The sequence below is a fragment of the Pseudopipra pipra genome, chromosome 5 (assembly GCF_036250125.1).
Source record: "Pseudopipra pipra isolate bDixPip1 chromosome 5, bDixPip1.hap1, whole genome shotgun sequence".
Taxonomy (NCBI): Eukaryota; Metazoa; Chordata; class Aves; order Passeriformes; family Pipridae; genus Pseudopipra; species Pseudopipra pipra.
This window is the reverse complement of record NC_087553.1, coordinates 64,731,917-64,804,005: the sequence shown is the minus strand read 5'-3', so window position 1 is coordinate 64,804,005 and position 72,089 is coordinate 64,731,917. Positions and strand designations below refer to the sequence as shown.

The 72,089-nt window shown below is 38.0% G+C and overlaps 1 protein-coding gene across 1 annotated transcript; it reads right to left on the bottom strand.

Annotated features, from left to right (window-relative positions):
* Positions 1 to 26,289: 26,289 nt before the first annotated feature.
* Positions 26,290 to 58,812, bottom strand: GNAI1 (G protein subunit alpha i1). Its single transcript, XM_064656415.1, has 9 exons — positions 58,375 to 58,812; positions 40,104 to 40,146; positions 39,884 to 40,025; positions 35,163 to 35,320; positions 33,507 to 33,635; positions 30,675 to 30,804; positions 29,349 to 29,502; positions 28,240 to 28,454; positions 26,290 to 28,138 (listed from the first exon to the last, which is right to left on the bottom strand). Exons 1-8 carry the CDS (start codon positions 58,490 to 58,492, stop codon positions 28,264 to 28,266), a joined length of 1,065 nt encoding a protein of 354 aa, XP_064512485.1. The 5' UTR covers positions 58,493 to 58,812; the 3' UTR covers positions 26,290 to 28,138; positions 28,240 to 28,263.
* Positions 58,813 to 72,089: the final 13,277 nt, after the last annotated feature.

Genomic DNA, 72,089 nt, shown 5'->3' with positions numbered 1-72,089 from the left:
TGAACATCCAAATCAAAAACAGCTATCACAGGTGGAGAAGCAGAAGGTTATTGACTCAGACAACAGTACTTGACAAGCAGGGAACTCAACACTGCAGCAGCTGCCCTTTCAAAATGGGTTTTATAAAAATGTGACAAAATTGGATTCACCCCTGTGCAGGCAGCACAGGTGTACACAGGCAGGGAATATACTTTTGGGATTAGCTGTTAACACAGCATTTCCCACTTTCAATGTGACCCAATATATGCAGGAAGCAGAAGCAATAACACCTGTTGCATCCTTGGGAGTTTTAGCAAACCCCACTGAATTCAACTGAAGAGAAAGGGGGAGCAAGGTACCTCCACGACCTTTCCTATCCACAGACTTCACCTTTCACTAAAGAGCAGAGCTCATAAAACATGAGCAATAGCAACATAATCTGAAATAATGGCAATTTCTGTGGTTTTCTGGTTATTACTTTTGTTATCCTGAAAGATAACATGGAGGTTTGCCTGATTACTAGTGGCCAAAATTCCATTGGCTCAAAAAGGGGCAAGTTCCAAGCTGAGACAGAAAAATGACCAAAATATGAGGGAAAAGGACATAAATGTAGTTGATAGAAGAAATTATAATAAAGTCCTAACTCTAAGTTTCAGCTTTTACCACATCCACTACTTCTTCTTCCTTCCAGTATTAGTTGAGCAATGCAACTAAATCATGAATTTAGTCCCTTCCTTATAGCAAATTATAGAATCACAGAATGGCCTGGATTGGAAGGGACCTTAAAACTAGTCTAATTTAAATCCCTCTGCCATGGGCAGGGACATCTTCCATTAGACCCAGTTGCTCAGATCCCTATATAAACAGGCCTTGGACACTTCCAGGGACTGGGCATCCACCACTTCCATGGGCAACCTGTTTCAGTGCTTCATCACACTTACAGTAAAGAATTTCTTCCTAATATACAGTCTAAATTTACCCTCTTTTAGTTTGAAGCCATTACCCCATGTCCTATCAACAGATGCCCTTGTAAAAAGTCCCTCTCCAGCTGTCTTGCAGACCCTTTAGTTACTGGAAGGGTGCTCTAAAATCTCCCTATAGTCCTCTGTTCTCCAGGCTGAACCACTCCAGCTATCTCAGCCTGTCTTCACAGGAGATGTGCTTCAGCCCTCTGATCAACTTTGTGGCCTCCTCTGGACCCGCTCCAACAGGTTCATGTCCTTCTTATGTTGTGATTTCAGAGCTAGGGTCTCACAAGAGCAGAGTAGAGAGGAAGAATCACCTCCTCCAGCCTGCTGGCCACACTGCCCGGGACACATCTGGCTTTCTGGGCTGCACATTGCTGGGTCACGTTGATCTTCTCACCAACCAACACCCCCAAGTCTTTTTTCCTCACGCCTGCTCTCACTGTCACAGACTGTGAATAGAGTGTCAATTTATTTATGCAAATTTAGACTGAACAATTAAAGAGCTACTTTAGCTGATATTTGTAATAGGGATGTTCATAGGGGAAAATTAACATGATTTTGAAGGAAAAAACGAGTAACTTGTGGTAGCCTGAGGGCAGGAGGAACTGACACGATGTTATTGCACACTTTATGCCCATGCAATATTAATGCAATCACCATGACAACCATGACATCCTCTGAAATTATACACCTTTACAATTATGGAACATCTGAAGGAAAAGAAACACATCTACAGCTTGCAGGAAGGCTGCTGTAATCTAAAATCTATTGTCTCTTTTTATAAGCATTCAAACATTTCTTCAACAGCTCTTTCTTCTAAAGGCTACAATAAGTTAGTTTCTAATTTGTGTCTGACCTAAGTGTAGACATGGTTGTCTGGTTCTTTTTCCACAGTGAAAAACAAATGTATGCTTTAAATTTACATGAATAGTGTTTAAAGGCAGCAAGTCATAATTTAAAAAACAAAAACAAAAAAAAAGTGCCTGCATAAAGTAGCTGACCAAAGTCTTATAAAAATTGTGAAAGGTCCTACATGTCAAAATCAATCATGGCTACATCCAACAGCCACCTTGCTTAATCAGGAGCTGAGGCAGGATGAATTATTTACATTTCTATAGAATTAGCACAATGTTTTCAGTGAACAAATAATCTGAATCACACTGAAAATAATATGGCAAACTACATAATCTAGGGGCCTGAATAGCAGCCATAAAGTAATTGCTCAGTAAAGTAATATAAAGGCCACCAGACACTGTGTCATGACAATGTTATCCTTTTCATAATGTATTCAGGAAAATCAAAATGACATAAGCAGGCTTTAGCAACAATGCCTCACTTTTAGCAAAATGCCTCATGTGGATTGCATACACTGCAGTCCTCTGCTTTTTATAGTGTCATTACATTTCCTTCCAAATTGAAACCAGGCTGTGATTCAAATGCTCATTTCTCCACTCATTTAAACATGAAGTGAAAGCATCCAGTACCTCAGGCTTATTAGAAAGAAAATGAAGAGTTATGAAACTTGAAACAGTAAAAACAAAGCAATAAGTGTCCCATCCCCAGCAAAAACTGGGATGGAGGTTCAAGGTAGCAGCTACTTAACTTTTATTGCCCTGTTACTGAGGAAGGATGCACTGTATGGTGTCAGAGAGATATGAGACTCACTCTGTGCAGTGGCTGAAGAGTTTAAATGTCCCTGTTTATTTTCATAAAAAGCTGCAGATAGGGAAGAAAAAAGAGAACTCCTTGATCCATTAAAATCAAGTTCAAAAGTTCAAATCCTTTCACTGAGAGACTGGGTTTAGACTTTTCTCTAGCATCTTTCTTTACCATATCCTGACACACTCATGGGTCTCCATGCTGGCTTAGTCTTATGAAGTACTCCAGCATCAACAAGCATATTCAGAACTAATGACGTGTTTCAGTGTAACACATCCACTGTAACACATCAGCAGAATAACCCTGCAGTAGTTTGTCTTTCTTAAAGTCCAAGGAGATGGTGGGAGCACAGCTCTGGTGGCAGGGCAGGCGCTGCCTCCATAGCCATATCCAGGCGGAGGAGGAGACAGGTGCTGTGATGCCAGCAAAAAGGTGGCTGGTCCTGACCAAAGTGTTTATCCATTGGGAAGCCAGACACAGCTACTCATGAAAACTCACCAGCATCCTCATTGTTTCCCCCAGTTGCAGTACTGTCTCCATCATGTACCTGTCTTGTGAACAAAGTTAAAGCCATATGAGACAGGCTCTGTGCAACCATGAGAACCCAGTCAGGGGAACACAGAAAACATTGCCTTTCAATTAATTCCTACTCTCATCATGCTTATAGCAGATGTGAAATTATCCCAGTGACATAAATTCTTGAACATAATGAACATAACACTGTCTTTCTGACAGTGGCTGACAAGTGCAATATGGGGTAAGAGATGCTCAGGAAAGAGGGGGAGCCTTGGAGACAGACACTTTCTGTATTGCTAAAACCTCAGTGTGCTTTGCCACAGTGAGAATAGAGCCAGAGCATGGGTGATCAAGTATGAGCTAGGGATAAAGATAGACAACAGTCTTACACTTTCAGATAAAAAATTATATAACCAGCATAACTAACCAGGAAATGTAGAACACACCAAATGCTTCTCCCTACAACCCTCTTTGCCAGTGATTATATATTAAAAAAAAAGTCAAGTAAGCTAAATCTGACATATTTTGTCCTACATTTAGTTAAAATATTGTATATGTGTATATGCTAAAAGAACCTAGAGGGGTTGTATAGCAGTTTTCTTTGGAAAATACTACAGACAGTCAAACATCAGACTTATGCAAAACTCAGCTCCAGTGACACCATTTTATTCATGACATTAACTTCTGCGATTATACTGGCAGGGATCATTGAGCCATCCACTGTAATAAATATTAGACTTTTTTTATAGATGTTCTTGGATATACATTTATGCACATTTACTAAAATGAAATCACTTATGAAGCAGAGGAGAACAAGCAGAAGGTACTTGAAGGGTAAATTTCAGTCAAACCTGCTCAAACTGATAGGATCACATAAGGTAAACATTGTTAAATCTTTACCTCTGTATGGAGCAAATCAGGCTACAGCCTCATCTGAAGGACTGAGATCACAGCAACCCCATAACTCATAGCTCCCCAGCTGAGCCCAGACTCCACTCCTGGAAGCCTGACAAACACCAGGCTTCAATCACTGTCTCTCCGAGTTACAATTTACCCTGGAACTTCTACTATTATTATTTGGATTATCATAACATCATGACACACCATGAAGAACACTACTTTGAAAACACAAAACAAGATGCACTATAACCTTGAATAAGTTCTGTAGCCTCAGCATAAGCAAGAATCAAGAGATTACACACACGCTGGTGTAAAAAAGCAGTGAAACAATGTTGGTCAGCACGACTAGCCAGGATCCCAGCACATCAGTGGGCTAACTATTGTAAATTAAGCCAATGGAACTATGCTGATTTACTGAGAAAACATCCTGCCGAGTTTGTATTATACTCAACTCCTGCTCCATATTTAATTATAAAAATCCTAAAGCAACACAAAAGCCTACAGCAACACAGTTGGTGCCTGCTGTGCACCAGCTGTCTGCAGTGACAGAGCATGACAGATAGCCCCAGCCTTTGGGGGTCCAAGGACTAAAGCAGTCCCTCGGCAACCAAAACCACTGGTTTCTTCATGTATTACAATCTTTGTTGCAAGAGTACTTTCCCACTGTGCCCATTTCCATAATTGGGAAGTAATTATTGTTGTCTGGACAGATCCTGTTTTCATCTACTTCAGCGGGAGGAAAAACACCATGAGAAAGAAACGATGGGGCTGGAATTTTAACCCTAATGCATCTTTTGGGAAGACTGAAGCACAAATTTGCTTGATCTTTCCAGCTTTGCCCATTGGATGGGCTGCACGTGGTATCCAGCTCAGGGGATGTTCCAGGACTCTGCCATGTCATGCACAGCCCCACTCCCTGGAGCACAGGAAGCTCTGAGACATCCACATTGTGTCCTCACAGCACAGGTGTTGAGGAAGCAAACATGCAAAGGAGGCAGAAATCCTTCCTTTCAGGGAGGGAAAAAGACCCTCATGATGATAACCTGGTGTAATAAATAAGAGCTCACAGTTGGTTGGCAAAAGAGGACTCAGATTCACTCCTGGATTTGTGTTTTGGTGCACAAGGAAAAAAAAAGTAAAATGGTATTTTTTTCTCCTAGACAAATTTAGTGAGTCTGTTGCAACAAATTACTGCCATTAAACACATTTGAAAGCAGCTGTAAGTAGGGGAAAAAACAAAGATAGTTATACACAGAGTCATGCTCCCAGGACTATGGCAGGAATATTTAATATTTTAGAGGAAGTTGAAAGAAACTTATAATAATGCTAAATTATGAAATAACCAAGTCAGAAGAGATTTTTCTTTCTGCCTTCTGCTGCTGAAGATGAATGCCTGATAAGTCCCAAAGGAAGTTCCCTCCTCTCTTCATCCCCAACCCCTCAAATAAGAAAAAAAAAGGAAAACATAAAAAAATACTCCAAGTTTTCTGCACAGACAGAGTCTGAGATCAAAAGAGATGAATTTAATAGAAGGAGATCCAACACAGAATATCACTTGTAACTTCTCCATTTTATTTCCAGTCTGCCCTTCAGGTGTCTGTTGCTTTTCCATCTGTGTCAAGAGAGACTCTCTACAATTTTGGAAAATCAGACGTGATAAAATCATGCTAAAAATATTTCAGTTGCAAAATATGATGCTTTATAAAATAGCAGAATGCCAGAAATAATTCACAAGGAAGCTTTCAAAATGCTTCAAGAACACTTTTGGATAAAATCGCACTCTGAATCATAAATACCGTAGGAGAGAGAGGGCTCCCCAAAGACATTTAAAGCTAACTGAAACTTTTTGTACATTAATGTTTATAAATTTGAAGAAAAAATAAAAAAAACATTGAAGACATTTTCTTTCCCAATACAAAGAGGTGCCTGAGTGGATGCTTACACTTCCAATTCAAATTTATTATATATAAATTTTCAGATCAAACAGAGAAACTCCAGGTAGGTTTTAAGGAACTCGTAAGACATGCTACCCAAGAAAACACTGTAACAAAGGGAGATTAGTGTGTCACCACTTGTCTGCAGAGCCAGGTAAGATAACTCTGTGCTGCTCTGATGCTATTGTAAAGTAAAGCATATTAACTGAAAACACCTTGGAAGTTGACTTTGCATTTACCCTTGACTGTGAGCGCGTACATGGTTAATCCTACAGCTCAGCTGACAATGGCAATTTAAGTCAGCTATGTTCTCCACACACTGCATGTGCATATGTGAAAGGCCAGCTCCTATTTTGCCTCAGCCAACTCCTTGACTCACTAATACTTCGCAAAAATACCCAGTACTTCTGTTTCTGACTAATTCGCTAAACCACAATCTCTCTGTATGCTTTAACATGTCAACTCCTTGGTACCTTTGGAGCAGGCTGCATTTTTCACATGAAAAAAAGATTGAAATCCAAAAGTAAATTTTAACTATCCACATGCTGTATTTGACAGCATCGTTTTGCAAAGACAAGAAGAGGTGTAATGTTACTCCTCCTGAAGCAGCGCAGTAAGGCAATATCAGAAATGATCGTGTAAACCACGCTTCAGTTTGCTACATTTAAACTGCTCCACAGCTGGCACTAAGAGATATTCCAAAACCATGTGCCAAAAAATGACACAAGGCAGGAAAGAAACCGAGAACCATTAAGCTCACTATAGAATGTGTTATTTTTGACCATTTATTCCTGACTTAGTGACAATAGCCTCTGCACTGCCTTTCTTCCACTGCATGTTATTTTAAATGGCAACATATAGACAATATCGTACTGTGAGACTCAATTCAACTGATTTTCAGTCAAATTCTCGGCTTACTGTACCCACTAAACATGCAATTATCTAATGTAACCAGACAAAATTACATGGCTGAGCAATTTAGCTCTCCATGTGTTTAAAAGACCCACAATAGTGAGCATAAGATTTAAATTTGTAACTTTTAATCCCTTGTTACAACATACACTAGTAATTCTGCACAGTTGTGTATACTCCTCAGAAAGAAAGCTGTCAGCATCATGACCACATTTAAATAGCATTTCTGGGATCAAACTGGTTTAAACCAAAGAAAAATATAAGAACTCATTAGCTTTCACTGTCTGCCACTTGTGCGTTAGCACATTCCACTTGTGGAATGAGTTTTTTGTTTCAGCCTCCCTAGGTGGGAAACTCCAAAGTTCCCATTCCAAACTTTCTAGTGCACCCTGTAAAAGATATTACAATGCCAACCAAATGTGCTACTGCAGTCCATGCTGTTATTCAGCCAGAGCAGCCACGCTAGGCTTCTGTAATTCATAGTAAGTCATAACAATAACGTTATTGTCTGTGGATAACCATCTGTGAGAACTGCTGACACAGCGGAAGGAGAAAAAGCTCTCTCCATTATGTTAAATCCAGCTTGGAGGAGCCCAAAAGGAGGGGGAAGTGCAGATTGATGGCCCTGGGGTGCTTTCAAAGTACCCCACCATGTTCCAGGCAACATCCTCCCTCGGCTTTCCAAAGCTCTGACATGTCCAAGCAGGGCCAAAGGTAGCCTGTTGTCTGTGTACCCTCAGAGACGGTTGGATTCCTCCTACTCCACCAGACTCTCCCTTCCACAAAACAGAGGATGAGGGCAGAAAATATTTCTTCTATAACATCACCCACATCATGGAGATGGCTTGTATTATTTCAAGAGTACATGTTGTCCCAGGAGCATAAAGAGGAATAGTATGGTTGGATCTGCAGGACAACTTTTGTCACTTGCAACTCTCCCACTCATCTTCAGTGCCATTTATCTAATCAGCAGCAAAACAAGCAGCTCCATGTTACACACTACTGGTTTGAAGAATTTTTAAAATAGATTTTGATCTACAGGTGTGTGGAGTAGCCAAAGCAGAAAGGAAGGGTCCTGTGAATAATGAGAAAAAAAGAAAGGAAAAAAAAAATAATATTCCTTCATTGGTACAGTTGGGTTATTTTGCTCCAGCGATATTCTTGTTGCTGCTGTAAAATAGAATATTGATTGGAGAAAGTAAAAAAAGGCATTCACAAAAGCTTGAAATGTCAAAATTAGTAACTATGTCAATTTGAGGGAATGTCTGATCTAGAATACTCCAAAGAGCATTTGATCTTTGCTATCTTTGCTTTTTTTCTCCCTCTCTCATAGACATACTGCAAATCTAACTTTGACAAAACACAGCTCAGTTATAAAAAGAGAAAGATATTAACTTTAAAAGTTGTTTTATGTCTTTTATTGCTGATTAACAGGCATGACAAATATTTGCTTAGAGTATTTATTTTGCTAAAGTATAGGTTCAAATTCATTAGCTTACTGTATTTGCTTTATACTATCCCAAAGAAGAAAAGTAGCCATAAACTCTGCTAAAAAAAAACCCCAACTGATTATACTTGCTTTGTATGGACAGAATGAAATAAACCAGCAAGAATATACCAGTCAGTGTAGACATAAAAATCTTTCTCCACTGGCATAGATATTTTGCCTTCCTAAAATGTTAAGTTTTAAATGGAAGATGTGTCTCTTGGCTACTGACAGAATTTCTATCTTTCCTATAACATTGAGATACATCTTAAAAAATATGTATTATGATTGCAGTTCATGTTTTTTAAAGGTCATTTATACCACATTTCCAAATCTGTTGATGATTTAGCCTAAATACCAGGGGAATGATTCCTGTCTGTTCAGGATGGCTTTGTCTGTTTCTCTCTACATCCTGAAGGAAATCAAATCATGAGGAATATTTAAGTCCCTGGTCACATATGTGAATGTTTCGTAAGATACTTCTGTATTTATTTTCCTAGAAGAAAAGGGATTCATCACCTCTGAATTACTCTGTTTATAAAGTGTTACATCCACAGCATATAAAAGTCAATTCAAGTCTTTGGAATAACATTAGTAAGCCTAACATCAGACCCTAAAGTTGTTTATTGGAGAATAAATCCTGTAGGACTGGATTTTTAGATTGAAAGCCATCAAATTTGTTCATTATGAATAAATTAATAATTTGAACATTGTTTGTTGTACTTTCAACTCCAGATACATTTCAAGAGATCTTGGAAGACCATTTCCTCATTTTCTCCTCACCTCTATTACTGTTACACATTGCAGCCCAAAGACACTGTCAAGTCTCTATACAGCAAATCTGGGTAGTACACCCAAGATCTGTATGTTATTGAGCTGTTCTCTTTATAGCTTGTAGCACTTTGCCTGAGCTGCTAATGGAAGTGTCTTTGTACTGGCTCAGTCAGATCAAGAGCTGTCTACTGGTTGTCTTTCTCTCCCCGATAAATCATCTCCATTTTCTCAGGAAATAGAAGATGAAACATTCTCAAAGATCTGTCTGTGATTTAAAAGACTCATCTTCAAAAAAAAACATAACACCTCACAGATCTCAGTCATAATTAGCAGTTTGGAGGTTGTTTAGCTAGAATACTCCTTCACAGAAAATCTTGCAATATTTTAAAAGTTTCAGGTTTTTTTAATTACTCCTGAGATGAAGAAAATATAATTTCTTTCCTCTCCCAACAGATAAGCAGTTTCATACTGATTTCAAGATAGTGTTGTCTTCAGAAAAGAGATAGTCAAAAGACCACCAGTTTGCACTGTTCAAGCAAAAGAAATACATTGTTGGGAACCCTTTCTGCTAGACTCTAGCTGTGATGACTATTTAATTATATGATTTAGTCATGCAGTATTTCCCCTTGGACTCATCTGAACACAGCAATATAATCTTTTGAGGACAGAATTACAAGCAAACCTACCTCAAAGTAGTAACGATGCCTGGCAGTGAAGTGTACATGATTTACATCACCTTTGAATGTAGTTGAAAGTATTGGGCTGCAAAGAGTGAAGAAAGTTTCCAAAAGACTTGGTATATTCTTCATTTTGGGATTACTGGATCCCAAATCTCAAATGTTGAATCAGTCTTAAAGCCCCCTGAAAGCACTCTGTGTTAGTGTGTGCAAGTCAGGTCTATCAGCAGAAAGGGGCCTTCATTGGATACTTGTTATTTCAGTGTTTAAGGCTTGGATATTGAAATCCTGTGAAATCCTTCATCTCTTTCATTCTTACAGTTTCTAAAAGAGTAAATGTTCATTTGCTTTTGACATTCAGAAACTTATTAAACAGGATGAACAGAGTTGGCATCAGACATGCAGATACTCCGAGAGTCCTGGTGTGAGGCAGAACCAAGTCAGAGCTTCACTGTCTACTTCTTTCCAAGACAGAAAGGAAATACTATTACACCTGACCATGTGACAGGGCACAGACAGTTCATATGAACAGCACAAGTATCCAAAATACGAAATACAGATGTAAGGCCTCCTGAAGAGGGAGTCATACACATATAGGAACTTAAGGGTTTGGCTTTTTGCTCTGCAAACTTGCCACAATCTACAGGATTTTTATCTTTTGAGTAGAACACTGACAACTCAATTTCTGAACACATTAATTTTGTCTATGGATGCTGGATTCACCTTATCTGGTAGGTCCATATACCACCTATGTGGATGATATGGGATACACTGACATTGAATTCTGAAAACAGTAAACACTTTCTGATTTTAACAGTGTGTATGTAACAGTACTGCCCCAGTGACTCTTTTCACTCTTTTCTCCTTCAGCTTTCCACTCACAGGAAAGGAATAACTCTTAACTTCTTTTAATAAAGTCCCTTGAATGAATATTAATATATTCATAAGAATAAATTCTGTAGCACGAATAAGCTCTGTAACACCGCACTGTCTATAATTTCTATTACATAAGAATAGTAACATATTTATTTATGAAGAATTTAAGGATTCATAAGATTCATATGAATCTTGATTAAATATTTGCATTAAGGTAAAACCCTTCACAATAGTGTTAAAAAGCACACTGAAAAAGGTAGCTGAAAATTATCAATGCAACAAGGACAATCCCTCCTCTTAGAGCCAAAGTACACATGAATATCAAACTCCTCAAACACTAACAAAAATTTCCATCACTTGGAAAAAAGGAAATAAGAACACAGATGGGATTCCTCAGGACTGAAATTTAGTAATTTCTGAGATTACATTTCTGTTAGGAGTCTAGTTTGCAACCATTATACATTTAAGCAGTTTAAGATTAATACAATCTACTCAGGGGAAAAAAAAAAAAAGAAAACACCCCCAGCAAAGCAGCAAAAGTAAGAAAACCCATTGAAATTTGGAATATAGGTTATAATTAATAATTAATTCTCCTAACACAAAAATACCATTGCTGTTAAGTAACCTCCTTACACGGGCTTATGGGTTGCAAATTTTATTTGAAACAAATACCTTTAGCTTGAGTCAAGGCACTTCAAAAGAAAATTTTTAATCTGTTAAAATTAAAATTATTGTTTTCTACAAGATAGAGTACATAATTAAAGAGATCCTGCACTTTTTTTATTGGGACAACAGAGTAATTTTTCATCTTTTTCTTCTTTTTTTGTTGTTGTTTGCTTGGTTTTGTCATTTTTTTTAGCAACAAATAAGAATTCTGAAAGCCCCAAATTAAGTGTTTATTTGTCATTCACATTATCAGGACATTTCAGTAACTGGAGAACTGAAGGGAATAAGGACCTGAAAAAAAATTATTAACTGTGTTGATATAAGGAATGGAACATTAAATACAGATGGTTTGCTACCAGCTTTATCACTTCAGGAAAAAGCATATATAGACAGTTATAATTTTTTTTCCCCCAAAATTACAAGAGTTGCCCATGAAGAAAGCTCAAATGACCCTGCCTTCCTATTCTTCACTGCCTCATAGCTAACCAGAGATCGTTTCTTTGAAACACAGGGTTGTGGAACAAAGTTATTACTCCTGTTCTCAGGGCCTAACCCTTGCTCTAGAAGGATGACATCACTGCCAAGCACCAGTAAACTGAAATAAGACTGAGCTGATTTCCTGTTACTTTGTATACCCCCCTGAAAGGTACATTTCACAGTCTGAGTTCACAGCCTTGCAGGAAGAGGATGCTTATTTCTAGCAACACCCCTGAATGTTTCTATCAATGCACAGATACATAAGCAAACAGGACAATTGCTAAATCTCATTGCTCTGCTTTTCTGTTACTGAAGAACAAAGTTAAATAGAACACAATGGTGGATTTATATAATACAATGAAACACCAAAGTCTGGAAAAGAACTCTAATCACCCTATGTTCTTTTTTCATTAACTTTTTAATTAAAAAAAAAAAAAAAAAAAAAAAAAAGAAGTAAGAAGACAAATTGAAGTCACAGCTTCTTTTTCCAAGGAGAATGATTCATATCTACAGTTATGAAAACATTACAAAATTCAGACCTTACAATCGAATCCTGTGGTAGAGATACAGATGGATAGAGACCAGTTTCAGAAGGATTTGACTTCAGAAATGCCCAGCAGCAAACCTGCCCTTTTCCTTTTCTTCCCAAGCCAACAGCACCTGTTCTGCCATGTTATTTACCATAAGATTCCTGACAGGAATTCTGCACTATTTTACCATAATTTTCTTCACCCTGTCAGTTTCAAAACAGTATTTCTTGAATTGAGACAAGGACAGAAGCTGCAGATCCTCAGGTTTGCTGTTTGGCATCCCAGAATTCACATCTTTGCAGTAGCTTTCCTCTGATTTTGGGAAATCTTAAGTATTCCTTATTCTGTAACTGCATGGACTCACCACCTTTGAGGGTGCTGACAGCTCACCCCCAGACCTGTTATGGAAAGGCAAAGTGCAGAACCAGCCCTGCTGCACTGCTTTTCTTTGATTGTGGATGTGTGGGCAGAATGAAGTGCCAATACAGGCTGCCCACTGGGGACACATAGGATGGGATGAAAGCACGTAGTTATTGCCACCTAGGAGATGGACATCACAAAATCAGACCATCCAGTATGGAAGAAGCCGTCTACTTTCCCACTCACATCGTCGCTGGCCTCCACACTCCACCTTCTTCCCACAAGACCACCCCAAGCTCCTAAGAGTGCTTGTCCTCTACCAGGACAGCCTGGATATATTATGGATCCGATGCTGTCCTCCTCAGCAGAAGGAATATCTGAAAGTTTTCCTGCAGTGTCTACTCCAGGTATTTCACCACCATCAGGAAGAGCAGATCACATAGTCCCAGATCTGGTTGAGAAGAGCAACTCACAGCAGAAGGGATGTCTCCCCAAAGGATGATGTGGCTGTTGTGATTAATGATGGAGCAAATCCCTAGATCAGTGCAAAGGAAACAATCCAATCCCTTCAGAGCAGGTAGCAAGCTAAAAACAGGGAGGGACCAGTAGTATCAAACCCAACACTCCCATCTCAACTCCTGTTTCTCCCAGTTACAGAAAAGCTCGTTCCAGGTTCTAATCTGTAGGTTATTATGAAAACAGGGAGATTTTTCAGACTGAACACAGGGCACTGCCATCCTCTTCCTCTCCACACTGGAGGATGTTTAGCAGAATTAGTATGTCTTCTGAGTAATGGCTCTTCTCCAAGAAGTCATTTTTTGGTATTGTCATCAAACTGAAGATTCTTACCAAAAACTCTGGTTTTGAGATCCCAGTAAGCTAAGCACAGATATCAGATATGGGCAACAACAGACATCTTCAGACTTAAACAGTTCCTCACCACAAAAACATCTGGGAATTTAGCCTCACCTGTCCCTAGACTGGCACAGCAATTCACTGTGGGTTATCCAACAGCAAGTGAAGCAGAGAAGGATCAACAGAAAAAGAAGCTGTTTCATGAGCTGCATTTGAAGGAAAGTCATGGATATGAAGAAAAGCACAGTTCCTCTGTTGTGTTTTCTAATCTGAGTCTCCAGCCCCAGAAGACCCCATGACAGGACACTTCCCTGGCTCCACAGTAGCAGGTGTCCAGGCAGAGGCCAATTAGGCTGCCAGCAAGACAGCTCCAATCTCTTCCCAGTCTCCTCCTCATAAAGGCTGGTTGGATCCTTAACGAAACTGTAAAAATAAATCTTAAAAAGTTATTTGTTTTGTTCGGAGCCTTATCTGCTCCTACACCTCTCCCAAATAGTAAGTTTTTTGCCAAAAGGGCAGCCCACATAGAAAGGTTGTTACAGAAATCCAGGCTGTTGGACAGGAGAGATATGATGGAGGAACACTTTGTCTCCTTAGATAATAGGTTGCCAGCAGTAAGGAGGAACACCCAGAACCTGCAGAGGTTTGGTCATAGCTAAGAGCAGCCTTCCAGCATGCATGCCTAAGAGCTTTCACAAAAATTTTTCCTACCCTTGTAGAACAAGGATGACTTTTATGGGGATTAAATGGTCAATAAAAGCAACACACTGCTTATGCCTTGTATTATACAAGTGTCCTTATAATAAAGTGCCCTTATATGTTACAGGACATTTTGTGCACGCAGCAAGCTTTCACAGTGGAGAAAAGATCAGTGCTGTAGGCAGGGAAACAGAAACAATACAGATGAGTGCAATGTCTAGTTGTGCAAGAAGAGGGACAGGTATGTTTGGAGAAAGGCAGCCTGCGACAAGGCTGAGCCTGCTGAACAAGTCATCAGTGTGGTATGACATAGCTCACAGCTCTCTGATCCCCGTACAGTGATTTCAAGCACTTTACACTGCTGGCAGAAAGGCTGTCCCACAGCATTCTTCTCCTTACGGAGACGACAGAAAACACCCTGCATTTCAACAACGAATGGTTAGGAGCATCTCAAAGCAAGTGCATGAGCCTCTCGGTGTCCTGGGAGAGCTGAATGGTAATGAAGAGTATGGATTGATATACTGGTACCCCAGAGAACGAGGTTTTCTTTGAGGAGAAGAAATGCATCTTCAGTGGAAAAAGGCTGAGGTATAAAAGCCAATTTGTGATGTAAGCTGTTGTTGCAGAGACTCAGAGAAACCATTGATCTTCAGCAATGGCTCACGGGGCCTGTAAAATGACAGAACAATAATTAATAGTTAATCAGAAAATTATGAAAGCTGCATACAGCGTATTCCTTTTCATTTGAGAGATCCCTGATAACACCACCAGTACTGATCAACCTTGGGTACACACCTGTTATAGACCAAACTATACTGAAAGTGAAATATGGCATCACAGGCTTAGGCCACCAGCAGATGGTCATCTTACTTTGAACTGATTCATCACTGACCAGTGCAAGTGAAGGATTTCCAAGATCCAGAAGGGAGTGGCAAGGCTCTCTTCCAAAGGGATGAGTTCTCAGGAGACCGACCTTTCAGCAGAAATAAGAGCATGGCCATGGTAACTGTAGACAGGTTGCTGCCTTCTTCTGTACAGTGATACATAGTGGCTGTGCATAGACTCTTCTTAGAGTGAATAACATAAGCTATGTCTACACAAGATATAGTTTTCATCAGGAATGTGCTTCCAAAGGAAACACATCCCAGGGTGGACAAGTTCTGCAAATCTGAGCCAGGAGTGCACTTACAGCAGCCAAGGGACACTTCACATCCCATGGAACACAGAGGCCTTGGGCACTGCACCCTTAGCAACAGTCATTTTACCTGCACAAATGTACTTCTCATGGTCTGTCCTGCTTGCTATCAGGTATGACCAAGTGAGTGTGAGACAAGTGATCCACGAAAAATCAAAAGTTTGTGTTGCAGCTGAACCATGGTACAGCCCAGTTAAGTCACTGTAGAGGACAAGGAAGAACAGTGTAGTGACAAGCCAATTGGCAGCACTTCGAAAAAAGACTTAAATACACTACATGATTATGCCTACTAAAGTTACCATAGACATAACTTTCCACAGATCCTTTCTATACTCAAGGTATGTTATAACTGTTCTGTTTTTCTCTAATGGATATAAAAGGCATGTCAGGCTGGAACAGGTCTGCAATTTCAGTTTCAGCTACAAGCTGGTTTTATTATCAGTTTTTATGAATACTTGAAAAGAGTTTCAATTTTACTTTAACAGGATTGCTGACAAATCATATTGTAAAGTGTTAGTACATAACATTTACTACCTTACACCTGGATTTGAAAAGCATGTTATATCTGAAGAGAAGCTATGAAATATATTTTCTGTAGAGACGTTAACACCTCTCTGATCTCAGCTATTTTTTATTGCAGAGAAAACATGATAAAACAGACTAATATAAGGTTCAGATAAACACGCTTTCTAAAAGGACATAAACATACATTTTTCAAGAAAAAGGTTGTAGATCTAGTTTCTAAAGTGGTCTTTTACTTTGTCTCTTTAGAAAGTTTAGACTGTTTTTAACCCATGCCTTTAAAGAAAGGCTCAGTATTTTTCCAGGCCATAAGGATAACTAACTACTAAATAAATGGTCTGTATTTTATTACTGCAGCCAGAGAACCAGATCTCAGAAATGGCTGAGGGATAACAGTGCAGTTTTAGAGACATCATAAAGAGTAAGGCTCAATATGATTATCTCATATTCACTTGTTCTGCCTTCACGTACAACTTTGAGTAAGAAATTTACTATAATGAATGAGGTATGCCAAGAAATGGTCTTTGAGAAATCCTAAGAAGTCAGTTTTGGCCTCTGTTTTCAGTAATAGGGTAATACCCCATGCCATTTCCATCAGTGGAAAAGAAGTTCCAGGTTGTTCTTACAGAAAATATCTTAAACACAAGACAGCACATTACAACATGCAAAGGGTGTGTCTTACAGGTAGAGGAACCATTCTCACCTGTACTGACATACTATTGTTTACATACTCATACATAATAAATAAAAAACAACTTATTTTAGAATAAAAGGGGGATTTTAAAATATACAGTAGAACCACCTTTTCGTTCGTATTCCACGATGTTATTGTTTACGACAGCATTTGGATCTTATTGCATCACATTAAACAGAGACAACCTTATACGCCCACTGGACCAAATGCCATGTTAAAAAGTTATGCTACCTAAACCATTATGCATTGGCCAACATCCACTAGAAGTTCTGCCATGTAAAAAGGTGGTTGCTCACCCGACTTACCAGCCTACACAGGGCTCTGTGGTCATCACACGTAAGTCAGCACTACGTCAGCTGCTCATCCTCTAACCTTAGTGGAAGCAGAATTCAGTTGTGTGGGACAAGTTGAACACAAAAAAACTCCTGTCCATGTTGTCAGGAAAGCAATGAGCAGTGCTGCCAGATACATTTCACTGTTGTATTCTAGTACCAGTACATTCTGCTAGAGAAATTCCCCACCTCTGATACTGGTTTTGAGGGATGTGTTCTGATGTTTGTGAGTTTTATTCCTGAGAAGGATTCATATCCCTCTCCAGACCAGGTTCACCTCTCAAGCTTATTTACTGCAGGAAAATCCTACCCGACTGGTAAATCATGATTACAGCTGCACAGGCTGCAGACTCCTTCAGCTGTGTTTCTCCTTGTGGAATGACTTCTTACATGTTTCAAATAACTGTGGGGAATTGAATATTACCCATGTCTTATTCCCATTAAATGCTATTCCAGGTAATTCACCTCACATGATCATGTCTGGAAACAAAGACAAAAGGATTTTGCATTCATGGTCAGAGCAGGTATTTGTCTAGGAAACTAGGCAACTACCAATTCAGAATGAGTTTCTTCACTTTAAATGGGAAAGATTTAGAAAGTCTGGTTTTGGCAGCCCTCTAAATCCTCTTAGACCATCATGGCTTCATCCTCCATTCAGCATGGTTTCACACTTGGCACTCCAGTGACTTGGGTCAGACTGACCAACTGTGTCTTCCATCACTAAAAGAGCAGCCAGCCAGTTCTCTTTTGATCAACAGGGTAAAAGTGACTGAAAACATAACTTTTAAAAGTACCAACCCCAATAAAGAAACGATTAGTTTATAGTTGGGCATAAAGAACTTAAAACCACAACACAGCAAGTGCTCAGAAACAGATGCCAAAACCTCCTTCGATCATACATACAACAAGTTCAGGATTTGCATGGAAGACAGTCAGAGGCTGCGTGTTTGTCCATATGATCATCATATGGAGACTGCTACAGAAAAGACACCTACCCATAAGGATTATTTATTGCTTTAAAAGGGCTTATTTTTTATCTTTCCATGGTGTGCAGATTTGATAGCCTCTTTCCATCTGCATCCTCTCCAGAACATTAAAAACAGCATTCACAACAGGGATATTAAAATCTTATTTTTCAGCTATAACAAATCCTTCAGGCACTGGCATCCCCAGCTGCTTCCTCTTCCCCAAGATCTACTCACTGCAGTTCCTGTTACCTCCCTCTGCTAATGAAAATCCCCCTAAATCAGTGCATTACTTGGCAAGTGCATTTAATGTAGCTCTAGATAAATAAGTAAGGGGTAAAATCCCCTGTAAATAAGTAGGAAGGTGAACTTGTAACAGCTTCATAGAATGAGCCAGCTTTCACCAAAGTGTGTTTCACGAGCTAATGGTCCAGGTTAGGCTACAGAGAGATTTCAGGCAGCTTACACTAAAAAGTAAATTTTGAAATGCACTCAGGGTTTCAAGCACAGTCCTAAAATGAAAAAAAAGAAAACATGCATGACATTTCTAAACTGTAGAAAAAGCAATTATTATGGTCCATAATAATCATTGTATCAGCAAGACTATGAGTGCTTAGGGGTTTCTTTATGAGTATCTTTAGCACAGCTGCAGTGCTATAGAACATGGAAAAGAGTGCAACAGCAGAAGAAAAAAAAAACACAGAAGGAAAAAAAAAGACCTAAATTAGACCCATGAAATACTTAAAACCATAGCAGGACAATGAGAAAGCTGTAGGATGGTTATTTAAGGCATTTTCCACATATTGCATAAGACCATAGCTGAAAGGCAGAATTATGATGGAACACTTTGCAACAAAGACAGTATGAATTTCTTTTAAAGTATTACAAACTACCAAGGCCAAAGAACTACCCACCTGCCTCTTGAGCCTCCAATGAGCAGCAGCCAGCTCAGATCCATTGAGCAAAGACCCATTGAGGAAAACTAATCAAATATCCCACAGAAGTATTCAGTTCTCTCACTTGGCTCTTTCTACTCCAGAATCTACAATTTTTGGCATCAGAAGCAAATTCATCGAGACTTATAATATATTATGATTATGCTGTTTCACGATAACCATGCTCTGTGGCATGCCCTCCATGCTGTTTTACAGAAATAAAAAAAAAAAATCAGATTTTAAAGATTAATAGATATAAGAAGATAAGTGATTGTACCTTCTCACCATACTTCTAATGTCATCTCTTTCATCAGCACACACAGAATTCAGCAGCATTGGGCACCTAACTCAGAATAGTGTGAAGAGGTGTGCTGATACAATGGCTAACAAAGTACCTTATTTTGGTATAATGAAATGCTATAAACATCAATTTGCTGTGTTTAAAGCACAGAAGCCTGCATAGACACATTAACTCTACTACTTTGCCTTCCAGAATAAAGCTCTTAAGATCCACCTCAGAAGTCCAGTTTATACCTCCTGGGCCACCAGAAAACTGATTTACTAAGAATCTCTTTCTGAAAGCAGTAAAGATTAATAACGGCTTTAAAGCAGAATACTGGTTGGCCATGAGGCAAAGAAATGCTTTCACAGCAGCCTTTAGTTAAAATCAATTCAGGCAAGGGACAAACACCTTGCAAGGAAGCTGCATACCTTCATTCAGGAATTTAAAAGTGTTCTACTATCCAGTTAAACTCCTGCAGTCCTGTTTCACCATTCAGTCTTTCCTCAGTGTGCTACCCGAATTCTTCCAGAATGAACACAGTATTCTGATTTTTGTCTGTCTCTCCCCAGTCTAATAGCATCATGAATTAGTGGAAGTCATCACTTAACCATTCTAGTATGACCAGAAACAGCACAGAGGCAGAAGAGGGTTTTGGTATTTGAGCCTATGATAATTATTTTTCCGTCTTTCAATCTGCCTTTTTTTTTTTTTTTTTTGTAAAAAAAGTGTATTAAATTGTCCGTAAATCTACAGACCTCTTAAATATTTAAGCTTTGGGAATGGAAAATTTTGAGGCTTGTTGAGATGATTCAAACTGGTGTTTTTTAGTAAAACACACATTTTGTATTCCATCCCCATCCATCATAGCAAAAGAAAAATTAAAAAAAAAAAAAAAAAAGCTTTCCACTTTTAAACCCTTTTCATTTAAAAATAGCTTTGCAATTCAAGATACACAAGGAGAAATGGAAACTGATGCAAAAAAGAACTACAAGAATGAATGGACTAAAAACACGTGAATTGTACAGAAAGTCTCCTCAGGCCAAATCCATCCAGCTCAAAAAAGAGACAGCTAAAGGACGCTCATTCTTAAGTGAGCTCTGTAAGTTTTTCCTGTTTGCTGGTAGTTCAAAAAATAACTGATAAATTAATTTCAAATTGAATTAGACATTGCAAATGTCTAATAAATTATTATAAATAAGATGGTATTCTATATGTATATTATATGGTATATTATATGTCATATTATAAATAAGATGGTATCTAGGGAAAAGGTCAGGTCTGAAAGGATTGATTTTGTTACCATGCAAAAGCAAAGAGGAGGGACAGCTGTATTCTTACACAACAGTCCTGCTGGCTTGGGTCCTTCAGGATGCAAACAAACAAGTTCAGCATCTGCTTCAGTTCAGAGCAAGCAGCTGAGTAAGGCTCCTGCCCTGAGACCTTCTATTGAACTTATTTTACTTAGTACAAGATACATTTGATTGATTAGGATTGGTACCTGTGATACATATTTTACCCCTTGTAGATAAGAGAAGTCAGTATTATATAAAGTGAAATTAAATTAACATGACAAGGTAAAAATAACAGTTTCAGAGTATTTACTAGTCCATTTGTTAGGGGACTTTTCTCAGATTTCAGTATTTCAAAAATCATACTGACTTTGAACCTTAGTGTTCCAGTTGCCAGTCGAACATCCTTGCAACTGAACTACAGAAAATACTGTTAGTGCCATCGTCCCCTCACTTTTGTGTATAGTATGGCAATGAGAAGCACTACCTGGCAGAGATCTACCTCATAAATGAGTTTCTGAAATGCTGGCATAACGTGATGATGTATATAAGTATTATTGGAAGAATGCAAGCTTTGGTTACCTAATATACAATTTTAATTTTGTGAATTATTTCCTCGGGATCGTGTCTTCCATTCTTCTTAGATGTACAAGTTTTGTTGTTTTAAACAAACTGAGCTACACTGTCAAAGGCTAAGAAATCATATTGCCACATGCCAGCTGATAGTGATCACTTGACAAATTCTTTCATCTCACTTAAGATGCTGAACATTTAAGTGAAGCAAATTATGCATTTCTAGCAGAACTGCTCATTGCTTCCTACAGTCCTTTTGAAAGTGATGGCACAACTAACTCCTTTCAAAGCTTTCTCTGAAAGTCAGTTTGTGTACAACCCTTCTACAGCACCTATCACAGTTTGGCCTCAAAGGACCTGAACACCCGTACTCCAGCAGTTTAGGATCCTGTATCACTGATACCATCCCAGTATTTCCTTCCTCTTTGCCAAAGATGTCAACTGTCAGTGTACTGGATTAAAACACCAGTGCTATGAGGAAGTGCTGTCAGTTCTTTGCTGCAATTCTACTGGAGACACAAACGCTTCATTCTGCTTCTCTTACAGCCTAAAGGAAGCATTTTATTTCAGCTCTGGTCTTGGGAAGGCTCATACAGAGCACTTGGAGTGCTCTATTCATCTTCATTTCGCACATTTACTGGGGAAAAAATGAAGTAGCTTGTCCCTATCTCTGCACTTTAATATTTAAAACACTAAAAACCTCATTTGACAGCCTCATAATTTATCTTTCAGATCATCTCTGAAATACTACAATATAAAAATTTCCCATGTTGAAGAAAAAAACTCATTCAAGACTAGCAAACTATTACTCTGCAGCTATATTAGCATTTTATTCTTTCTCAAATGGCTTTTAACTAGGGGAAGATAGAGCTTGAAGGACTGAGAATCGGGATGTGACAATACACTTCAAGATTAAGTGTACAACGTACCAACAACTGTCTCCTAGCAGCACCCAAACACATAATCTCTACTTGTAAGATTGTATGAAACCCCAAGAACATTCAAGAACAAACTTAAGAGACATCAGAAAAGCAGCTGCCTCCCTCCTCCCCCCCCTCTATTCACTCCAGTGGGAGAGCACTCCCTCTCTTCTCTCCAGTTTCTTTTTGCCTCCTTTTTGCTGAGTAGCTCACAACCCTTTTCCTCAACATATACAAGATCAGGCTGCTTGGGCCTTTAACAGACAGACATCAAACAGCCTCACTTGGGAAAAAGGTGAGTAGCTCAGCAACTGCACATACCTCTGTTACCTCCTCATCATTAGAGCTCCAGGCAACAAAAACAAGTAAGAACATACCAAAAAACAACCTTATGCCACAACCCTCTCCCTAAGCTGCTTTCTTCAAATGTTGGACAGAGCTGTGAAGTTCATCACTGAAAATTTTCTTTAAAGCATTTCGAGAACATTAATCTCAAACATCTGACTGACTACAAACATCTTTTTTTGTCCCAGTAGATGATACAGTTTATGACTTTCCTCAATTTCTCAAACAGAGTCAGAGGGCCAAAGACTGAGAACTTTACAAAGAATTAAGTTATAAGCAAAAAAACAAGGCAAACTAATGTAATTTCAGCCAAACCAACATAACTCGGCTATGAAAGATACTGGCAGAGTCTCTAACCAACAACTTCAAAACTTGATCAAATGTACAAAAGTTCAACTTTTTTTTTCAATAATCTTTCTAAAGTTATGAAGGGTTAAAACCATATTTTTGTTAGAGATCAAAAACAGTACAAAGGTCATCATTAGAAATTGGATGTAATGAACTATCCTTGTTGATTTACAGGTACCTTAAGAAAACACAGGTCAAATTCACATCTTGAATGCATGTTCTAATGTTGGCTACAATAAAGTCATTGAATGCAATTTGGATTTTTTTCTGGTTGTTGGTGTTCAGTTTTATATTCTAAATTATGCAATTGATAACTTCAGATTTTTAGGTCTTTTAATAACTTCACCATTAATGCTTATTAATAAGAATAGAAATATAAGTTTTGGCAATTCATACCAAGTTAATACTATTCTCATGGGAAAATTCTGTGTTTTGATACCAAAGCTCTTGATCAAAGTTAGACAAGGTATTATAACTTTGTGATTTATGGAATCAAAATGGGAATAGCTGCATCTTTGTTTTAATCTACCAAAAAAACCCCCAAAAACTAATCCTGCCATACAGGACAAGTATTAGCCTTTTTTAGTCAAAACTACGTAACATTCTCAGGATGAACAGTTGCATAGGATTTTTAGAACAGATTTTGTGTTTGTTTTTTTTAATCACATTTCAAGAGAACCACTACAGTGGAACAGAGGAAGAGTGAGAACTTGTGACCATACCTCAGCATATTTTTTTCACAGTATGGGTCCTGAGAAAAACTGTTATGAAATTATGCACAAAACTGATGGTTTATTCATTTGGTTTAGTTCCAATAACTGCTACTTTATTTTGACAAATGGACAAACCCTTCTGGAAGTATGTTTGTATTTGAAATGTGTCTCCCACTCACTTATTTGTACTGTACTGTCTCTTAGTACATTCTGATTTTATAGACATGAGGACACTTGTTCATAAGAGGTATTTCATATGTGCTTGGTGTCACACTGTAAAGATTTCTGATCACACTGTGGATCACTATGGAACTCACTGAAAAGTTTTACCTGCTCAGGTTCCTGGTTTCCTAGACTTTTCTTCATGCTTTTCAATATAAACAAATGCAGCTTTAACTACACTTATTCTCTAATTAATCTGCATATTCTTACATTACCATATTAATAACAATCTTACATCAGACATCTGCATGTTCTTTATCTGCAAAAGAATGAACCGATTAGCCTATTCTGCAAGGTACCCATTCCTTAGATGCCTGCAAAACAGCACAACCTGTGAGGGAAAGCACAGTGACAGTGCCTCTCCCCAAACTTCTCTGTTAGTGGAAGGGCAGAAAAGGAAAGACACTAAAGACTAAAGTAGCTGGGAACAGCTAGTTCTGTGAAGCTGCAGTGACTTCCAGTGACAACATATTTGGTCTTAAATGTCTTTTGTACCACTGCAATTAAAGAGAGTAAAATTTCAGATAGCACATTCTGATCGGTACATCCTTGCATACATAAATTTTTCTGTTGTAACAGATGCTCTGCCATTCCTTTCAGAACTGAGACATAGCATTTCAGAAACAAAAACTGACGATAGAAGTGTATTTCTACACTATGGGCTCAACTCTTTTCTGTCCTAAAACCAGAAGGGAGTATAGCCAAAAATGGTACAGCAATACACTACCCCATACAGATCTCAACCCACTGATAGCACCTTTAAAGATAAGCCTAATTGTGCCTTACTTCAAGTAAATTATTCATACAATAAAACTGCTCAATAACCCTAATCTCTGTCATGTCAGGTAACAGTCAAAGTCTTCTCACTACCACAAAAAAGAAACTACATGCAGAGCAAACCAGCCAGAAACATCTTGTCTAGAACTACAACCAACTTTGAAAGGCACTGCTTCTAAACAGACTACGGACAAATAGCTTGATAAATGCATTTTAACTCAGCCATTTTTAAATACAGCATATTTTAATGAGCTGGAAGTGTGACTAAGTGAAATTCTGCCCCTGGTTTCCTCTGTGTCGAGCCAGCTTCTTTGCAAGAACTCCAGACACAGAACTGAAAATGGTTGTTTTGTACCTATGCAGCTGATATTTAATATTCCTGTTCATCAGAAAACCCTAAAGTTTTGCAAAAACTACAAGCACTAGTGTAGTCAATGACTGATAATTAAGTTCCTCTTTCACCAGTCTCATCTTCCTCATTCATATGTGAGTGTACTCTCGCAAGCTATAAATTATTCAGGGATGAGCTGCTTTCAGCCTCTTGTTGCACCTTCTACGCTTTTTTTTTTACAATTAAATAGTCAAGGATTTGGTGTTTACAACCCTGGCATTACTCTTTGACCCACAGGATCTTAGTTAGTAATATGAACTATAACAACTTCAAGAGATATCCACACAGTAGGACAGCCAGCATCTTGGTAGGGTTTCCTTTTTGCTTGATTTGGAACAGATACTTATCCTTTAATTTTCCCCAATTCTAGCACACTACCCACCATGCTGTTCATGCTGCAGATGGATCTCTTTTGCTCCTTAAGGTTTTATGTAGAATTTAAATCACGAAGCTGCTAATTGCATACATGGAAACAGAAACCGCAACCCAATGAATGCTACATTGTTCCCATTCTGCGATCCTGGGCCCTGTTTTAGTTACTAAGGGGTTACTACATTTAACCTCAAGTTTCCTCCTAATTCCATAGGTAGCATCACGAAGTCAAATAGCAAATTTTTCAAACCACCCTTCTACAATGTTAAGCCCCTTAAAAATAGCTATTTTTTTGAAGACAGATGCATTTTAATGAGAGACTTCAACCACAGATGTGCACAAGACCACAAGGGCTGGAGAAGCCTCCGTAAAGCTCTGATTTTTTACATATACTAAATTTACAATATTTATGATAGCCTGAGGGAATATCTAAGCTAGTAGAGGGAGCTTTCCCGTGTAAGGCTAGAAAAACTAGTTTGCATGAACACTGCATGAAGAAATGAGATGAATAGGGAACTGGAAGAGAAGGGGGGCTCAGGTTGCTGAGGGACAACTGTCCTTTTCAGCCAGTGGTGCATCTGCAGCATTTCCCCACTTTTCTGCAGTGCTCTGACAGAGAAGGATGCTCCTGATGGAACAGAGATGGAGTGGAGCCTTATTGCAGCTGCAGTGAAAACTAAGTGTGTGGCTCCCCCCACAACAGAATGCAAGTCCTCTTGTAGCTTTTCCTAGAGCAGCGGCCTTGGCTGACAACTTTCATCTCTGGACAAAGACTGATCAACCAGCACAGCACATCTCCAAGGAAACATACCTGCTGGCCACCCAGCGGGTCAGAAAAAACAAGATTTTCTGTCTGGACTAGCGAGCAAAATTATTGCACGATTTTGTTCTGTATTAAGATGTAAATACTTCAGAAAGCACTAGTTATGAAATTCCAAAAATTCTTCAACTGAAGGTGTTGGAACAATAGTAAATGAAATATATTAAGTCATTAATAAACATTATTTATTCTCATTTTTATGTTATTGTTTCTAGCAAAAGTTCTTGAATTTACTTTTGACTTCCTATCTTCTCATTTTTACTCCCTAGTTACCTCCACAGGATGGATGCAAAAAGATTTCCATCAGCACATTTAAAGAAAAACATTTCTTTCAAGCAAGGCACAAAATTTAGATTTATTTAATTTGATTAATCCCAATTTTTGTTTTACATTAAGTACAAAAACCAACTTGAACGTAGGTGTAAATACAATTCCACAAAGTAGTTCAGTGAGATTTAAAATCATATCCAGAACTGTAAAGCACAATTAAAAGCAGCCCAGGATATACAGATTGCTTACTATAACTGCTGAAAGAGCTCATAATGTATCAATGTATTTAACAACCTCCAGCATTAAGTTACCTCCTTTCTAATCTTACATTTAAAACACATTTAGCAAATCTGTACCTAACAAAGGAAACATTAAAGAATGAGAAGTGCAGGTAAGTTTTACTCAAGCTGAAGCCTAACTAAAACACACATACAATCAAAAATTAAACAACAGAACATAGACTTAAATATTTTGAACATTTCTAAGAACAAAAATGCTAATATAATATAGAAAAATAGCCACAGGTTCCAAGACTTATTTACTTCTCAAAGAACTTATGGTGTACTGTAGCTGCCTGAAATATTTTAACAATTATAGAAAATTGTATTTCCAAGTTTGGTAGGTTCGCATTTTCTAGATGACAGACATTTAAGACAACCATCAACTTATTTACAATTAGAAGCTTATTCCTTTTAAAATCTGTATTAATAAAAAAAAAAAAAAATCAATTTTGGCACTATCCATAAGGCAATGGATGATATGTACCTAAGATAGCAAATCACATAATGAAAGCATAACCAGAAGAAAATTATATTCTTTAACTTATTATTGTAAGAAACTGTGAGACTTTAATTATAATTAAAGAGGAAATAAAAGGATCAGCACTTCTAAGTTACTTAAACACCCTATCCAAAATACTGAAGAATCTTATTATATGCAACAGGAAATTGCTGAAATCTGTGAAGCAACTCTGCCATGTCTTGTGGGAGAACCCAGTATTTCTATGGTTATTAAATTATCAAACTAGTTTTATTATCAGAAAATAGCAAAATGTGTAAGGAGAACATGAATTTACTTCTTAAGTAAACAGAAAAGACATTGCTCTGAAGTCCAGCCTTTGCTAACCGTCTATTTAAAAAACCCCAAAGGTAGTTTTTCCATTCACTCCACTGAGTAAAGACCACAGCTTCAAAAAAATATTTTATTGATATAACTAGTTTTAACAACTTCCTTTTTGCATTTCCATCAGCTCCTGTGATAGCTGAACCTTAAACTTCAATTTACCAGTGTTGCAACATTTCCACTGCAAAGACTGCAAGCCCAGATTTCATAAAATGTGAATTTCATTTAAATTTTAAAATAATCTTTGCATTTATCTTGAATTTATAAAAAGATTTTTTTCAAAACTTAAGGCAAAAAACAAGTTTTATTGGTTATGTTTGTTTAAGTCTGAGCAGGTGTATGAGGCTGTTTAAATATCAAAAAAGCAAACGCCATATACAGTATTACCAACGAAAGTAAAGAATAAGGCAGCATGCACCCTTAAGATGAAAAGAAAATTTAATTTTACAAGATGTTTAAATAATTCCAAGGCAAAAAGTGTCTGTCTCCTCTAAGAGTATCTTCAGAAAACATGGAAATTTTAGAGGAATGTTTTAGAGGACATCAACTTACTAAAATATTCCGTTCAACGTTTATACAAATACATTACTACAATTGTAAGTTTACATACAATCAACTGACATCTCAGTGTTAACTAATTACTTAAATTTACAAGACAAACATAAATAAAGCTGTTAAAACAGGCAAGTACAGTACTGATCTATCATTCAGCACAACGTATTTTGTACTTCTTTCACCTTGAAAAGAATCAGATTAGAATTGTGCGAAGTTGATCTTCAAACCTAAAAACAAAATAAAAGAGAATTAAGTATATCTATGCAGGTTTTACACAGCATGGGCATATTCCAAATGCCTAAGTCCTGTTTTCAGGCATGTAATTTACCATTTAACAACCTCTTGTCTGTTCTCAGAAGAGGCCACAGTCTTTAAGGTTATTTTTAATAATGACATCAGTTACAGCATCAAAAACAAACTGCACATTTTTTGTGTCTGTGGCACAAGTGAAGTGAGTGTAGATTTCCTTTGTGTCTTTTCTCTTGTTCAGATCCTCAAACTGACACTGAATGTATGCAGCTGCTTCTTCATAAGTGTTTGACCCTAGAAGAAAAAAAATTGCTCAGTAAGCAGGTTTCAAACTGCAAAAGAGTAACATGCATATTGTATCTTTGAAGAAAGTGGTTCTTTGGAAATTGTTAATCTAAACCTGAAGAGGAGTAATTCCACAGTCATTGCTTAAAGATACCATTAAAAACCTTCGGAGGAAACCTTTTGGATGCATTTGTAAGAATAAAACCTAAGTATTCAATTCCAGCTGTAGGAAGTCTTTCCATTTACTTCAGTGGCAGAGGAACAAGGCATTAATGACCCATCACTGTTCCCTAGATTAGGATATTTTGTTTCCTGAATTCACTTTACTTGCTTTCAATTTTTATGTTTTTAAAAGGTTTGGGTTTTCCCCACACACAATTAAAAACATTTAGCATACGTATTTCTCCTAAGCTTCTTACCTCCAACATGCTATTTTCTGTACCAGAGCTTGAAGTTACAATGAAAGCAATATATAAAAAGGCTAAGATTTGTTCAAATGAATTCATCCTCATTTGCTTTGTATTTCCTGAGTAAGCCACCTACTTCAAAATGTATGTACATTCCCTGTTCAAATAAAACTCTCATGTGTCCTCAGGGTTTCCTACTTACGTCTAAGTACTAAAACAAGACAATATCAGAAATAAGAATGGGTTAAATAAATTAGCCTGAAGAGTTGTAGCAGTACCATGTAAATGCTATCAGTGGACCAGCATTATTTCACATGGTTAAAAAGACTTAGCCCTATTTTACTTGTGATCCATAAAAACAATTCCCCATCCTAAACTTCATTTCATAGAAATATTTTAGATGCCTAGAGTTATTCAGCTCATGATTTGTCCATCAAAAACTACGTAATTTAACAAAAAAACCCAACAACTTGACACTTGCACCCCCCTCTAATACCTGCATATTCAGGGTAGCAAATAGTGAGAGGACTTCTTTTGATTTTTTCTTCAAAAAGATCCTTCTTGTTCAGGAATAGAATAATAGAAGTGTCTGTGAACCATTTATTGTTGCAGATACTGTCAAACAGTTTCATGCTTTCATGCATCCGATTCTGTAATTGGAAAAAAACACATCTGTATTTTATCAAACTCTAGTAGTAAAATCAGGATTCGTATTTTTGATTAGTTACAAATGAACCAGGTAAGTTACAAAACTAAGGTTTTAGCAAACAAAATCACATTTTACCACAGAGAAATACAGAGAAGCCAAGACCACCACAAAGACCACTTCTACAAGCCCGGTTTAAGCAACTACTTTTTCTCATTTTCAGGTTTAAGTTTTTAGTATTTACTGTGTTTTTACATTTTGCAGTACAGATATTCTGCTAGAATTGCTGAGTTACCTGAATTTTTCTTAATACTGATAAGATCTTCTGGAAATTGAAAATGAATTCTGCACCTAGCTGATATTCCAGAAGAAGAAAGAAAAGTTCTACAAGACTAGTGAATCAAGTAAGCAGGGTTTTTTCCTCTTACCATAATTCTTAACTCTGTAGAAAAATTATCCAATATGTAAGTACTTTGGCCAAGTTCCAGCCATTTAAGTAGCAGGATACTAGCTACGAACTTCTCTAACTACATCTGACTTGAAAGGTTTTCTTATTTCTCTTTCCTCCCCAAATTATATTTTATAGGAGGCTGCAGAACACGAGGAAGAGCACAAAAGTCTGTTAATGATTCACACACAAGCATCACTTCAGACCACTCAGACAGTAACATGCACCCTGTGCACAGTGACATGGAAGGAGTAAACCCTTAAAAGAGAAGAAAGGAGCAGAGGGGGGTGGAAGGGAGAAGAAAGAAAAATTTCTGCAACTGAGATCAGAGAAACATATTTAGAAAGATGCAAAAACTGAAGACTGAGGAAGGAAAAACAAAACAAAGTAGATACAGATAAGTCAAGAAAGTTCTTACTCTGTACTTCTAGCATCCCTAAAGAGATTAAAATGCGTATTACTGACAATGCATCCTCATTAACTTATGCATCCTTTAAAACATGAAAGTGTAGCTGCAAAGAATACTTGTCTCTTAGTATTCCTTCTGAGAATATGAGGAAATACTTTGAAACCTGAAGGCATGAATTCTATCACCATTCCTAGGACCTCTTGCACAAACCATACATCTTATAAAGCAGCAATACTCCAGACATATTTATAGCTTTCCTTCCAAACTTATTCAGCTTCTATCCAACAACTGTTCCCTTCTTCAACATTGCAGTACTTGCCATTTCCTCATCTTCAGCCAAGACCAAGTCATAATCACTTAGTGCCACACAAAAAATAATTGCTGTAACACCCTCAAAACAATGAATCCACTTCTTCCGCTCTGATCTTTGGCCTCCAACATCAAACATTCTGTGAAACAGAAGCACAAAGCAGGGAATGAACTTTGGAATTTCTAGCTTTCTGCATATTAACCAATAAAATCTGAAAATATCAGATATGTAAGTCTGAGTACAACATTTTAAAAAGGACATAAAAATCTGCAACATTTATTACTATTTTTCTCAGTAAAAACCCCACTTTTAAAAAAGCCTTAAAAGCCTTTCTATACATTTTAGAGAGCATGAGGAGGTATGAGATGAAAGCTAAACAAGATTAATTATTTGCAATAATATATTCATTAGCAAAGTTAACTGTAATCTATAAAAAACAAAAATATACAGAGTTAGCTTTACTAAAAAGTCTAAAATAATAAAAGATACTGAACAACAATGTAAGATTCTTTAAGAGAAGAGTGGTGTCTTTTTCGATACTTGGAAATAATGCAGAACTAAGGAAGTTGAATACAGGCAACACTGACTTTATTATTGATGTTTTCATATTCTGAATATTAAAATATATAATTAAATTTGTAAAAAATAAATTTAGATCTCAACTCTCAATTCTGGTGAGGTTCAGCACCTCTCTCTTCTAAATCAAATTACAACTTAAATCCATGCTTCAACTGGCCATGTTTAAATGAGATTTTTTTTTAAGACATGCTTTAATTATTTTCAAAATTATCTTAAAAGACAAAAAGAGGATTACAGAGTAAAAACAACTCTCATTTTCCCTCTAATAAATGCATTGTTTGGAAATGCAATTAAGTCTTCTTTCATATGACACACTTACTAAAACTGACTTGTATTTTTTTATTATCCCCCTTTCCTGTTTTTCCCTGAGCTGTAAGATTGGAAGGTGGGGCACATGGATAAAACCTTACCAATTTAGTGTTAGTGTACTACACAACTAGGTAAATTGCACTTGAAGGATTTTAATTACAGTTGTTATTTTTAGAAATCAAGGGTTCCAAGTTGCTAGATTTTAATTTGAAAAAATAGAGTAAAAATAAGTAGAGAAGGAAACAAATTAGAAGGAAAACAAAGTCCCTTTGCTTTCTCATCAAAAAATTGTCAGAAACCTCGTAACCTCTAATAAGGTCTTCTACTGGGGTACACTATGGTGTGACAATGCTCATTGCCCATTTAATGTTCTACATTGGGACAATGCCATGTTAAAAATGCCTTGAAAGATTATTCCTGTTAGAATTTAAAAAGGAAAAAAGGATTCCTTAAAAGCGTTCCTCACCTTCAGAGATATCTTTGAGAGGATGCCTTTGGATATTACCCTATATAAATTCAAGGCAGCCACCCAGTCCTATTTCTCAAATAATTAATGATGGTTGTATCCCTAGGAAGGTATTTTGTACCTGTATACCTTAATAATTAATACCTTATATTTTACTTGTTACTTCTGTCATTCTAATGCTATGCTTTATAACTTCATACTAAGAGATGAATTTCTGTAAGAATTAACATTTCTACAAAAAAAAAAAGGTGTTCTTTGAAGACAAAAGTAGTAAGACATCAGACTCAACTTCTGGAATAGTCTATAGAAACAGGATGAAGACTAGCTATTTGCATTTTGCATTGAATCAATAATCAAAGTTATGCTAAGCACTTTATAGAGAAGGCTGAATTGAGGCTCAATCTCAAAGAATCTAAACACATACAGAACAGGAAAGAAAAGATAATGAAAGAAATTGATACTGCACAGCTAGTCATGTTTATGTACCCTTGCCTTGCAATAATGAAGCCTTTCATGCCTCTGGTTCATCTTAGAATTTCTTTTCAATGTTATGTCAGACTATATTTCAAGCCCTTCCAATAACTCATTAAGTCTGTCTCCTAAAGCACAGGTACAGGTGTTTAAATGTACAATATTACAGTTAAATACTTCCACAGGCCTGTCTCAAAGTTACACATTTTACAGAAGCAGAATCCCATGGTCCTTGTAACAGCCCTGATAATCAGCACAGACTGGACCCATCTACAATAGGGAGCTGAACAAGAAACATTAGAAAGTGAGTGAGAAGATGAAGTGCTCCTCAATACTGAAGACCTCTCTTCAGGCTTGGCTGAGGACTACTCTCCTCAGGTTTTCAAGAGATACATTCCCATTTATCAGCTATTCTTTTATGGATTAATACAGATTTTGTACACTTAAACCCTAAAACAAGGAAACAAAACATATTTACACAGTACTGATGGTCCTGCAGCATACCTATTACAGTACTTGATACACATTTCCATGAAAAAGAAATATTTTCTATAAAGATACTAAAGAAACATATTATATAGATATGCTGATAACAATTTCTGCATAGTTTAAATGTGATTTCATGTAATTTAATGTGTGTTTTATTGAGTTTTCTTCTCATTCTTCCTCACCAGTAGGAGGTAGACTATTCTGACGCTTTCACCATGAATGGCACACCTGGGTGGAAACCCCGATGTCAACACAGGTTGGGGGACTAATGGATTTAATTTACATAAAAAGCATCTTTACAAAAGGCTTCCAATAAACCCAAAACATTTACTGAAGTTCCAACAACTATTATATCCCTTCAGAAAACTGAGTCCTGCATGAGGAATTTTTTTTTTTTAAAGAAACAGAGGGAAAAATAATCTAACTTGTGGTTAGACAAATTTGTTAAATTACACCATTGAAAGCCATATTCTAGAATTTTACAGGAACTGTAACAGATAGATGATCATGCTGCAAAATTTACATACTTAAAATGAAGATCTTTGAAAGTAAAGTGAGTTTCCACTATTCCTGTGGTTTTCACTCTAGTCCTGAGAACATCCTGTTGAGTTGGAATGTAGCTGGTTTGTGCTATCCTGTCCAAGTCGTTCAAGTAACTAAAGGTAAAAATAAATACTGTTTTCAGTTATTCATAAAATAGTAACAAAATAATTACAAAGAATTACAGAAGTTCTAGGTCCATCCATTACATTGTCCTTGAATTCTATAAAATAGTTTTCTCTGATGTCAGACAAAAAATCTAGACACGTTAATTTATTCATTAAAATTTCCAAGGTTTTTTTCCAAAATAAGCTTTAGAGACACAACAATATTTCATCCTAGATGAAAGAAAACTTATGCAATTTATTCCACTACAAACTGGAAATCCCAAAATGCAAACATGGTTCCACCTACATCAGTGTTGTTCGCACTAATTAGAAGAACACCTTCATCTTTGTAACCTAATGAACTACCAGTTACTTTGAACTGTAAACAAAGCCCCAAAATTACCCTAGATTTGACAATAGGTATGAAAAGAACAACTCAGTGTTTTGGCCAGAATTAATGTGTTTAAGAAAATGCCTTATACATAACAATTAACTTTCTATTGAGAATTTCTAATTACACATATTTTTTACAATAATATGCTTTCATTGCCAAAATTCTTGCAATGTAGGCCAAGACCAGTGCTTCTAAAAACCATACAAATCTTACTTGTGCTTACTTTTGCAGTTCCCATAGTAAATAGGGAAGGCATTATGTCCTACTTTCTGTGTAACAAGTTAGAAATTTTAAGGATACAACTGTATGGCTAAAAGAACAGTTTTCTTATGAAATTGGAGGTAGAGATATCTAAAACAACAAAACAGAACACAGGAGGGTACCAGAGGAGAGTAATTTAAACTCCAAACTGAGTGCTTCATATTGAATAAACTTTATACAAGAAAGTGAGAAATAACTTCAAACACTACAAATTACTTCAGAATTATAAAGCTTTAAAAAAATTGCACTAGAAGCAGTGTCACTGCTATGCCATTCTTTACCATCTTAACTCTCCCTTGGTGGACTCTTTCTTTGACTGACTTACCATTACTTGCTGTCACACAATCTTATTTCTGCCAGCCTTAGTTCCTTATTATTTTATTTTTCTACTGAAGTGCCATAGCATAAAAGATACATCCTGATTGTTACCTTTCCTCAACACATTTCTAATAGACACCATTAATTAACAAAGAAAATGCAGCAATGTTGAACTATAGGAGAAACTCTATTATGAACATGAAAGTAGTATCCTTGGTAATACAAATTCAGATCAAGTTTTCTGGACACATTCAGATACTGAAAAGGTAGTTGAGCCATGTTTTTGTAATAAAAATGCTATTAAAGCACCTTAAAGCAATTTTTGTCTTCTTTAAGAGGGTGAAACACGTGTCAGAGCACAAGTTCATAATTATACCACACTTCTTCCTTTCCAACCTCGAAGCCTAGTTGCAGCATTTTGACCCAAGCAGACAGTATCTTTTTCCAGATACTTCTGTGGTTTCCATCTATGGGGGAGCAGAACTTGTCAAAAGATGACACTTATACTTCTTTAACTACTACTTAGAAGGCCAAGAGAATCTTGTCTGTCACACAGTACTTACTAGGCAGCAGAGTCATTAAGCTGGTACTCTCGAGATCTGTTGAAACAAGCTTGAACTCCACTGTCTTTCCACAGTCTCTTGATAACTCCAGCAAGCTCTGCAGTCATAAATCCTTCTTCTGCTGCTCCAGCCAACACAAAGAGCTGACGAGCATCATCCTTTAGGATGTAAACAGAGAGTGCAGAGACAAATATTGAGAAATACAACACATGTGTTATCACCTAAGATATTCAGCAAATGAGTTACTTAACCTGGTAAATGTGAATGTAACCAAACAAAAAAAAAGTGAAATAAACAATTGGTTTTAGTGTTCTCAATAGGATATCAATTCCCACATTTTTCAACAACACAAAGTGTTTCAACACTAAAAATTTGTCATTGCTGATAAAGTTTCTTCTGATCAGTTTATAAGTTGAATAAGTTTTCATAAATAGGAGTAGTAACATATTTTGTGCTCAAGCCTAAAGTTAACTGTATTTGCTCATCAAATACCACATACTGGACAAAATGTTTACACTGCAGACTAGACCCTTCAGAAATGCAGATGTATACTGATTAACTGAAGACAACACATTAAACACTTAAGCTTCAAAAAACAGCTTTGAAAGTGACAAAATCACTTCCCAAATCTTGTATCAGGAATTAGAAAAACACTTCTTAAAATCTTTCCAGATAAACCAGCTACAAATATTCGTTATCTCTAATTATTCTACAGACATCAAATTTTCTTGGTAAAGCAATACCAAACAAACATCAAGATTTTTAAGAGCAAATGCTGGATTTTTAAACTATTTATAATGACAGGCTTTGAGAGTGAGGCTAATGGAGTACAGGATGTAAATCTACCATTCCCCTTTAACAGAATGTGACCAGTTTAGTACCTTCATCCAATTTTGACTGAGCAACAAAACTTAACATTAGACCTGTAAGGCACTGGGAAAAAGACAGCAGCTGGGTAGAGGGAAGATCTACACTAGTACCCTGCTGCAGGGAGCTGCTTGACCTTGGTTATCAGCAGTATGTGATCTAATGCCAAGGTACATCAGCCAGAAAAATCATCACACTCGAGGCTTGTCACTACTACCCATGGCATGTACTGTTTGTCCAGTAATTAAAAGAAAGAGAACAATGAACCTGAAAAGGAGAAAGGGAAAGACTTGGACACATCAGCTGGGAACTGAAAGTATTTCAAGAAAGAGGAGGATTTAAAAGAGCAACACATAAGGTTATTCCCACAAAACAGTAAGTGAAGACACAGGTGCAAATCTGTAGAAAAATCTATTGCTCTGCTGTTCAAACACTAAGCTGTGGGAAAAAAATTTCCAGGATAAGCACATTATGTAGTGATTGTTCTAAAGATACTGTCCACTGCAGACTTAAACAATCAAAGTTTATGCAAGCTAACAGAAAAATTGTTTACAGATAGATTGAGTAATACTGAATTTCACAGGCTGAAAACACAAAGCTTGTTCAGTCAACTCAAAGCAAACCTGAAGAGATTTAAATATATGTATATATATGTAGGTACACATATGAAGAACCAGTATCTGATATACAGTTGAAAGTGTCTTTTGAAAGTTAGAGTTGGTAGAAATCTAAAAGAACAGTTGTTAAACAAAAATACTAATGACTGTATATAGATAGGACAAATTGTGGACAAATAATAAAAATTCTATGGATTGCAATAATAATTATATACAAAAACCAGAGCCCTAAAGATGAAAGGGTTGGATAGTCAGATCTCAGGGTTGGATAGTCAGATCTCAGGGACTGTAATTTGAGCAATATGCCTGCATAAAAGAAACCTGAATGATAATTCTGGTCTTGAAAATTGTGGATGCAAAGGCAAGAACCTACAACTCACAGAAGCAGCGGATCTTGAAGAAGAGACAATATATACAACAATATGTACAACACATGATGGAAACAGCTTAGAAACTGATAGGCAATTTTGTCACGAAAAATGATGCCATTTTATGCCTAACATGGTCTGACTTTTGAGTATACAAAATTTACTGTTTCAAATAGCTCTGATCTCTGGATGCTCTCAAACAGGCAAGAGGGGAAAGAGAAGGTGAAACAAGGGAGTTGATTTTAGCTCTTTAAAAGCCCAAACATTAAGAAATGGTCTCTGTTACACCTGTACTCCTTTTGCTAAGGATGGCAACTACCACAGACACCGCAAGTGAGGCAGTATACAATGATCAAGTCCTACTTTCATTATTAACCAATGCTAGATATTTTTCTTTAATATCTTTAACTGGAATGAGGCAGCTTCCTCTCTAGGTATCACTCATTTTATACCAGATTTCATAAATGAGGTAATGTAAAAAACCTAATTTAACCATCCCTCTAATTACCATAAATCTCACATTCAGAAAGTGGTCCACAGGCCTTTGAAGTACATTCACTAAATGTCTCTCAAAACACAGTTTCTATTTAAGTACTGTCCTGCAGCACAGACAAAGATACGCCAGATTCCAGACTGATCATTATTGAAGCTGCTGGTGTAAGCTGCGCTCCCTTGATTCAATAACTTGAAAAAAGAAAACGTTCAGCTCACTGCTTTACCATTAGTCCTATGACAAAAATAAGAGTATATGATTTTCCAAACAGACTTATCCCATTTAGAGGAAAAACCTCATAAATTCACCCAAAAGAATCTTAATGTAATACTTTGCCCCAGGAGTTACAATTTCAAGCTTTTCAAGCTTTTTTTTTCCAAAACAAAATAGAATAACTGAGGTATAAATACACTTTTTTCTTTTTTTTTCAAGTGATACTGATATACAACAGAAGCTCTGTATTATTTTTCCCATTTCTGGCTTAATAAATGGCAAGAATCTAGTACTAACGTTCCACAGCAGTGATGCTCTGAAAAAAAAAGAATTTGGACCACCAAGAATTGACTAAGTGCAATGGGATGGATGGCTATTTTAAGATTATTCCTGACAGAAGTTTGCTTCATCATTTATATAGCTCTCTGAAGTTGAGAAACTCAGATGACTTCAAACTGACATCATGTATAACATAGCCCTCAAAATCTTCTTGTTAGTCATTTTATCTGCTAACACCTAAATTTACTCCTCCTCCGTTTTCTCTTACTATGTATTTAGCAACACAAGTCTACCATCTGCCTCTTTGCAACATTAACTGCCAGACTCCAGAAAGAACTACACTGCAAAATACCAAACTAACAAGCACTGAGATACTCTTGCTGCCCTGGAAAACTTTGGTCTTAAAGGGCAGACTACAGCAAACATGAGAGCAAATGCAGAGAGGAATAACCAATGAAAATGAAGCTTTTCCTATTTATGTTTACAACTGAAGAGACATCATTAACATATGTACATAACAAAAATGGCTATAATTGGCTAACTGCCAATCAGATTTAGACTTCGGATACAACTTTATTACTCACTATATGTAATCTCACGAACGTTTGTCTTCCTTATGACAACCATACATACTGCATTTCACAAGATTACTAAAGGAATACTCTCTAACATTTATAAATTTTGCTTTTCAAGCAATCAATAAAATGAACACAAGACTGTCATGAATAAGGAATTTACATACTGTTTCTTAAAGGCCCTCCTCTCCTTCCGAACTGTAATTCCACATTAACATGACAGAAAAAACTTAAGTCAAAATATCCCTCTGACTACCTTACATACTTATTTCAGTACATAAACAGCAAAACCCTTCCTCCATTTTTCCTGTGGGACAACCACAACATAACAAGTTCTGCATCCAAACCCTTACTGGTGAGCATTCCATGTTCTGACATTGATTTCTATGGAAAGGAGACAAAAGCACACATCCTGAACTAAACTTAACTATTCAGACTGACAGCTCTGGGGATCAATTTCAGCACTGCAGTACAGACTGTACTCAGTCCTGCAACAAGAGGACAAGTAAAAACACCTAAGCTGAGCATTTTATAGAAATATTCTGAGCACCTCACCACGTGACCAGATGTGGGTGTAATCAGTCACCACAGATAAGAGCATAGGGGTAGGACTGGAGATATCAATTCTACAGACCAGTTTCAAACAGGTGGAACGGCAAACAAAACCATCAGAGGTTTGCATGTGGGACAAAAAATTAAATAAGATGGAAAATGTGAAGAAAAGCTTAGAAAAAGGTCTCATTTCCTGGGAAAAATCCCAAGATTGGTATAATGAAAAACATGGGATACCAGCATCAGGTCTAGGCCCATGTCTCTGCTTTGAGTAAAATAAAGTCCTCAACACTGGAAATTCATATGACAGGCTTCAGTTCAGAGGCTGGAAATGTTTCAGGCACTGCTGTGCCTATGAACTAACAGAGACGTTCAGACAGTAGCTACATGACTCCCTATTTCAGCTGTGTTTTTTTAAGGAATGTGAAGATGTCTAACTGAAATGACCTACAGAATGTAGCAGCCCACAAATCTGTACAAATAGAGAAATGATTGCCTAGTTTAATGTTTTTGAAAAACTCCCTAAGACTCGAATGTTTAGTTCTCCAAATTTAGACAGAATTTGGAAAATTGTATCTAAAACAAACAGTTGTTCTGAATCAATCCAATGCTGACTGCTCCACAGGTCACCTTGCCATGTAAAGTTTTCAATGAGACTTCGTATCTTACAAAGAAGATTTCTGGATATCAAAAGATTTTTTCAGGAAATAGTATGGATATTTCAGCTGTATGTGTGTGTGTGTACTTCAATACTCACAGCCCTGATTGGATCACCAAAGTCTATCTTCAACCTCCCCATTGCTCTAATGATAGCAATAATGGACTGAATGGTGTTACTGTAGACAACAGCTTTGTATTGTTTACATTCTTCTTCTGAATAACCAGCTTCATGGATAATCCTACGGAAGAAAAAATAATAAATTCTCCGTTCACATAGAGAGAAATATTTCTCTGTCATAGTATTTTACCATACTTACTTCATCTGCTTGACAATTGTGCTTTTCCCCGATTCACCAGCTCCTGAAAAATAAATGTGTAAAAATTCATTAGACTTGTATTAATCTTTGAAAATACATTTAGTTTCTACATTTCAATTGTCTAACCAATATAAAAACTTTCAATAGGTAAAAGGACACATTACAAATTGATTTTTAATAAAAAAACACATCTTAAGGTGGAAGTTTCAAAATCAAGCCATTTTAAGAACAAATCATTCAGTTCTAAAATGTCTTTTCTTTTTACAGAAGTGACATAATCTTTACACAGTCTGCTGGTGTTTCTAATGCTAACAGATGATAAGACACTCAACTTCAAAGGGGTCTGAAGCTCAATTCCTCTAGCTGCCTTTTTAATCTAAACCTAAACAAAGTTTATAAGTTCTTCACACATTAACGGTCTTCCGTGTTGCAAATGAACATCTTAAAACTCTTAAGAGCTCTAGTCCTTGTAACCCTCTTTTGACCCTTGCACGAATAAACCAACACAGCCAACCTACTTCTTGTTAGAACAGATGGCATAAGGTTTGTCAGTCATCCTGATACCATTCTTAGTGCTTAACAAATTAAAAAAAAAAAAAAAAAGAGAATGCTATGTTAAAATACAAAGCTTACAAAAACAATTAGTATCTCTGTCTACAGATGGGGGGGGGGGGAATTGTAATTTTTGCTGTCTCAACAACGTATCTTTAGCCTGTTTCTTTCTCTAAAGACATATGAAACTCTTACAGCTGTGGTGGAGTCATCATCCCTGGAGGTATTTAAAAACTGTGTAGATGTGGCACTTGGGGTTTAGTGGTGGACTTGGCAGTGCTGAGTTAACAGTTGGCCTTTTCCAACACAAACAATTGTATGATTCTGTCCACATAACCATTATGCATGCCAAGGCCCTACTTTCCAGGAAGTGGCCTAATACCTGCCTCCCAGTGAGAAGCAGGGAATTAATTCTTCTTTTTGCTTTGCTAATGTGTGCAAGCTCTGGCTTTTCCTATTAAAACATCATTATCTTGATCCATGAGTCTTCTTGCCTGCCTTCTATTTTTAATTTATCCCAAGGGAGAGGACAGTTATCACACAGTTGTGTGGGTGTTTGGGTTGACCCTGGCCAACAGCTTTCATGGCTGCACTGGCAAAACTGCAGACAAGTCAAAAGAAGTTGTTCTTCCCCAGCAGTCAGCATTCATTATGCTGCATCAAGTACTGTATCCAGTTCTCCCCCTCAGCAGCCAGTAAATGAGATACTGATAAACTAGACAAAAACCAGTAGAAGGTCACTTAGTTGTTTAGAGGGCTGCTGCACATGGCATTCCAGGAAAAGCTACAAGGAAAGGGGCTTTTTAATCCTAGAAAGATTGGGAAGAAGGTTGGATGTGTGTACAACTGCTGTCCTCTCCATAAAACCTGCTTAAGACAGCTTAAAGCAGAAGTAAATTTCTTACTCATTACACATCCGCAACAAAAAGATGTGAGGCAACCAAGAACCTGCAGCACAGGCAGTTTCACAGATATAAGGGGGGAAGGGGGAGACATGCAGGGGACCTATCCCCATGGAAGAGATTGTACTGGAACCAACTGTGCATGGAGGAAGTAGAAAGGCAGCCTTGGAGACCTACAAGATTCAACTGGCCAAGGCTCTGAGCAACCTTATCCGTTTTGACGTTAGCCTGGCTTTGAGCCAAGGGCTTAACTAGATGACTTGTAGAGGTTTCTTCTAACATCTATTATTTCATGCCAGTATAACAGAGTATTCTGTACTTGTACACTGTACAGTGATGCTTTTGAGATGTTCCTCCTACTGAACCAAATATGTAATTCAGGACAGACTCAGGCCAATTTAAGACTGCCAAAAGTTGTCCCGCCTCCCCCCCAGCACTGCTACTGATGTGGCTACACTTCCCTTCTTCCAGCATTGCAGAATGAGCACTGGCATCACGAGGAGCTGGTGAGCTCAGAGTTGAGTAGCTGAGGAATAGAGAAGGTCTGTCACACCCATCTAAGATTGCCTAATGCCATCGTTATTTAATGTCCAAGCAAAAAACTTATTTTTTTATAAATCTGCAAGTTTCTTTATAGAGCAGCAATAGTTCTCAGACTCTGAGCTGCCATGGAAATACACCGATATAAACAGAAATCAGAGGCACCAATAAAAAAGTAATTCGTTACTTAGAGATCTGAAGCACTTATAAACCAAATTAACACCCAATCTCAAAATAGCTAATCATGCACTGATGCACAAATGAGTGACAAAAGTTTAAAGATTAGCTTTATTAACAAAATTACTATAATTTCCTTTGCAGTATTATTTTTATTCAAATAATTTGAAGACAGTATATTCCCCTGCATTCAACAGCAATTTTGGAGATATTAAGAAATATACTACAGCATTAAATTTATATAACCTCATAAAGTGTTCTTTCTATGAAAAATTTGTCACATTTGACTAACCAAGCAGGTCAGTGTCAGGGCTAGTTACAGTATAAAAATGGAATTATTTTTATCTTACATTTTCTAGTCCATTTTTTCTGAGTCAGATATGAGTGCTAGAATTCACACGTACCAAATACCTAGAATTATCATAAAAGCCCTGTCAGTAACATAACCACAAACACTCAGAATACATATGAAGAACAACTAAGTCATTTTTTATCGAGTACTCAACATCAACAGTGAGTTCCTGGAAGGTGCCTTCCCCTACATCATTTAACGGAAAACAGAAACGATTGTGTTTGGTTTGGGTTTTTCCTTTATTTGCACAATGAAATGCTTGCAGCTTTCCTAATAATCTTTGCAAAGTATATAGGAAAATTACACCCTACTCAGTGTCCCATAGTGAAAGGAAGTTCATCATTTTCACACTCCTGAATGCAGACTTCTGCCAGGTTTTCTGACAGATGCACTTTTAACATATCCTCCTTTATCTCAGCGTACAAAAATTGTCCATAAAGCAAAATGAGAACTAACCCTGTTTTAGAAAGCTTTAGACAGGAGCAAGCAATATTAAATATTACATGTGACAGCTGCATATAAAATGTCAGAGCTGACTGTATTGTCGCAACCAAATCCTACCCAAATTTAGACTGACTTGACTGTATATTCCTCAATCATCTAGTAAGGGATGTTATTTATTGCTTGCTAGTTAAGTGTGATACTTGATTTCAGCATCACTACTGTCAATAATTTGAACAGTCTTACAGGCTCTGCTACTATTTATGTATAACAAAAACATTAGTAAGAAGACATGACAGTTCTGCTCAGACTAGAAGAACAGCAGCACATCAGTTCTGAATTCAAAAGAATAGTGGGCATTTTTCGTTTGCTTAGTTTTAAATGATGGTCTAAATTAACTGTTAGGTCAACACATAAAAAAATGTTTAATAACTGATGAGTATTTTCCTTTCTCTTGCACACTATGTCCTTCATGTGCTTCTCAAAAAAAAAAAAAAGCAACATATCCTAAGAAAATCTAATTTAAAGTGAAGAATTTTAAAACTTTTGTTCACATAGTTCATAAGAATATAACTTGAACTAAATCTAATACTCTTACTACACTTGCTTGCCAGAAAGCAGGTAGATCCTTATGCTTCATTATGGAGACTGACAAAGTGTGGAAGCAAGGCACACCCAAGTTAATCAGCACAATTACATGTTTTCCCCATAGATCCTACTATAATCTGAAGGGTCTTCTGCATTAAAGTTTAGTACCTTCACATGTCAGTATTTCACAGCTAGTACTGTGCTATTCAAAGCAGACTTTTACTTTTTTTTGGATCCAGCCTGAGTTCTGACAGCACTTGGTGAATTCAGAGCCAGCACATAAACCCAGGCCCGTGACTGACCCAACTGCACCATCCACAGCTCAGGGAATCTGAATAAAGAAGGATTAAACTTGTATTAGAACTTTTCTTTCAAAGCCAATTTTCAGCTTTGGAAATAGAAAAATCAAAGCATCTTCATGTTCAAAAAACCCAATCAAAAAACCATTTAACAGATCTGCCTTGCATATAGCCCTCTGAAGGAACCAAGTAAAACTAGCAAAGCTCAAATAAATTTAAGGAACAGCTAAAGCAGTATTTGATTCTCCAAGCTGTGATTTGTCCAATTACAGAAAAAACTTAAAAGACAGGGTTGGACTCGATCTGAAGGTTCTTTTCCAACCTAAATGATTTTATCACCCTATGACTCATTACTACGAAATTGTAGCAAATACCATCTTAGACAGATTGAATATTCTTTTACTTTTCAAATGGAGCAAATCTGTGTTTAAAAAGAATTAAGTATTTAATAATTTGATTAAAATTAACAGATCAGCAAAAATGGTACTTTAAACTACTCAGAGTGTCTCATGATTTATTATCCCACGCACTGCCTACATAGCAAGCATTCCAGAACTACAAATTTCTAGAACAAATGTTTTATGCACTCAGGCACAGAAAACTGCTACTTGTAAGTGTTGAGATCTTAATAGTAACATCTCTAGTGTGACACATTCGCTAATTGGTTACTGAAGGAAACAGTCAAATACCAAAGTAAAAACAAAGGAAACTTCACATTCACAGTATCCCTCTTTGGAGGAAACCATTTGTCAAGTACAACAGTTTCTAATAGTATAAATATACTCCTTGTAACAATAACACAGTAAAAACCCTATAGATTTAATTTTTTTTGGAAAAAAAAAAAGATTAGAGCTAGAGAAAAAATGGGCTGGCTTTGAACTACTGACTAAGTCAGACAAAGAAACAGAACCCACAAACAAGTAGAACAGCCCTGTACGTTGTCAGAAGAGAGATCAAGTATGGACAAGAGTAATTAATACAAAACTTTCTACAGATGCTTGCCAGCTTTTCAGCTTGTAGAACAGGACACTTAGACCAGACTAACTTAAGTACAGACACATGCAAAATTTAAAATAAAACACACTGACTCGTAAATTTTTGGATTCACCTCCTGTGAAGTTCTCTCCCCACAACTTTCCTATCCAATTCTGTCAGACACTGGAGTTTCATAGTAGTAGGCACAAGCTGAATGATGCCTGTTCCTCACTGCCACTGGTCACAGACAAGCTAAATGTCCATTGATTTCTACTCTTTCTGCTATGCGGTCAGTAATCTCTTACAAAAGCACACTGCTTTGTAGCTTGGAAGATCATGTGGAAGTATAATCTCTTAAATTTATCACCTCATGACACATTACCAGACATGAGATCTAAATTAGAATGCAAGCTGCTGATCAGTGTTACTATATCCAAAACACATCAATTGCCGGGACAGGAAACCCACAGTGGAAACTTGTTGATACAACATACACCAGACTGAACACTAAATGAAACATTTTCTGACACCAGCACCCACACTCCTCTATCTCCCTGAATTTTTTTATTTTGCCCTGTGTTCCCAATCCCCCTTTTAGAAGCCACCCACACTTACCTACCACCATCCTGTATTCTTCTAATGCTGGGGCAGCTGCTGACCCTAGCAGTTTATGTTCCTTTTCCCCTTCCCTGCTGTTTTCATATAATCAACCAAAATTGAACAGTATTCATTACTTCTACTTTGAGCAAGTTAAGAATCTGTATGAATAGTATGTGGAAGAAAATATTTCAGTAACGTAGCCATGAAATAATAGAGTGTGAATCCCAGATTACAGCACTGGTTCAAACCAGAGAAGTGACATATTCTAAAACTATAGACTGACTCAGATAAAAGATCTGAGATAATTCCCAAGGTTTCAATAGCTGCATGCTGGCTTAGTCCTACAGAAGCAGCACCATTTACACTAATAAGACACTGTCACTTTTGTATATTCCCTAACAAATCAATAATTGATTACAACTAATTATTTCTTTTCTAGGTCTTTAGTGTTGCTTCTAGATAGATGTTTTAAACCGATAGTACACAATAAAATAGTCAATATATTATATATAAGACATCATTTAACCAAACTGTTAAAACACTACCTCAAGAAGCAATCATGCACTAACTCATGGTAGCATTTTATGTGTTTATTGAGAAGACTGCTCTGAGTTTCTTAATTATCTAGGTTGTTACTATAGCAAACAGATAAACAAGTGATAAAGACAGTATTGATTAGTTTAGCATTGAAACAGCAAGGAGAAATTATGGTTTTATATTCAGTATAACCTCTGGAACTCAATGAATTCTAAAAAATAAAGCTAAAGATGAAATGAGAGACACTCCATCTTGCAAACCTTAAGGTAACTTCTATTCACCTTGATGCCTCAGAGTTTTTTGATTTTTCAATTTTTATAGATTTCAGAAGTAGATATGTAGTGGATGTAGATTTTAATGTATCAGCATTTCCAGTAGAAGTAACTACAGCAGCACACAACTCAGGTATCATTTCCACACTGAAGTCTCTGCCAGCACAATTAACATGCATTCTTTTACTGTCTCACTGTATTATATCCCTTACCAGTATTTTCCAGTAAAAGTAACAGCAGTAGCTTAATGACTGCACATACCAAACCCGTCCTACATCAATCCCTCACAATTCCATTAGCTGTTTAGTCTTCTATTCAAGGTGGAGTTGCAGAAAAACACCTTAAGGCCTGCACCAAAGGATGTAAACATAGACAAAAGTGACCTTCAACCCTGGAACTCTGGAGGGTCTCCAAGGACTCAACGTACTGAGAGCAGGACAAAGATGATGAAAGAGGGGTCCCAAACTCCCCCAGACTCAATTCCCGAGGGGGTGTGCCGGGGGGCAGAACAGGGCAGAACCAAGGGTTGGTCGAACAGGGATTGGATGGACATCATTATAAAATCATAGAATCTGTGTCTGAGTGCACACGTGTGGGTTTGTATTCCTGTAGGCCAAGGGCTCATTAAAGCTCTGCTCTTCTTATCTCCTACCTAAATTAGCCTGATGTTTTTTTCTCCTCAGTCTTTTAGGCAACAACCTTTTTATCTTTAAAAGTATGAACTGAGTTTTGAGCTACCTGAAATTTTCAATTAGTCCATAGTATCTTTTGATGACAAACGGTTTATGAAACGCTCTTTTTGTTTAGGATTTAATCATGTGATAAGCAGACATCTTAGCATAAATTGTTATGTGCAATTTCATGTACCACACAAAATTAAATGCATGCAGCTTTTGAATACAAATTCTATCTAGCTCTTCAAAACTGTTCCTATACTCCTCAGCTGTTTCAAGTTACTAGCTGTTGCTTCACTAGTATGTGCATCACTTATAGCATAACCCTACTGTACACTCATTGTCTCACTCTAAAAGAGAGCAGCAGTACAATACGAAGTGTCATATTTCAGAAACTCTGCAAAACATTCAAAAGGAAATGTGGTACCTTGGAATTGAAGCTACTTTAAAAAGATGTATCTGTTCAGAACGTACAAGAGGTCTCTTAAACACCAGTGTCACTGCCTTTCCCAGGGACAGTGCCATTGTACTTTTTATTTCAATTAAGATATAGGCGTAACTTCCTTTGTGTGAAGTGCCAAACCCAGCAGGTCCGTGACAAGCTGAGACTCGAAGGTTTGGAAATAAAACTCTTACTTATGCCAGAAAATAAATATGGGAACTAATGCACATTTAGATGTGAAAACTCGTTTGCAATCATGTTTGCTGCCTGACAACTGTGTGTGACACCACCAGCAGCTAAACATTTGTGGGTCCAGGTTTATCTAACATGTCAATATTGACAACAGTTTGATAATATTAGCAGTTGACTACTTAAATGTATTAAAGGCCAGCATCCACCCTACTATACTCTAAAAGACTCGGGAATCTCCTCAAAACTTAATGCCCAAAACCTTATTAGTGTTTCAAATGGAACTTCAATATAGCAAATAAATTATTTCCTCTACAAAACTCAAATAAGATTTAAATTTGTTACTTAAAAAAATTAAAGCGGTTCTCTTCTTCCATACATACTAGTATGCTCAGAAACAATCACTGCATAATTTGAGATCATGGGATGAGAGAACATGATTCAAGACCTTCTAGAACATGAGTTTGAGTGGATATTGTATATGTCCACTCCAAAAGAGAAATGCTGACTGCTCCAACAGAAAGAAGCATCTCCTTTACTCTTACAATGTTTATCAAGAGAGTCGATTTCTGCCAACAGAGTACAGCATGCCTCATCCAGACCTCCAAGTATACAGCCAATAAACCTCTAGAAATTCACAGTGCCCTGACATTGTTCTTGACAGTGTGGTTGGCCTTCGTGGCCTTTTACTGTTCAGTGAGCTATAACTATGATGTGCAAAGATCGCATGTTCAGCGACTGAGATACCAGAGAGAACTTACTAAGCAGGCTATCATTCATCACAATCAAAAATGCTCTATAAAAAATTCCCCACCACAACAGAGGCATACTTTATGCAGGTTATTCTGGTGGAGAGATACAACAAAGGAACTTGGAATTAACAGCATATTTTCATTGCAGTCTCTGCCTGCAATTCAGAACAACACTACTGTTGTATTATCTACAATTGTGACAGAACCTACTGTCCTGCTACCTCATATTACTATGTAACTGTACAAAGAGCTGGGACAATCAGAAAGCAGTGTTGTGCATTTCTATCAAAACAGGAAAATGATCTCTCATGTAAATCTCCGCTGACTTTATTCAAAGCTCCACTTGTCACGTAACACCAAGGCATTATTTGAATATGCGATAAATGGGTACTGTCAAAGGTTATACCAGGACAAGTGCAATTACACTAAAAATTGTCCCATTATTGTAGAAACAGAGCAATAAATTTCACATAAATTTTCAGTATTCATCCACACTTAACAGTTTTTTTCATTTTGTAGCTCAAGGACTAAGATCCACAAAAATAAGAATAAGCACATTGACAGCTGACCTAAATTCTCTCAAATGTCTCCAACTCCACCAAAAAACTGTATGTATTTAAAGTGACAGAGATTAAAATGTAAAAAGATCTTAGATACCTAGAACAACCTTTTTCAAATACAAATATTTTCAGAACTATTTGTATTTGAAGCAAGAAAGAAAATTCATGTGTACAGGCAACCATATTCTTTTGTTACATGCACATGCATTTTGCACACAAAACTATTCTCAAGCAGCATATTATTGATGGTTAACAATACTTAAAAAAAAAAACAAACTGGCTTTTTTTGGTTGTTGTAGTTTAAATTTGTATTTAACCAGTCTCATATTAAACTGAGAAAACTATGAAGCATGTAAAAATTCCAACCCCTTCCAACATGCAGTTGCACACAATAATCCCAGAAGCAAGGAATAAGACATAAACACATATATACATAAACAGCAGTCTGTTAGGCCTCAAACAAGGCCTCAAAGCCTGATATAACCTAACCTCAAAAGCTCCCACGTTCCAGAACAGCAGACAGAGAAAATAACCTAAATAGTCTCTCATCCAGGAATTAGATGACAGCCTTTGCTAGCAAACACTGAGGCACTAAAGCATATCAGAAGGAATCCCTGTCAATGTCTAAGGGCTTTATGCTTAAGCATTATATGCTTCAGAAAGTATAAAACAGTTTTGCTAAGAGTTCATCAGATTTATTAAGGATCAGTAACTTAATCTGCATACAGCTGAGAAATCCACTTTCAAAATGCTTCAAGAAATATTTAATGAATCAAGAATACAGACAGCACTTCAATGAGACTCAGCAGCTTATTTTCATTCCACCGTTGTATAGAACATCAATGGTAGGTCTGAAATCAACAAGTATTCAAAAAACATTTAATAAATAAAATCTACAAATATTCAAGACAACCGTCTGGTTTACTCCCAATTTTTATTGCAAGACCCGTAACTCCAGTCATAGCAAGTTTTAAAACTGCATTCCAATACAATGTTTACACTGTATTCTACTTATAATGTTAGTATAACTTTACTGTTGTCTCCATTTTCCTCTCTACTGTTTGCACACTGAGCTGGCAGTTGTACTTCTTGCCCATTATCATCTTGCATTCTGCACCAAGTGCTAAGTAGAAGAGGATTCTTCCTAGTCAAGCCTACAATCTATAAAATAGAAGAACATGAGAAAACACAGGTCTGAGGCTCCCTGGATTTGGAATGAAAACAAACTCCTACCTCTAACTTCCAATCAGTACACTCCTTAAGGCAGACTGGCACTATCTCCTATTGCAGCAACAAAGTTGTAAAAAAGTGGGTTTTGAAGAAAGTTTGAGATTTCTACCAACTGGACCTTGCAGAGGAACACAATTTCACATTATTCCTAAGCCAATTCTACAGTGAACTGTGACACACATATGCAGAAATTGGAAGCATCCTATTCTGCACTCACTTTCCACTCCATCTCCTGCTATGCATTTCCAGTACTCCAATTGCATATGGTATCTCCACTCCTCATCACGCTTTTAGTCAGGTCCTCATCAGACCATTATGAAATACCAGCTGAATTGACCACTCTGGCAGCAAACTAAGTCCACACAGGACAGCCAGTTTGACTACTGAACCAGTAAAAAAAAGAATCAAGCATTTAAAAGTGACAAGGAGAGGGCAAAATCATTCAGCTGGATGCTGCAAGAGCACTCTCCTTTTCAGCAATCCAGAATTTCTAGAATAGCTCTACTGCTCATTAGACAACATCCACTGCATATTTCCAGCATTCCAATTCAGATTTAGAAAGTAGGCAAGAACCTCTTCAGTTTTACTGGAAACTATTAAAAAAGACCCAGAAATTCAGAACATCCTTATGTCCATGATTGATAACAACTCGTATTACAAGCCAAACAACTTCAACAGCTTCATCCACGCAAAAAACAACACAGAGTTGGTATGCAAAAAAATATTTTATCAACTTTGCAAAAGGAAGATGGGATTACAGGTGGCCATTTGATTCCAACAGTATTTTCATTTCAAGAAACAGATCATATTAAATTCTAGACAATATTAAGAATTATAAACCTGATTCACATTTTCAACAGGAATTTTCATTCCAGTACATTGTTTTCTTGTATAAAAGCAATCTGCTTAGAGCAATGATTGTAAAGACTTCCTGTCCATTCTGGTTGCCTAGATACTGTTATATTTCACTAAAGATTTAATCAGGTACCTTTGTTAAGTATATTACTCACTTCAAATTCAACACTACATTTCTAAAAAGCACATATGAAAAAGTAATGAGGTAGAGTTAATTTCATAAGTTGAAGCACAGCATATTCAAATGGTGTTGATTCCTTTAAGTAGCTTCACAAGAAATGAAATTTTCTAATTTCAATATCAATTTATCTAGGTACTTATAATATTGAAGTTTACATGTATCTCTAAATATAGAGTACCCAAATAAGCATACATCTATAAGTCAACATGGCAAGTTGATAAATCAAGTTGTTACCAAAACATATCAGAAATGGTCTTACTCAAAGCTTCAGTTATCAAAGCCAAGAAAGCAATTTACTTGCTTATCACATATTTAACAAGCCTCTTATTTAAAGAATTGGTTCTTAAATGCTCTATGTCAATTAACCCCATCAGTTGAGATCCTGAAAGAACTACACCAAGAGAAATTTTTAAAAATAACACAAAAATATGTTTCAAGGAAAGGGTTAACCAGCAATTTAACCAAAAGGAAAGTCAAAATTTGACCTGAACAGATAACATCCACTTTCAAATCAAGGTTTAGTGCATATGAGTATCTGTGACACTAGGTGATTTTTAGGCCATTTTGCTGGGACAGCATACAGTGATACGTGATACTTCACCTTCTGTTACATATTCAAGCTCTAGATAATTCCAGAGATTTTGAAGTTGGCTCCACAGCTCTGAGATATCCAAGGGCAAAGCCATGATGATGCAAAACATCTTCCAAGTCCCCAACTCTTATACTTAGAGCTATACAGTGAAAGGATTATGAGCAGTCACAAACATGGGTAATCAGCCTACAAAATCACTCCTTCAGTTCCCACCCTGATTAAGAAATCTTATTTTGTCTTTTCTGTGCCTACTTAATGGAGAAGGAGAACAAAATATGTTTAGCACTGAGAAAAGAGTTCAAATCTCTTACTGCAGAAGCATACCAAATACAGTTTATTTTTGTCTTAATAGCCTAATTTCAAAATTTTAATTATCTTTCCACTCAGAAATGTCACTAACTTGAGCCACTTCAAAACCTGCATTTTTCTTAACAGTGCACTCAAAACTTCTTGCTCTCAGGTCACAGTTCTGATTTTTTCAACTACTATCTATATACCAAACCAACTTCAATACTTTTTGGTTACAAAATCTCTCAGGTGAAGTCAACTGAGTCCCATTTACAGATTAATTGTGTACTTTACACAAAGCCTGTAGTCACAGTAGGGCACTGAGCAAACAAGGGGAATAAAGAGAACAGGAGACCTCAGTAAAAGCTGGACAATGACTAAGACTCAACCTCAGAATAGCAAGTTTTCATCAATACAGGTTCTTCTATACATGTCCTGGGAAAAAACTTTTCATAGCTAATTATCCAGTCAGTTCAGATCTTTATTTCAGTGTTTCCATGGCAAAAAAAAAACCAAAAACCAACCAAACAACCAAAAAAAAAACCCAAAAAAACCCAAAACAAAACAAAATAAAAAAAACCAAACCAAAACAAAAAAAACAAAACAAAAAACCAGAAAAAAACAAAACAAGCAAACAAACAAAAAAACCCACAACAAAACCAACCAAACAAAAAACCCCACCTTCACACTTAACAGAACACCTTAAATACCTCTTTTCTACTTCCAATTTTGTACCATGACATTTGCCAGACAGCATGTTACAGGAAACACTGCAGACAACCATCAAGCCAGACAACAAAACTGATTTCAGAATTTCATGCCCTCTAAGCCAGACACATGGTTTGGTTTCAAATTATTTAGCCAGACTTTAGGATGTGCCAACTGTTCAATTCTCCTTCTCAGAGGACCAAAACATCTAAAGGGTAAAACGTGGCAGCAAAAGAACAATCCACTTTGACAACATGATTATATAAATCATTACAACCTAACTACAGCACAAAGCCCTGAGTTCAAGTTGTGCCAACATAACTATGCAGGGAGCTATACTGTAAACTGTAGTTTTGATGTGAGTTAAAAATAACTCCACAAAAGGAGGTTAGGTGAATTTTGGTAATATTATCTACAGAACAATAAACTGTCATATCAGCACAACGATGATACAATAAACTGTACTGCCAGAAAAAAAATAGAAGACAGTAATTATGTTATAGTGTATTACAGAATTTATGTGTGGTCTTGAAGCCCCACTGATGCTGGGAGTGGACAGCTTACCAAAAAGTACCTTAACCACAGTCTCCACTTCAGGAGGGGGGGAAAAAATAGAAAGAAGCATTACATTGTTTTTGAAAGAAAACTTAGAAGAAAACCATTTCTTAAGCTTCAGATGTTTTCTAACCTCTAAAATATAAAAAAAAGCCTTAATATTTAGTGCAAAAGACTAATATGTTGATCCTTTACACCAACATTCAGATAGAAAGAGACAAGCATAAAAGAACCCAAACTGCAATTACACAAACATAACCATAACTGAATGGCTGTGCTTTCTGCACATCCATGAGCCTTCTTTCACAAAAGCAAGGAGGATTATCACACTATGAGAATCTAGTAATTTTGACTTTTGTTCTTTGAAATTATTGTTATATTTAGTACAAAGGCTGGAGAATTTCCCTGACTTAACTACAAAGTCAGACATAAAACTCCACATAAATAAAATCCTGATTTGCAGAGTCCAACTGTACCATATTAAAATGCAAGAGAGCTCTTAGTTCAGAATTCCTGCTAAATCTAAGCAGACAGGCAGAAATGGGGGCGGGGGGGGTAACACAGACAAGACCAACAAGCAAAAAATCAAATTCAAACATCAAACACTTCTTTTAGGCACTACAAAACAGCTTTTCAATAAGAGGTGAACTTTGTAAATATCTGCAGATAGCTGTCTCTGAAGGCATGACAGGAAATGTTTTGTTAGAAATGTTTTAGACTAGGCTGGCATAATTTATAAAGATGAGGTCAACATCTCTGAAATGTGCAATACTTGTTTGTGAGGATAAGGCTTTTTTGAGAGCTCCCATAAGTTCAGACTTCTAAAGTCTTTCTTGTCTGCAAGTGTGGAGAAAGAGAATACTCTGGAGGAAAGGCAAGAGCAGTAATGGCACGAACAGCATAAATGCATTTTTTCAGTCCAATGTGCAATCAGGTCTGGAGGGAGGTAGGTATTGCCAAGCACTGTGAGGATCACGCTGTTGAAAAGATGAGTATGCAGCAGGAGTCAGTTTGCCTGAGCAGACAGAAAGATGCAGGTCTATAACAAAAGAAAAGCAGACAGAAAAAGATGCCCAGGATGTGAAGATTTAAAACAACAACTAAACAGAATTGTTCTAGTTACTGTCTTAAGGAACAGGAAGAACTGCAATGGAAAAGATTAAAAGCTGTACTCTGTCTTAAGTTAAAAGCCACTTATCTTTAAGAACATGACATGCCAATGTTCCAATATGAATCACAAGGATCTGTTCAGGAACAGAAAACTGGCTCTGTTGGTCATGAGTATAAAGGTATCCATTGAACTTAAATCTACAACCATAATTATGCAGAAAGAAGACACATAATTACAGCTGTCAAATACATGGCCTGTGACCTCCTGGATCCAGGATCCACTTCTAAAGAACGTTTAAGACAGATCTGTTGCCTTCTTCATTCGAGATACAAGAACCTTAACACTAAATTTGCTATATTAGGTGAAGAATGTGATAATTCACAAGATAAAGCGCTAATCCTATAAATTTATGCTGCCAATTTGAATGTACTCATAAAACCTGATGAGCTAACCTCATACCAGAAGGCCTTCTGCTAAATGAGGTGCTGCCTGTTCTCCTGCAGTTGGCATAAATTCAGTGTTATGTGCTTTAGCTAATTCAACAGAAATGCACTTGCAAATCCACACCTGATCTGGATCACATGTGTATTAACACAGCACATGGATCGCTCACACAGAACTGCCACCTCCCAGCACGAGTAGAATTACATTCATTCTGCAGTCACTGGAATTTTTATTTATTGAATACTAAAAGTTGAGATGACAAACCTGGAAGAGAAAACCAACTTAGGTCTACTGCTTTCTCTGCTTGGAGAAAGCCAAAATATAAACTGCTTCTCCAAAATCTCACACTAAGTATATAAGCTATCTATAAGAAACAATAACAAAAAAATACAATAAAACAAAACAGTACTTCAATTAGGACACAAAATTTTAGGATCTGTCAACTTGACACAAGTATTAGAGTGCTTAAGGAAAAGTACATACTTTGGTATGTTAAATTTTCAGTGTTGGCCAATATAATACATTGTACTTACACTTTATGTAGAGTTTTCATGCAACTTAAGTATTTCTTTGTAACACACAGACTGAAAATAATATTAAATTAAATAAGCTTGTTTATTTAATAATTTTAAAAGATATAATCATCAAAATCCCATGTAAAACCAAGCATTTTTCATCTGGCTTACAAACTATATGCTCAAATTCAATTTACTTCTAAGAATGAGGATGGCTCCCAGAAATTTTCAAAGAAAGGCTCTCCTGCTGTTGGGATAGCACATTGAAGTGCATAGAATTACAAGGTTAAAATAGTTATACATGGATAATGTTCAGAATCCAGTATTTTATTCCAAATGACCTGCAGTCAAAATTGTATAACGGGATGGACCAATTTACAGATATAACAAAAGAACTTAGATAATCCAGTTCAACAGTATTTTGCACAGATTAGATATATCTGCTTATTCCTAGAGACAGGACAACAAAATATAAATCTAACATGGATCAGTGATACACAGTGTACACAAAGTCATGTTTCAGGTAGAGCAATGTCACATCTCTCTCGTAATTAAATCCCCACAATTTCCTGTTTTAGAAAAAACTTTTGGAAAAGCATATAATGGAATAAATTAAATTTTAAGTTTAGAAATAGACAGATTTTATGAACATATCTTCCTTCATTTGAGCATTCTAGCTCAAGCTTCCAGTAGGATTCTCTAATCGCCATATAAAAATACAGGTTTTATAGATGCTGGAGTAAATCTGATTTATTAGGTCATTAGAGCTACATGACCTTTTTCTACATAAGCAAGGTATTTTAGATGCTCCTCATACACTGCATTTTCCTGGCAGCAGACCACAATTTGTACTTTTCCTTTTATTTCAGTGTCTTTTTAGCAGAACAAGACCATAAATAGATGTAGGAGTACAACCGAGTAGATGATAAACTATGACATGTGGGCTGAACAAGCAATTGGGAAAGTGAGTGGTGAGAAGAAAGTGACTCCAGTGGAAGTAACTCTAAATAGTTTTGCCATCAGATAAAGCATTCACACCACATTTAAGACATCTGATAGAGTTCCAAGGAACACTAACAGAAAAACTTCCATTCCAAACCATGTGAAATACACAAATGCATCCATAGGTGTATGTACAAAACCTCCTTCAGAGTTCACTAAACATACAGGTAATCTTTGTTTAAACAATCATCCTAACACTGGTCCTAAGAGAAGCCAGCCTGCTTTGCCTTCATACCTCTTTTTAATAAGGTATGGGGAAATACTAAACCAACCAAGTCACTGCTCAGAACAATGTGAGAATCCACATGTATTTGACCATTTGTTCCATATCCTAAGATTTCATGAGTCGAGCAGAAAATCTTTTCAGTATTAGAAACAGAGAATTTATAAAATTTAAGCTCGTAACATAGCGCTTTGTACATAAGAGCATTAAACAACTGAAAATAGCAACAAAATCTATTCTCAAGTTTAAAGCATCTTTAAATGGACTTTATCCGTATCCAAGGAATATGATGAAAAATACTACAACAAGTACTCAACTACAGGTACTACAAGTTCCATATGGAACAGCAAAACACTGACAAATCATTTCAAATGCCTTGCCAGAAGACACATAAAGCATTACTTTGCCACCTTTTTCTAAAAAAAGCCCTATGTTCTGCAGTATTGTTATGGATCCCATACAGGGGAACCTTTCCATGCAACAATCTGAGGATGCCAAAGGTGCTCAGGAATAGGCACTGTACCAACCAAAAACCTAACACTTCCTGGAAAACAAACCAGAAAGAAAAGCTTTGTTTCTCTCACCAGTAAAATTTTAAATCTATAAACACCTTTTAGGCCGTTTGTTTTTCTCATACTAGATTTGTTTCATCTACACATAAAAGTTGCTCAGTTTCTTGTACCCTTCTAGAGCCATTTTTGAATTTAGCAACAGAAAGTTATTTAAGAGGTCTACTGCAATGTTTGTAGTGAACAAACAGGAGGCGAGCAATGCAGCAAAATCAGTGTCGAGGGGAGTGAGAAATTGAGGAATCATTTAAAAAGTTTGCCTGAAACTTCAGATCTGAGGGTGAAACTGCAACCCAACAGCCGCTTTAACTCTCGATTAGAAGGATTCAGTCTGGTTTAGCTATACGGAATATACTGCAAAATTCCCTACAACATCGATTCAATGCAAATCTTGCAGCATTCAGCTGTCCCCAACCTCTACAGTAGTTTTAGTTCCTGCACAAATGTATTCTAATTAAAATCCTCACTTCCTTTTTTCCTGTAATTTTAAATGTAATCTTATCTTACTTATCTTTTACACACAAACTGTATACCACTGAAAACACACAAAAAGGCGAGCTTCAAGTACTTGTGAGCCAAACTTAAGAACCCGAGATGGCACGTAATGAGAGTCACTATATTATACATGTAGAACCCCCATCAAGGCGGTAAGATCTCAGAAACACAAGCAAGTTCCACAAAAAGGAAAAAAAAAAAAAAAGCAATGCGAAAAGTTAAACGGCGCTTTGCCTTTTGTTCTTTTGTCGCCTTCTGCACTTTATTCTCATAGGAACAGTTTAGGGTATGTTCGGGTCTACAAGCAACATTTGAGAGTAAATATCCTCCGACGTAACATTTCCTTCCTCTCAGCAGATGAACAGAGAATCCAGGTCAGGAGTTTCGGGCGTTCTCCCCTTCCCACGGAAGGCAGGGCCCGGGACAGACCAGCCGTGCAGCTGCCCCTGATCCCCGAGGAATCGAGGCGGCCACCCGCCCCAAGGGGCTGCTGTGCCCCCCGCCGCCCCCAGAACTCCCGAGGGAACCCGAGCACGAACCCCACGGTCCAGAGGCTCCCTCGCCCCCCGCCCAGCCCGGCGGGAACCTGCCCCTCCCCGGGGGGGGCCGGGAACTGCCTCGGGCGGACCCTCCCCTCACGGCAGCCCTTACCTAGGAGCAGCAGCTTCACCTCCCTGGCCGCCTTCTCGCCATCCTCCCGCAGGTTCCTGTCGATCATCTTGCTCCTCTCCACCGCCGCCTTGTCCTCGGCGCTCAGCGTGCACCCCATCTTGGGAAAGGGGCTGTTCGGCTCCGGCGCGAGAAGGGAAGCAGGGGAGCGGCGGCGCTCGGCGGCGGGGAGGCGCTGAGGAGGGCGGGGGAGCGGCTGCTCCCCGCTCGCTCTTCTTCTTCCCCCGCTCCCTCACCTGGGGCGCGGCGGCGGCGGCGCGGGCACCGCGCGCCGGGTTCGCCTCACAGGACAGCGGGGATGGGCGCGGGGAGGCTCTGCCAGGGGATCGCGGAGCTGGGACAGCGGGAGAAGGGACGGGCGGTCCGAGGCCTCGAACGGGGGCCGCCGCTGCCGCCGCCGGCCCTGGGGCTGCTGCGCGCGCGGCACCGGCACCGCCCCCGCCCCGCCGGAGGCGCGCGAGTGCGCGCGCACCGCCCACGCCGGGGAGGGGAGGAGGGGGGAAGGAGCGCGTGCACGGCGGGAAAGGCGGCGGGCGCGGCTGCTGCGCGTGCGCGGGGCGGCGGCGTGAGGGGAACGGAACAGGATGGGGATGTGAATGGGGCTGGAAGTGGGGAACAACGAAACCAGAGCGTGAATGGGGCTGGAAACGGTGGCACAGCGGGACCAGAGCGTGAATGGGGTTGGAAATGGGGGCACAACGGGAGCAGAACGTGAACGAGCCTGGGAACGGGGCACAGCGGGACCGGACCTTGCGGGGAGCTAGAGGCGCCGCTGCCGCGTGACGTCACGGCGCGCGCGCCCCGCGCACCTGCCCGGGAGCCGTTGGGGGCTCGGATTCAAACGGCGCCGCGCGCGGGAGGTTCCATTGCTCGGCGGGGCGGGGGGAGCGCCGGGCGGGGCGGTACCAACTCCCGCAGGGGATAAGGTCGTCGCCCCGGAGCGCTTTGTACCCCCTGGTTCCTGCTGCTTCCCGCTGCTGGGAGCCACGGAAGGGCATCAGGGTCCAACCCCACCGCCGCTGGGTGCTGGCGGTCGGCCCTCGGGAGGGACAGCAGCGCGGCTCTCTGGACTTGTCAGTCAGCCGCGTTTTACACCCCGAACACAAAGCCAAACGAGCCATCCCACCCCAGGGCTCAGAGATGCGTAGCCCACTCACTTTTAGTGGGAACCTTATCAGTGTCTCTCAGTATCTAAAGGTGGATGTCAAGAGGATGGAGCCCGGCTCTGCTCAGTGGTGCCGAGCAATAGGCCAAGAGAAAACGGGCAGAAACTGATGCACAGGAAGTTGCACCTGAACAGCCGGAAGAACTTCACTGTGCAGGTGACCACGCACTGGAACAGATTGCCCAGAGAGGTCGTGGAGTCTCCCTTGCTGAAGATATTTGCGAACCATCTGGTTGCAGTCCTGTTCCATGTGCTCCAGTATGACCCTGCTTGAGCAGGGAGGTTGGACCCAATGACTCACCACGGTCCCTTCCAACCCGGCTCATCCTGTGATCCCAGAGCCCAGGACTGGGGCTCTCTGCAGATTCATGGCCTGTTAGGTCGTTCTGTGATTTGGTTTGCTCTTTAATATAAAACTCTTAAGGAAACTATCCAGTGTTCACAAGCTTTTCCCTACCATGCACATGTGCTGTTTGGATTACAAAGGAAAGATATCATTACCCGATAATAGGATCATGGAACAAATCGGATTAAAGGGACCTTGGGGGATGATCCGTCCTGGGGCAGCTGAGCTGCTCCACAACTGGGACCCACCACCCTGGCAGATGAGCACCAGCAGGGCCGAACACTGAATTCACTGTGGACATGGGATAAAACTTCGTGAATCTCAGGAAAAACCTTAGACAAAACATAAGACACAAGAGCCTACAAGGCAATTCTGTTGAATTGAGATTCATTGCCCAATGAGTCCTTAGAATTTTTTGGTTTTGTAGGATCTCAAGAATTTCCCCCCAGAATGAGTTTAAAAAGAGCATAATTTTACAGCACAGAAGGCGTTTTACAATTAGACTACAAAGACCTTAAGTCAGATTCAGCTATTACTATAATTAGTAAATTAAAAGGTTTTTTTTCCTGTCATGCTTAAAGGAAAAGTGTATCAAATGTTCCATTTTTATTGGATGTGTTGGATTTTCTTCTTTGCAGGGGTCTTTGTATGCTGACACTGAATAAACCATAAGCAATGGTGTAAAAATCAAGTAGATAATGTTCAAACTGTAATTTAAATATTTTTACATTTTCTGGCTTGTAGGCATCACTCAGCCCTAGCAAAGCATAGTGTAAAATCCTTGCTTAAAGAAGTCCCGAACAACATTAATTCTTAGGACTTCATAAGACCTTTCAGACATTTGTTTTGGCCATCTTTGTTGTGTTACTGCTTCAGAGAATGGCAGAGCACCTGGGAGGTGTGACTTGCTTCTCTGCCCTCCTGAGTTGTTCAGGTACATAGTTCATTTTGTGTTCTCTTGTGCAGACTTCCACACTGGCACCATATGGGATAAAAGCTTTTACAAAACAGTTCAGCTCACATATGGGGAACTAGTGTTTTTTTGGGGTTCCTGGCACCTCCTGTAGTAGAGATAACAATGTCAAATGCTGCTCAGGAAAGAATAGAGTCAGAGGAGAGGAAAATTATTAAGTTTAGGGATAGTTTTCTGGTTTGGAAATCAAGGACAAAGGATGATTTCTGAGATAAACAACATGTGATTAGGATGTTGGCAAGTGAAAGTACAGATTAAGAGATAAGAAAGTAGTGAACAGAGATTATGGTAGGTGGAAATAATGTGATAATGAGAGTAGCAGATGTTACAAACATGGAGATACTACAAGTAGGACACCCCAACTTTGAGTGGATTTTGTTTCATTTAATGCACAGAGCACACATTTTTATACTTTTGACTAGGAGGGTTTGGTAGTATCTCTCTGTCCTCCTTCCCTTTTAACACAGTCACTACACTCAAAAAGGGTGAAATAGGCCTAAGTTCCTTTTCTTTTTATCACCCTGTAGCAGGAAAACACAACTGTATAGTATCTGCCCTTTCACACATATAGCTAGTCTTAAATACAAGAAAATTCTTTTTTTTTTTTTTAGTTCTTTTTAACCTAAAAAGACTTTATTTTGTAATTAGGAACTTTTCTACTACCTTTTTCCTATTACAATCCTGTGGATAAGGTGTACCTTTTTGTACATGGACAACATTACAAAATCCGGGGCTACTCCTGAAGATCTGCTTGCCTATATTTTCTCTGACATGCATTCTGTTGAAATTTGCAGCCAATTTGTGTAGTTTTCCAGGAGTAGAAGAACTACTCAGTACAGGTTACATATGATTCACCAATATTATTTCCTTATGCAGTCTCTTTTGAAATGATAAGAGATATGAGTGTTCACCAATGTCAGTTGTTTAGTTCTACTTAGGGAATAATGGCCCAGGTGATAAATTATTATATTCTAGAGTTCCTTCACATACATAGCTGCTCTCAGGATCATGGAATAACAGAAACTCCTTTTACAGTGCCCAAGAAGGCTGAAGAATGATTGTGCAAACTCTGTTAAGGACAGGAAACTCCCAATATTCAGAACAAAGTTTGTCAGTGCAGTGCTTTACAACAAATAATATCTTACATAATGTAGTGCAGTGTAGGCCTGAATCTACATCTGGAGCTAGTATGTATCTGTCCATGATGTCTTAAAGTATTTTTGTATAATCTAAAATATTCTACTGGATAGTGAAAGAAACTACAGTTAAATAGTTAATTATAGTCTGTATTTGGGCAATACACCATCCATCAGTTTTATTCCAAAGGGTCAGAACCGGGTTTGCTCTAACTCATTGATTAGAGTTGGTTCACAGCCATATGAGACTGTATTCCATCCCTGCAGTTAGAACTGTACAGCTTTTACTTTCATCTGACAAGTTGGGAGATTGCTTAGGAGCTCTTTGTGTGTTTCGTGGCCTCATTCCTGAGAGGGGATTACTTCAAGAGATTTTGTTGTTTTGCTTGGTTTAACAACAAATAGCTGTTGTTTGATATGACCTCCTTTTGAGTTTCCATCACCAGCTCTTGAGCTCATTTTTCTGTGAGATTATCTTTAGCTGCTGCTGCATGGGCTTCATAGATAAATTTCTTGTGTTTGGAATGAAATACAGTGCTTTGTAGGGATAATGATCAGCCTTCAGCCTTCTATTTTGCTGGTTTTGAGATTTTATTTAAAATTATCTGATTTAATAATCTTATTTGCTCTCATCTTTAGCAACACAGTACATAAAATCATATATGAGAAACTGAATAAAATTGTTATGAAAGAAATAGAGGAATGTGGGCAAGAACTTGAATTTCTGCCTTTGGAAAAGTGAATAGAGCAAGGTAAAATAGTTCCTGAATAAAGCATGTAACTATATGCATAATTATATGTCCATGCCTAATATAAAATAAATTTTTATATAATTTATTTAATTTCTTTTTGTGCCAAGAAAGCCAAATGTTCCAGGGTATGGTGCAAGGTATCTTCTTCCATACTACTGCCTCAGTTTTAAAGTGTATGTGTTGCATCATGATCTTTAACCAACTGCTTGACTTTTTTTACAGTTGTAGTGGCCCCCATTTTTGGGGGGCTTTAATTATGATTAAATGAGAGGCCTCTCATGTGATGCTGTGGTCCCATGTGGGACCATATCTCATAGAATCATAGAATGACTTGGGCTGGAAGGGAACTTAAAGACCATCTCATTCCAACCCTCCTGCCATGGGCAGGGACATCTTCCACTAGACCGGATTGCTCCAAGCCCCATCCAACATGGCCTGAACACTTCTAGGGATAGGGCATCCACAGCTTCTCTGGTCAACTTGTTCCAGTGCCTCAGCACCTTCACAGTAAAGTATTTCTTCCTAATATCTAATCTAAACCTACTCTCTTTCAGTTTGAAGCCATTCTCCTTTGTCCTGTTATGCTTCTCTAAAAAGTCTCTGTCTTTCTTTTATTTCCTTTTTGATACTGGAAGGCCATAATTAGGTCACCCCAAAGCCTTCTCTTTTCCAGGCTGAACAATTCCAGTTTCCTCATAGGAGAGATGTTCCATCCCTCTAATCAACTTTATTGCTCTCCTCCTGGAAGGCATCCTTTTGGTTGTGTTCCAACAGGTCCATGTCCTTCCTGTGCTGAGGACCCCAGAGCTGGATGCAGCACTCCAGGTGGGGTCTCACCAGAGCAGAGCAGAGCAGAGAGGCAGAATCACCTCCCTCAACCTGCTGCCCATGCTGCTTTTCATGCAGCCCAGGATACCTTTGGCTTTCTGTATCTAAACCATAACCAACCGTAAGAAGCTGTATCTAACATCTGAAATTTAAACAGATGAAAAAACAGTAAAACAAACCCACCATATGAATTAAATGTCAAATGCCCCTCTGCCCCATTGCAAAATACTTTCATTCCACCTCCAAGAATTTCTGGATTACACTGTATGCATACACAAAGCTGATTCTCCTCTCACGTTACTGTGATTAATTAATGGATAGTGGATACTTTAGATGTTAATTATCTATGATAATGCGTTCAGCAATGTCACTAATGACAGGGCAGAACTCATGCAGCACCTGTGTGAAAGGCCTTTCTGACTAAGAGATTTCGTATGGTTAATTCAAAATGAAAATTTTTCTTGGAACCACAAAACAAGTTCAGCTTTAAAATTTGCCAGCACTGTAGCTGAGCAATGCTGAATTGATGAAGCTGCAGCTTTGTAGCACACTAAAACTTATACTGCTTGTTAATATGGATGCAAGTAATTATTGTCAGTGCCTTGGGAGATTCCAAGGTGTATATTGTGTGAGGATGATGCTGTTGGGAGGGGAGGAGATGTGTGCCATGTGCGCCAGTGAGTGCTATGCACATCCTAGTGCTCACTGCTGCCCTAAAACACACAGTGAGAATTCTGTTAATTTTAATGAAGGCAGTACTAATTACACTAATGTGGGAGGAAAATCAGCTTTGTGTATGCACACAGTGTAATCCAGAGGTCCTCAGAGGTGGACTGCATGTGTTTTGTTAGGAGGAGGCTCAGCAATGGGCAGAGGGGAATTTGACATTTCATTCATGTTATATTAGCCTCTCCGAAAGACCAGGAGTCGTGTGAGTATCTAAATTGATATTTCAGTATTCAAAACACTGTAAATAAGTCATCTACTAGAATATGATAGAGCCAGGAGCAAATGTTCAGCAGAGAGGATTTCTTTTTGTGCAGTTGTGCAGTCTGCATTTTTTTTAAATATTACCTTGTTAAATTTAATTCTAAATAGTTACAGCAGAAGGTACTACATAATCTACTGTCTGTTCTAACCCTGAGCTGCAAATGAACCACTCATGATAAAGACTTCATAGTATAAATAAACAAAACAAAAACTCATTGAAAAATTGAGCACTTTATTAATAAATATTATGTTAATTTATAAGAGAAAGAGACACAGACGCATAGATACACATTTGTTTCCATAGTGGTAAGACACACAAAATCCTGTAGAACTTTAGGACATAGTATACCCATAGTAGAAATGGATTGTACATAAAAGAAACCACAAAAAATCAGGTAAACCTGTAATATTATGAAATACATGGCTCTCTGGGATATGGTCCAGTTACATTATGTTTTGTTCCTTTGTACATATGGGTAAATTGAAATTATTTCCCAGTAAGTGTGAAACAGCACTGAACCACTAAGTGTTGCATTTGTAAATGTTATTGCATGCGAGTAAAAATTAGGTACATAAATAGGTATATTCATATGCAACTGTCACATCAACAAAAATTTTAAAGTGGATATCATTCTATTTGTGTAAAGCTTCAGTAACTTTTTTATAGTAACTATTTCAGCTTTGAATTGTAGCAGATAAAGATCAGTGTATGTGTAAAAATATCCAACAGTAATGTTTAAACCAGTGTTTACTGTTATGATGCTAGGTCTTCATAGGTTGGTGTCTTTTTAAATGACTTTCAGATAAACGTATTTATTCAAGATTCATAAAGGTATAATGTGTGAAACAAATGCATAACATCTTACACTAAGTGAGATATTCAGGAAAATTGCTGCATGAACGTTCCATTTTTCTCTCACATAAGCACAGCATAACTATAAGACAATGCAAAAACTTTTGACAGTCATATCTGAGTGTTTTCACATATACTCTGAAAGGCAGCTCCTATGAGTACGTACCTTGAACAGTCAATTTGCTTTTACTGCATTTGAAAATATATGAGCATTACTTATTGTGATAAATTAATTCTATAATATATTAATACAAGCTTTTATTTCCTAGTTATAAATATAGTACAAATCCAGCAATGAGTTTGCTGACAAAGCATATCAACAAACCACAGAATAGGACTGATTACTTACCGAGATTCAGAGACTTTTTCAATAATTGCAATTTTAAAATAAATTGCAGGTAAAGTCTGTTGATTGAATGAAGTAGATTATGACCATATTTATCCAATAAATATTATTTGCTTTCTTTCAAATGAATGTTGCATGATATTTACATGTAAATTAAAAGTATTTTCTATTAAGTTGTCCTTTTTATTTTTGCAAACATTTACGTGTGGGTCATGGCAGTAGTCTTTCCGTTTTAGAATGCTAAACAACTGTGAGTAGTGGTCAGTAAATACCAAGAAAAATAACTTTGAATCACAGAATATGCCAAGTTGGAAGGGAGCCACAAGGATCATCGAGTCCAACTCCTGGCCCTGCACAGGACCATTCCCATGAAATATTTACCAAAGTGGATTTGTCCGTCTCATCTATGCATGATGACATAGACTCTAATACTAGACCTTGGAACTGTAATAGAATAAAAGAGTCTCCCGATTACAAAAGGTGCAGAAGAAACAAAGATGTGGTCTATCTAGACTTCAGCAAGGCCTTTGACACTGTCTCCCATAATATACTCCTGGAAAAGCTGGTAGCCCATGGCTTGGACAAGTATACCCTCTCCTGGATTAGGAGCTGGCTGGAGGGTCGGGCCCAGAGAGTGCTGGTGAATGGAGCTGCAGCCAGCTGGCGGCCGGTCACCAGTGGTGTTCCCCAGGGATCAGTGTTGGGCCCAGTCCTGTTTAACATCTTTATAGATGATTTAGATGAGGGGATTGAGTGTATCATCAGCAAATTTGCTGATGACACTAAATTGGGAGGGAGTGTCGACCTGCTGGAAGGCAGGAGGGCTCTGCAGAGGGATCTGGATAGACTTGAGAGATGGGCTGATTCCAATGGGATGAAGTTCAATAAAGCCAAGTGCCGGGTCCTGCACTTTGGCCACAACAACCCCATGCAGCGCTACAGGCTGGGCACAGAGTGGCTGAAGAGCAGCCAGGCAGAAAGGGACCTGGGGGTACTAATTGACAGGAAGCTCAACATGAGCCAACAGTGTGCCCAGGTGGCCAAGAAGGCCAATGGGATCTTGTCCTGTATCAAAAATAGCGTGGCCAGCAGGAGCAGGGAAGTGATCCTACCCCTGTACTCTGCGTTGGTGAGGCCACACCTTGAGTATTGTGTTCAGTTCTGGGCCCCTCAGTTCAGGAAGGATATTGAGGTGCTGGAGCGGGTCCAGAGAAGAGCAACAAGGCTGGTGAAGGGACTGGAGCATAAGTCCTATGGGGAGAGGCTGAGGGAGCTGGGGTTGTTTAGCCTGGAGAAGAGGAGGCTCAGAGGTGACCTCATCACCGTCTATAACTACCTGAAGGGAAGTTCTAGCCAGGTGGGGGTTGGTCTCTTCTCTCAGGCACTCAGCAATAGGACAAGGGGGCACGGGCTTAAGCTCCGCCAGGGGAAATTTAAGTTGGATATCAGGAGAAAATTCTTTACAGAGAGAGTGATCAGGCATTGGAATGGGCTGCCCAGAGAGGTGGTGGATTCACCATCCCTGGAGATTTTTAAACGCAGATTGGACGTGGCACTGAGTGCCATGATCTAGTAAATGGACTGGATTTGGACCAAGGGTTGGACTCGATGATCTCGGAGGTCTTTTCCAACCCAATCGATTCTATGATTCTATGATTCTATAAAACTGCTGCCTCCTTCCAGTGATTGTTATGGAGCAGCAACATGAAGCAGGTCTGAAGGAAGGCCTTTGCTGTGGTTTTAGGTTTACATGTTTGCAGAATCTTCAGAATGTTCCTGTTCATTCTCAGTAATACCAGGCCCCATATTCCATCCAGAGTTATACTTACATCTATACTTGCTTTTAGTCTTGGCTAGTAATTAGCTTTGAATTCTGCAGCTTCTGAAGAAGGGCTTGTGTGCCCTAAAGCTTGTCTTTTTTTCCTTAGCTACTCCAGTCAATCTAAATAAACCAACAAACCATAGTTTTAAGCATTTTATTAGAAGCAATTAAGTTCGTGGTTCAAATCCTAGATACACTGGAGTCAATGGAAATGTGACTATTACTCTAGAATTACTATACATAAGTACAGCCAGAATTTCTCTTTTGGAACTGCTCAAGTGCTTCAAGTTACACATGTGTTTAAGTGCATTCCTGATCTACAGCCAAGCTGCTCAGCATCTTTCAAAACTGTTTTGTAGTTAAACAAATTATGCTGACACTTACTGTGTTGCAAAACTATTGTTTTTACTGGGGAAGTGAAGAAAGTTATTATACTTTTTGTTCAAAATCTGATCCTAAATGATTTGGGAGGAAAGATACAGTCCTTGAATAGTTACATCTAAGTTTATTTCCGTTCAAAATTTGTGGTTTTGATGTCTGAGTAATTTTCTCCCTTAATTCTCCTTAAATGGCCTAAAAAAAGTAGAACACTTCATGTCATCACAAAGACCTGGATAAATATACAGGATGTTCTCTAATGTGGTGGCAAGACTGGTTGTATTTTGCTGATTACTAATTGCTCTGAGCAAAACAGACACTTTCCTTATTACAGGAAATAGTGGTTTCTGGTGCTACTTCCTTCATCTTCCGAACAGGAACAAGTAAACTCATCACATAGTTGGTTATATTTCAGTGCCCCTTTGTTTGTTTTGGCATTTGGCTTTGCTTTTATATAAATTAGTATGAGTTGCCTGGGTAATGTTTTTCATTCTGTTGTTTGTTTACATGTTCAACATCTTTAAAGCTTGTAGTAAAAATGGGCTGCTACTTTTTCTTCTGGTAGACTAAGTCACTTTTCTCATATCTATGCAGAATACAGAAAATTAATGGTTTCAAAGTTATTAATTTTTAATTTTCATTGTGAATTGGATACCATTATGATGTTCAGCTGAATAATACATTATGTCTAATGGTGCCTAGTATTATAAATTACATTTTGAATATAATCTTCTCCTTGAAAGCTAAATAGTTTTGCCTTGGATTAGTCTATTTATCTGTTTAAATCTTACTCGCCCCACAAAAAAAACCCCTAGATATACCAGAGGAGGATTCTAACAGAAGATTTTCTTTTCTTGAATAAAGTTTGTAGAATTAATTGTGTTAACAAAATAAAATCAAACAACATAATCAATGTTTTTTTCATAAAAATGCAATGTTGAAACAGGCATTACATCTATTTGTAAAATAACATGAAAATATTCTTGGAAATGTTTTGTCTTAAAAATGTTATACTTAAAAATAGAAATAAAATATATTAGCTAAATACTGTTGACATTATTAATACCAAATCCCAGAACCACTGTCAGGAAAGAAGATTGCTGTCATCAGTATCTGTAAGACTTGATTGTAAGTATGCATTGCACAGTGTTGAAGAAAGTGGTAAAAGAATTTAGAAATAAAAACCTTGAGTAACAAACTAATTTCTTTTCCTCTCCAGTATGCAGAAATAATTCTTCCTTGTCTGTCACAAGATCACCTGATTGAATAATCTGACAAACTACTCTACGCAGTTTACTCCATCATGTTGAACTTTTGCTAGTATATTTAGGCTTTATTCCCAAGAAAATAGATGCAGTTTTAACTTCTCTCCTGAGGGGTATTTGGAAGGTCCAGATGCTTCCCTAACTGAGCAGAACTATAAAACTGAATTGTGAGCCTTTGCTGCAAGAATTTGGAGAACCAAGATTAAGAAAACTCTGTATTTATAAAACTGGCTAAGGGAACAAAAACAGGAAATGCTTTTAGATGAGAAAGAGCTATCAGGAATTTAAACAGGAAAGGCTGAGTACTGTTTGTTACTGCAAAATGCTAATGCTGTATGCAGAATGACCATTGCCCTGACTATTACAGCCTTGACAGAAACTCTGTCCAAGGTTAGGCAGTCCCGGTCAGCAGTGCTAAATGGTCTGCAAGGTACTTCACTGGTTAAAAGCTGAAAATTGAATGAAAGTCAGGCATCCAACTATCCCTGAAATTAGTAGGACCAATTTGCAAACAAGAATTATGACCAGAAAAAGAAGAATGTTAGAAGAGTGCACTATTACAGCTGGGGTCAGGGAAATCCTGGGCAAGCTGTGGGAACCAGATGAGTAGTGAGGTCCAGCTGGAGCCAACTAATGGAGTACAGAGACAGTAATCCAGAGCTAGTCACAAATGGGGGTATGAGCAGGTACAGTGCTGACACACAGGATGGGCTGTTATCTGCAGGCCAGAAAACCTTGGGGAAAAGAGAGGAAACATGTGGCAGTGGTTTAAATGCCACCATGGCGCGTGCTCTATGGTGGGAGTGCAGAGCTGTGCTGCCCAGGGCTGTGGCACAACAGGAGGGCTATGGACAGCAGTGTTGGGCCAGAGGCTCACAGGGCTGCTTATCCCAGGCCTGCAGGGCCACTGCTCATTGACACTGGCCAGCTGAGGTAGCAGTACAGGTCTTAGTGGCTGCCCTGCTGATGGATAGGGATGAATATGTCAATGAATAACGACAGTTCACAACTTTCACTTCCTGGCGTTCACAGGAGTCCCTCACAAGGCTCAAGGCTGGGGCAGGGCTCTGGTTTCCCAACGTGCCTGCAAGCCATGGGCGTTTTTTCCCCAGAACTGCCTTAGAATGAAATCAGATCAGTAGTGTAGGGAGCAAGCAAAAGAGTTTGGAATCCCCAAACTACATTTTTCCAAAAACCAAAAACAACCAACCAAATGAAAACAACAAACCAAAACAACAAACCACAAACAACCCCCATCTCCCACCTCACACTCACCCCTTCCCCTGCCCCAACCCTCATAACATTCTCATAAGTTCTAAACTGACCCATTCATATTAAATAAGCCTTCTCACTCACTGAGCCCTGCATCCTTTGCCTGTTGGAGCAAACTAAGAGTAAGTCCCAGCACAGCTCTTGTTTTTGCTAGGCAAAGTTGGCATGAGTTTGGGCTATATTGTGCTCTCCCATTTCTGAAATGTTTTCAATTAATATCGGTAGGTTTCTACAAGTATCTGTTCCTACAAAACCAGATCTGATGTTATTTTATTGTCTATTAAAAAGCAGTGATGAGATGATAAATGTAGAAATATTATTTTTTAAAAAATTATTATATTGACATTGAAATAGTGCTGCCAAGATATCCCCTGCTGCATTAGGCTGGTCAGCCTGACCAAAAATAAACAGAGAACAGATACACAATTAACTTCTTTTGGAAGTAAAAGATAGGAATAAAATAAATTCCAAACAGCATTTTACTGAATTTTATTTTCCAAAAATAAATCTTTTTACTTTTGTGATGAAAATCTGTAAGGCTTTTGACTAAGTATTCTATGACGTTCAGACTGAAAATGCAGCAATATGCTTTATCCATGATTCAGACCTTAGAGGGATTTCAGAGAAGTGAGGTGGCAGATTTTTAAAACACACATAAAATTTTGTATCTTTATATAGATATGTAATTTTGTCATTTGTGACATTTATGTAAACATTTTGTCCAGATTTTCATGGATGGATGGGATTTGTTGAAAGGTTCTGCAGAAAGCAGGACTCATTTCTGTTCTGTTCAACTTTGTGCTTGATAGCTTAGAATTAATTATAATACCATATCTGATAAAACTTGCATATGACACACAGGCCAACAAAACATTGAGTAATGATGAGGCTAACACAGTTATACACCATGTCCTAGAATGATTGTACTGCAGAGCCTGGGAGGGGAGGTAAAAGATGTTTATGTACCTAAACAAAGAGGAAGTGTATGAAGAGGCAATTTTATGGGTTGAAGTTTCAATGAAGCCAATATTGAAATACTACTTACAGAACTAATTGGATGCACTAGAAAAAAGGAAGTCGAAAGTCTACAATCAAAGTATAAATCATCATTAAAATGCCCAGAGAGAATTCTCTGATAAAAAGGATGAGGAATGTTAGCAGCAGGAGAAGGAACTGTCTGTTCCACGACTCACACTGGCTTGGACAGGCCCTGCAGAAGGTTTCACACAGCTGTGTGGTACCAGGGAGCAGGCAGGGTACCTGTGGTGCAGCCACCTCTCACCAGGCAAAACTGAGGAGACCATTGAATCTTTCTCAAATCACAAGTGCATAGTTTATGGGTCAGTGACACATGGAAAATTGAACTAGATAATCTGGTTTTTATAATTCCTTAATGTCAGTATGCCCATGATAAAATAAATTAGGAATTAAGTGTAACAAATCTCTTCTAATTAGAGGTTACAAATTGCCTCTATATGATCTTACAAAATAAAGATTCCCCAAGTGAAGCTGATTCAAAAGCAGCATGATTGTCCCTTAGTTAAACTTACACTGTATGACTTGCCATGGAT

Coding starts and splice junctions, on each gene's coding strand:
- GNAI1 (XM_064656415.1), bottom strand. CDS start 58,492: ATGGGGTGCACGCTGAGCGCCGAGGACAAGGCGGCGGTGGAGAGGAGC. Junction 30,805..33,506: donor TTCAAAGATCTTCATTTTAA/GTATGTAAATTT, acceptor TCTGTTTCACAG/AATGTTTGATGTTGGAGGCC. Junction 29,503..30,674: donor TGGCTGAAGATGAGGAAATG/GCAAGTACTGCA, acceptor TTCCAATTACAG/AATCGGATGCATGAAAGCAT.